This window comes from Dama dama, chromosome 8 (assembly GCF_033118175.1).
Source record: "Dama dama isolate Ldn47 chromosome 8, ASM3311817v1, whole genome shotgun sequence".
NCBI classification, from domain to species: Eukaryota; Metazoa; Chordata; class Mammalia; order Artiodactyla; family Cervidae; genus Dama; species Dama dama.
Genome location: NC_083688.1, coordinates 27,305,956 through 27,366,903, shown reverse-complemented (window position 1 = coordinate 27,366,903; position 60,948 = coordinate 27,305,956). Strand labels below are relative to the sequence as shown.

The following is a 60,948-nucleotide window of genomic DNA, read 5'->3' as shown; positions in this document are numbered from 1 at the left end:
GATCTCCTGGCAGTCCAAGGGACTCTCAAGAGTCTTCTCCAGCACCACAGTTCAAAAGCATCAATTCTTCGGTGCTCAGCTTTCTTTTTTTTTGGATTCATCTGGGTAGACAGCTGCATGCATTTTTATTTTTTTTTTATTATTATTTTTTTCTTTTTTTATTATTTATTTATTTATTTTTTATTAGTTGGAGGCTAATTACTTCACAACACTTCAGTGGGTTTTGTCATACATTGATATGAATCAGCCATCTTTATAGTCCTAACTCTCACATCCATGCATGACTACTGGAAAAACCATAGGGGACTGACAATTTACAGGTGCACTGGAGATAGGGGGACACAGTGGAAAAGCCTCCTGATGCCAGAAGATCTTAGTGGGAATAACGAAAGCACACATTGCTGTTAATAGGAGAAGTTGGTCTGAAAGAGCTGGGGCCATCGGCATCTCGCTCTCCACCCCAGAAGAAGCGATGAGCATGGGAAATCTCCCTCTAAGGGGAGATTTCACTCCATCTCACTCCCCAGGGGCTAGGGGATAGAGGAAGGGGCTTGCAAAGCTAGAGACCAAAGCTGAGTGGGGGCAGGGTGGGGGACTCCCCAACTGGGAAGAGGATGGGAGTCTGAGGGCCCTAGGATGAGACCTCTACTCAGGTTAATCCCTGGGGAGGATGGGGCCTCAGAGGGATGTTCTGCGGTGCCCTTAAGGCATCAATATCCAGGGACTAGGTTGGCAAGACCCTCCCCAAGCTGCCTCGGTATTAAAGTAGCTGCCATCTGATTTTACAAGCTAGAAGACGGAGCCCGAGGCCACGAGCAGGACCAGGTGTCAGAGGACCCTGGGAAATGTTCCCAAAGGTGGGGACTCCCAGGCTCCTGTTTACCTCTAAGGAAGGGTAGGCTCCACCAAAGCATGCAAGTTAGAGACTTGGAACCGAGTTACCTGGCTCAGAGTGATAACGGACCATGTATTAGCGTGCTGGGGCTGCCATAACAGAGTCCCATGAACAAAATGGCTTAAACAACAGAAGTCTGTTGTCTCGCAGCTCTGGAGGCTGAAAATTTGAGATCAAGACACCAGAAGGGCCGTGTTCCCTCTAAAGGCCCAAGGGAAGGATCTGTTCCCAGGTTCTGGTTGTTCCTGGGCTGGTGGCAGCTCAACTCCAAACTTCACACAGCACTCTCCCGAGTATGTCTGTGTCCACATTTCCCCTTTTTATAAGGATACCACTCAATACTCTGGCCACCTGATCCCAAGAGCCGACTCATTGGAAAAAAACCTGATGCTGGGAAAGATTGAAGGCCGGAGGAGAAGAGGACAGTATAGGATGAGAAGGTTGGATGGCATCACCAACTCAGTGGACCTGAGTTTGAGCAAGCTCCGGGAGACAGTGAAGTACATGGAAGCCTGACGTGCTGCAGTCCACGTGCTGCAGACACGACTCAGCAACAGAACAACTTTCATATTATAAAAGGAGCCCACCCTCTCCCAGTATAACCTCATTTCCAAATAAGGTCACCTTTGGAGGTACTGGGGATTAAGATTTCAACCTATGAATGGGTGGGGTGTGTGTGTGTGTCTGTGTGTGTCTGTGTGTGTGTGCATGCGTGTGTGCACGCGGGGGAGGGTGCACAATTCAACCTGTAACAGATGGGTCTCACACCCTGAGTTTCGGGGCACAGTTCACACACTCTACTTAAACCCAGCTGACTCTCATGTGGGCGTCTTGGTTCACCCTCCCCACACCCTATGAGCCTGGAAGGCTGACCACCTTTCCTCTGCTGAAAGAGGTTGGGAGCAGTAACGGGCGGTGGCCGGGACACATACTGAAGATGCCCTGTCAGCAGCCTGCTTCCCGGCTGCGACCGTGGCAGGGTCACAGCCTCCCTGAATCTCAGCTGTGATGAGGCCAAGAGGAGGATGGAGGGGGCCCAGACTGGACGCTGTGCTCAGCCGATGCTAGCTGCCTTCCCCTCTCCCTGCTGTTGACTCTGAATGTAGAAAACCTTCCTTCAGGTTGAGTGGAGACCCAGCTGCGGCCAGGGTTTTGTGGGTGTGTCAGTCATTCGGTTGTGTCCCATGCTTTTGCAACCCCAGAGGACTCTTGAGAGTCCCTTGGATGGCAAGGACATCCAACCAGTCCATCCTAAAGGAGATCAGTCCTGAATATTCATTGGAAGGACTGATGTTGAAGCTGAAACTCCAATACTTTGGCCACCTGATATGAAGAGCTGACTCATTTGAAAAGACCCTGATGCTGGGAAAGATTGAGGGCAGGAGGAGAAGGGGACGACAGAGGATGAGATGGTTGGATGGCATCACCGACTCAATGGACATGAGTTTGGGTAAGTTCCGGGAGTTGGTGATGGACAGGGAGGCCTGGCGTGCTGTGGTTCATGGGGTCGCAGTCGGACACGACTGAGCGACTGAACTGACTGACTGGACTGTAGCCCACCAGGCTCCTCTGTCCATGGGATTCTCCAGGCAAGAATACTGGAGGGGGTAGTCATTCCCTTCTCCAGGGATCTTCCTCACTAGGGATTGAACCCGGGTCACCTGCACTGCAGGGAGATTCTTTACCATCTGAGCCAGAGGGCAGGGCTGGGAGAGGGGAAATTACCCGTACAAGGTAACAGGGTTAAACCTCTTTTCCCACCTGGAGCCCATCATGCCCAGCACCCTGTATCCCACTCGCGATGTTGGTTACCCTCTCCTGGGTCTGGCCAGTGCCACTCTCCCCTGCCCATCAGCTCCATCCTGGTTCTCCCTGCACATCCTCCTAGGTTCTCCTAAGGATTCAGGGACGTGTCTTCATCAGCTGTAAAGCGAGGGGCAGTTAGGGGCATGTCAATGTGCTAGGGTGCCTAGTTTCATCCAGACCCCAGAGGGTCAAACTGGGATCCAGTGTAGCCTTCCAGAGACTTTGCCCTTGGGAAGGGAGAAGTGACTACTTCAGGGATTGGAGGAGGGGGGAGGTTGAGCAAACTGAGCCAGAGAATCTTAGAGCTGGAGGGAACTTTGGAACGCCCCTCTGGCTACGATGGAGAAACCAAGGCCCAGGGAGGGGAGGTAACTGCCAAGGTCAAATGTTGGGCGGTGCCCGGCAGCAGGAGCCAGGCATCTGGGGCTATGTCAGGACCGAAGGGACAGGTGGTGGGTGCTCCCCCAGGTCTGCGAGGAGGGGCTGGCGGCTGCGGAGGGGTCGCCTCCAGAACTCTTGCGGGGAGGGGAGGCTAAAAGCAAGGTTGGTGCGTGAATCTGGGGATTGTGGGAGTGGAGGGTGGCGCACGCGCCCGGGGCAACGCGTGGGGCGCGGGAGAAGGGGCTGGTGGAAAGGTGGGGTCCTGCGGGGGCCGGCGCGTGGGAGCCGGGCCGGCCAGGGCGGGGTGAGTCACCGCCCGCCCGCTCCCATTGTGCGGCCCAGCGGCGGCGGCGGCGGCGGCGGAGCTGCGGAGCCGAGCGCGAGGAGGTGGAGCCGCGGGCTGCGGGCTCCGGCGCCTGCGTCCGCCCGACTCCCCGCGGCCGCGGGCGCCCCCCGGCCGTCCGACCCTGCGTGGCGACAGGCCCTGGAGCCCGCGCCGGAGGGAGATGGGGCGCGGCGGCCGGCCCGGGCCTCGCACGCTCCGGAGCCCCGAGGTACCGCAGGGCGGGGCGGGGCGCGGCGCGCCCGGCCCGGGGGCGTCCGGGGTGCGGCGGGGCCTGGATGGGCGCTGGGGAGGCCGGGGGATCCGGCTCTTAAGAGAGGGAGGGGGCGGCGGGGCGAGACTCCTGACCCCGCCCTCCTTCCCCAGGGCTCCCCATTAGGTTCGCGCAGCGCCCCCTTCTTCTCACCCGGGTCACGGGTCCCTCAGTGAGTCCGAGCCTCCCAAGCCGCTTCTCCGGACATGGCCAACGGAGTGATCCCGCCACCCGGGGGCGCCTCCCCCCTACCCCAGGTGACTGACGCTCGCGGGGGTGGGAGAAGAGGAGGGGGAGGGACCGCAGGAGGAGGTGGGGGTGTCCTCTGGTCGACTCTGGGACACCCCCCAAACCCCGATCCAGGGATGGAGCTGGGCGGGGATATGGAGAAGGAGGAGGGTGGTCTTTTGGTATTTTTCCTGTCTGTTGACCCCTCTGGTCCCAAGCCCTTGAGAGCCCGGGAGGCTGACCCCAGTCTGGGCCTCAGGGAGTAGAAAATGGGGTCTGCTGGTCTCCCCCACCTCCACCTGGGGCTTGGAGTCGGGGCAGGTGTGTCAAGTTCATGGGTCGAGGGTCCTTAGGAGGGGCTGCTGGGTCTGCAGGTCCGGGTGCCCTTGGAGGAACCACCTCTGAGTCCAGACATGGAGGAGGACGATGACTTGGGCAAGACCTTGGCTGTGAGCAGGTTTGGGGACCTCATCAGCAAGCCCCCAGCCTGGGACCCCGAGAAGCCCAGCCGCAGCTACAGCGAGCGGGACTTTGAGTGTGGGTAGCCCGGGGACCCCTAGTGTGGCCGCCCTCACCGCCATCACCTTCATTTGCCACCATCACCGTGCTCACCACTGGCTGGGTCACCCAGGGCCATCTTATGCTGGACGCTGCGCTGGGCCACCACGCCGTGTTAAGTCATCCTGCCTCACTCACCCATCACCTGTCTGCCTGCCAGGGGAGCTGGGCCCCAGACCCAGGGGAGATGTAGGGAGATGGGCCTGAGGCTGCCCTTGGTGACCTTCATCTTCCTCAAGGCTCTGTCCTTCCCCCCTTTCCTCTTGGCCACCTCTCATCCTCTCCTTGTCTCGCCTGACTCCACCTTTACCTTCCTTGCTGTATGTATCCTGGCCTCTCATACCCCCATCCTCCCCTCTCCATCACTCCATCCCCCACTCTACCAGGCCTTATCCATGACAGGCTGTGGATACAGGTGTTGGGGGGAGCCTGACTCTGGAGGAAGGACCAGGGTGCCCTTCTTTGCGGCCTTGAGCTAGAATAATAAGGTGTGTGCCCCTAGGGTGGTGAGGGGTCCCCTTCTGCTGTGGGGGCCCCAACCGGCTCTCCTGCACCCCCAGTTCACCGACACACATCCCACCACACCCACCACCCGCTCTCGGCGCGCCTGCCTCCACCCCACAAGCTGCGGCGACTGCCCCCGACCTCTGCTCGGCAGACCAGGAGGAAGAGGAAGAAGGAGAAAACCTCTGCTCCCCCCTCCGAGGGGACCCCTCCCATCCAGGAGGAGGGGGGAACCGGAGTGGATGAGGAGGAGGAGGAAGAGGAAGAAGAGGGGGAATCTGAGGCAGAACCTGCGGAGCCCCCACCCCCAGGGTCCCCACCGAAAGCAAAGGTAGGGACCCCCGAAGGGGTGCTGGCTGCTCAGGGAGGGACGCGGGGAGGAGGGGAGGCTTGGCAGTGGGGGATTGAGGGGCTGGGTTGGAGCACGGACCCAGGGCACACGCGGTTTATCCACAGTTTTCCATCGGAAGTGACGAGGATGACAGTCCCGGCCTCTCCGGGAGGGCTGCCTTCACCAAGCCCCTGCCCTCGGTGGGCCCGAGCTCGGACAAGAGCCCCCAGCACTCGGTCAGGTACTGGCCCCAGGCCCAGCCCAGCGCAGGTCCCTTCCTGAACCCCAGAGAAGAAGCTGGGAGGAGATGAGAGAAGGGGGCAGAGGAGGCAGACAGGGTGTGCCCCTTCTCTGCATGAAGGACCAGGAGGAGAGGACCGGAGGATCGGCAGGGACAGTCTTCCAGGAGAGAGAGGGTGTTTGAGTGGAGAGGAGAATGGGACAAAGAGGACCTGGGGACCGGCATGATAGGCTCAGGAAGGTGGAGATAAGCTTTTTCTCTGCCCAGGAGAAGCCTGTGTTTAGTCCCCAGGGAGGCCATTCCAGCCCCATCCCAAGCTGGGGGAGGGTAGGGCAACCCCCTCACCTGGCCCATCTCCACGGAGCTTCCCTGCCAAGTTCAAGGTTGCCGTGTTGCCTCCTCAGCTCTCCTAGTCCCCGGGCCCGCGTCTCCCGAGTCACTGGAGAGAAGGGCCGACCGTGGAGCCCATCGGCCAGCTATGACCTGCGGGAGCGGCTGTGCCCGGGCAGTGCCCTGGGCGGCCCAGGCGGCCCGGAGCAGCAGGTGCCCACTGACGAGGCGGAGGCCCAGATGCTGGGCTCCGCAGACCTGGACGATATGAAGAGTGAGTGACACCCATTCCCAGGGGCGCCCAGCCTGTGAGGGACCTTGGAGAAGCTCGGTGCTCTCCCCTACCCAGGGCTGAGCCCCCTCTGCAGTATCGCTGCTTACTGGAATGTGGCCAGTGATGGGGAGCTCACTACTTCACTAGGCCATGCCTCGGGTGCCAGAGCTGAGATTTCCCCTGGCGAAACCTCTGCCCTTCCGTCCTGGTTGTGTCCTCTGAGTCACCCCTGGAATGAGGCAGCCCCCACGTGACGTTTAGAAACATCCTTGTACCCTCTCCCCCGAGGCTCCTCTCCTTGGGGCAGACTCTTGTTAACACCCCCGCCCCGAACCAGCCCCATGAGTCTGGGCCACTCATCTTGGTCCTGCCTCTCCCTGCGTTGGGGCCCCTCTGCTCCCACCACACCACCCTCGACCGGGCCTGGCTGTGATCTTGGCACATTCCTTCCATCTTATCAGTGCCCTGGTTTCTGTGGCACCTGTCATCACCCATGGGGCACTGTGCCCAGGCCAGGGGCATCGCCCACCCCTCCCTCCTCCCCCTTGGAACCACCGTGTGTCGGGGTGAGGGGGGGCAGTTGGAGGGAAGGCTTTGAGCTCAGTACGTCATGGAAAGTTGCCAGGGCCTGAGGACAGGGGCAGGAACAATCCGATGGCAGCAGGAGCAGCAGCGGCGGTGGCGGCGGGATGGGGGGGCCAGGGGGAGGGCGTGTTTACAGGCCCAGCGTGGGGGCTGGAAGCAGCAGGCAGCAGGCTTGGGGACCTGGGGAGTCGGGGTCGGGAGGCCCGGCCACTTGCAGTTCTGGTTGGACCAAGACCACCGCTGTCCAGGCGCCCATCTCTCCGGAGAGCCAAGGCTCTGGGAAGGAGCAGGGGCTGCAGCCTCGGCCATCTAGGGGATGACGAGCCCGCTGGAGGAGGTCACAGAGCCCAAGGGGGCATCGAGCCCTGGGCCCGGGGATGCTGAGGACCAGGGCCCTGGGAAGGCTCCAACCCCCAGCCCTCGAGACTCACTGACCTCAGAGGACTTAGAGATGTTTGTGCTGGACTTTGAGGACTATGACCTGTGGGAATCCATCAGGGGCCAACTGAGCCCCATGGCGGGGGGACTGGCTTGTGAGTAACTGGGCTGCTGGCCTTGTTCTGGCTCCGGGCCTGGAAGGGGCGCGTGGGGAGAGAGGGAGAGAAGCTCTGCCTGAGTGTACCCATGCGAGGGACGTGGGTGCCAGGGGGCACAGGCAGAGTCCTGAGGGTGCAGAGCCTGGGGACTTACTGTGGGTCCTGGCTCTACAGATTGAGAGGTGGCCATGGCAGGGGCTGTAGACTGGGTTGGGTGGGGGTCTGCCTTTTTCTGTGGCTTAGCCAGCGTCCCCTGTGTGACTTTGGACTTGTCCTGTCCCCTTTCTGAGCCTCAGTCTCCTCATGTATGAGATGCACCCCCCCCCCCCCCCACCGCAGACAATGTTGTTTTGTTGGCGTGGCCCCTGGGTGACTGTGGCGCCCCCTCCAAGTAGACTGGCTGGGCGGAGCTGGGGGAGCTGGCCATGACCCCGGGGGGCCCTGAGCTGGTGCCCTGGGACGGCTGAGCCCACCTTCTCCACAGGTCACCGGCTGGAGGACAACCCCGGCGTGCGGCGGCACCTGGTCAAGAAGCCGTCTCGGACGCAGAGTGGGAGGGGCAGCGCCGGTGGCCTGGCCCCCGTCCTGCGCAGGAAGAAGAAGCAGCAGCAATTTGACCGGCGGCCTCATGAGGTACCAGACCCCGTGGGGATGGGCCTTTCGGTCCCGCTTGCCTCTCTTCCCACCTTTTCCCTCCTTCCCTGCCTGCCTGGCCCATCACCCACATCCCCAGGACAGCCGGGCCCACCTGGCGGCCCCCCAGGCCCTCACCCCGGGCACCCCACCCCAGGTGTTTGTGGAGCTGAACGAGCTGATGCTGGATCGCAGCCAGGAGCCCCACTGGCGGGAGACGGCCCGCTGGATCAAGTTTGAGGAGGATGTGGAGGAAGAGACGGAGCGCTGGGGGAAGCCCCACGTGGCCTCGCTCTCCTTCCGAAGCCTGCTGGAACTCAGGAGGACCATAGCCCACGGTAGGGGCGCTGCAGAGCTCGGCCGGGGCCAGGCTGCCCAGCTCCCAGGACGATGCCCTGGGGCCGGGCGAGGTCTGGCTGCCCCTCGGGAATGTGGGGTCTACACAGTCGTACTCTGAGGGGCGGGGCTGTGCATGGGGACCTGGCTCTATCCCTGGGGCACAGTAGGTATCTGTCCAGGCAGTAAGCGGACAGATGACCCCTCTCTGGGCAAGGAGGGGCGGTGCCCTCACCCCTGCTCTCTTTTCCATCCCTTTCGGGCTGGGTTGTGGCCACGTGGGACTGTGTATCTGCCTGGGCACATGGGATGCTATGCTCACCCGGCATACTTGCCTGCCCCTGGGGGAGCAAGGCCACTGGGAGGGGTGTTTCTATATCTAACGGGAATGAGATCCCTTCCCCGTCTGTTCCCCCAGGGGCTGCCCTTCTCGACCTGGAGCAGACCACTCTGCCAGGCATTGCACACCTCGTGGTGGAGACCATGATTGTGTCTGACCAGATCCGGCCGGAGGACAGGGCCAGTGTCCTTCGCACTCTGCTGCTGAAACACAGGTGCCAGGGTGGGGTGCCTGGGAGGGGGGATGGCCTTCAGGTTCAGCTGCCTTCCAGGAGCACAGACTCTCTCAAGAGGCTCTTTCCCGTCTGCTTGAATACCTCAAGTGACAGAGAGCTCATTCCTTCACCCTTTAGAAAATATCAACCATTAGAAAGTTCCTAATTACACTGAGGCAGAGAGAATGGAGGCCCCGACCCTCCATATCTCATTTCCCCATGACCTCAGGCCACCAAGGACCTCTCCTGCTCACCTGCCTGCCCCCTCTGCCCTCTCTCCAGCCATCCCAATGATGACAAGGACAGTGGCTTCTTTCCCCGAAATGCGTCCAGCTCCAGTGTGAACTCCGTCCTAGGGAATCACCACCCAACCCCCAGCCACGGCCCTGACGGTGCAGTGCCCACCATGGCCGATGACCTGGGGGAGCCAGCCCCTCTCTGGCCTCATGACCCTGAGGCCAAGGAGGTCAGTTGCCTTGCTCTGACCTGGGCTGGGGGACAGCAAGGGTTTCATTGAGTGGATCAGGAAGGTTGGATGCCTGGTGCCAAGCTAGGCATGGAGAAACAGGAGGTTTAAGTGGGATCATGGGGCAGGGCCAGGGGAGCCACTTAAATAAGATAAAGCTGCGGTGGTGGTGGGGCTTGGAGGAGGGGTCCAGATCCTGGGCTGGTCCCCTCCTGATGTGGGGCATATCACCAGGAGCCCCCACCCTGGCTGGGTTGGGGGGGTGGCGGGGAGAAAGCAAGGCCCAGATCCAGGGGTTGGAGGCAGAGTCCAGGCCTGGAGTGAGGGATGGGAGGGCCTGCCACGGCCTCCGGTCTGGGTCCCAGCCCTATTCCAGTTCTGCGTCCTCAGAAGCCCCTGCACATGCCCGGGGGAGATGGTCACCGGGGGAAAAGCCTGAAGCTGCTGGAGAAGATCCCTGAAGATGCTGAGGCTACTGTTGTGCTCGTGGGTAAGGAGGGCTGGGTGCTGGGGATAGGGGTTACGGGGCGTGGATGCCTCCACGCTTGTCTGCTTGTCTTGACTTTGGCCTGCAGGCTGCCTCTTCCATTCCAGTCAGGCCCTCAACCTGCCCCTTCTCTTCCTCTCAGCCCATCTTGCCCCAACCTTTTCTTCCCTAATCCTCTGTCTGCTTCTTGTTCAGTTTTCTGCTGTCTTGGCCTGCTGCTATTCTATATAGCACCTTTGTGAGAATTAGACAAAGGCAACTCTTCCTTAATACCCTTGATCTCCACCTGTTGGTAAATTATAATAAATATACAAACATATAAACAAACAGGGCTACTTTAGATTGGGGTTCCTTTGTGCAGTGTGCAACCTGCTCAACTGTACATGATGGCCCCAAATAGCCCCTGCAGGGCCTGCCTTGACCTCTCCCCTTGGCCCAGCACCCTGTGCCTTGCTCTCCCTCCAGGCTGTGTGCCTTTCTTGGAGCAGCCAGCGGCTGCCTTTGTGCGCCTGAATGAGGCCGTGCTCTTGGAGTCTGTGCTTGAGGTCCCCGTGCCAGTTCGCTTCCTCTTCGTGATGCTGGGGCCAAGCCACACCAGCACCGACTATCACGAGCTTGGGCGGTCCATTGCCACCCTCATGTCTGACAAGGTGGGTCTTGTTCCCCGGAGCCCTGTTTGTTCCCCGTCCCTCTTACTGCCCCCCAGTGGCACCCACAAATGCAGGGGTGCTTCGGCCCCCCTGGATGGAGACAGTACTCTGGAGTGGTGGAGGCAGCTGTGAGCTGAGACAGAAAAGGGAGCTGGGACACAGGGAGGTGGATGCAGGAGAGAAGCCCAGACTCTGAAGCTTTGGATGTGACAGGAGACTTGAAAGGGAGGCAGGATCCTCCAGGGCTTGGACAGGAGGGCCCTCTAGCCAGGGATGGTGTTTGAAATACTTACTGACCAGCAGGCTGTGGGCACTCTCCAATCAGAATGGAGGTTGGATTGGTAAGGCCATGCCGGGTGTCACTGTTGCATTGTGGAAAAGTCTGGAGGTTCTCCCAGGGGGATAGAGAACGCTCCCTGGGGTGAGGGGTGGTGTTCAGGGCCGTGGCTCCCTGCCAGAAGGGACCTGAGTCATAGCTCTGACCAGCATCCTGGACCTGTGTGTGTGGCTGAACATCCCCCTTGCCTCTGGCTCTGTGATGGCCCAACACCTCCTCCCTGAAGGCCCCCTCCCTGGGCTGTGGGCTCAGCCCCTGCCTCTCCTGCCCCCAGCTGTTCCACGAGGCTGCCTACCAGGCGGACGACCGGCAGGACCTCCTGAGCGCCATCAGCGAGTTCCTGGATGGCAGCATCGTGATCCCCCCGTCCGAGGTGGAGGGCCGAGATCTGCTGCGCTCTGTGGCTGCCTTCCAGCGCGAGCTGCTCAGAAAGCGCCGGGAGCGTGAGCAGACCAAAGCCGAGCTCACCACCCAGGGTGGCTACGTGGCCCCCGGGAAAGGTCTGACCCTATGGGGCCCAGGGCCCCCCCGCACCCATGTCTCCTTGGCCCCGTCTGACTCCTGAGTCCTGCACTCCGGCTTCTAATCCCAGACCCATGACTCTGCCCTGGGACCTGGGCTGGGAAGGATGCGGCCCAGGATCTGCTCCCAGCACAAGGTTCCAGCAGCCCCTGTGTTCCCCCAGAACTGTCGATGGAACTGGGGAGCTCTGAGGCCGCCCCTGATGATGACCCCCTGCTGCGGACCGGCTCGGTGTTTGGGGGGCTTGTCCGGGACGTGAAGCGCCGGTACCCCCACTACCCCAGTGACCTGCGGGACGCCCTGCACTCCCAGTGCGTGGCCGCCGTGCTCTTCATCTACTTTGCTGCCCTCAGCCCCGCCATCACCTTCGGGGGGCTGCTAGGTGAGGGGCAGGAGGAGAGGTGAGGGGACTCAGTGTCACCTGCAGTATTCCTGGGCCAGGGGGTCCCGTGATCACTTCTGGGATGCCTGTAATGTGAGAGGGAGTGGGGCATCTGGTGACCACCCTGGGGGGCTGGTGCTGACGGTGGTGAGGGGCCCTGTCTACCACTCTGGAGAGTGCTGCTCTGTATTTCCTAGGTCCCCAGGTTAGGGGAGGGCTTCCCTGGTGGCTCAGATGGTAGAGAATCCGCCTGCAATGGGGGGAGACCTGGGTTCGATCCCTGGGTTGGGAAGATTCCCCTGGAGGAGGGCATGGCAGCCCGCTCCGGTATTCTTGCCTGGAAAAATCCTCATGGACAGAGGAGCCTGGCGGGCTACAGTCCAGGGGTCACAAAGAGTCGGGCATGACTGAGCGACTCAGCACAGCACAGCACAGGTTAGGGGAAGCTAGATGAGAAAGGGGGGCCAGGGGGAAGGAGCCGGGCCACGGCCACCCCACTGACCCTCGATCGCTCCAGGAGAGAAGACGGAGGGGCTGATGGGTGTGTCTGAGCTGATCGTGTCCACGGCTGTGCTTGGCGTCCTCTTTTCTCTGCTGGGGGCCCAGCCGCTGCTCGTGGTCGGCTTCTCGGGGCCACTGCTCGTCTTCGAAGAAGCCTTCTTCAAGGTGACTGCCACCCAGTCCCTCCCCAGGGGTCACTGGCTCTACCTGGAGCCCCTGGCCCAGGTGATGGGCCTCCGGGGTGGCTCCCCCCCACCTCGGGTTTCGCCTGTCCCGCCTGTCCCGTGGGGCCCTGATAGCCAGGGCAGACGGCTGTGGGTAAGTGCCTCTCTCTGCGGATCTCTAGTTCTGCCGGGCCCAGGACTTGGAGTATCTCACGGGCCGTGTGTGGGTGGGCCTCTGGCTGGTGGTGTTCGTCCTCGCCCTGGTGGCCGCGGAAGGCAGCTTCCTGGTCCGCTACATCTCGCCTTTCACCCAGGAGATCTTCGCCTTCCTCATCTCGCTCATTTTCATCTATGAGACCTTCCACAAGCTCTACAAGGTGGCAGCCCCCAGAGGTCTTGGGGGTGGGTTTACGTCGGGGCTGGGCAGCGCCCTGGGTGGGGTGCGGAGCACTGGAGGGCGAGGGGACAAGGAGGAAGGCTCTGTAGGTTGTGGGCATGGGGGGTGAGGATGCGCTCAGCCCGATCTGAGCTGAAGTGCAGGTGCCAAAGCCAGAGGTTTAAAGTCTGGGTTTCGCCTGCACCTGTATGTGATGAAAGGGGGGCCCTGTCAGTGCTTCTGGGCTGGGGGTCCTTGGGTCACTGTGTGTAGAGGAGCGGCGTGAGTGTGTGTGTGAGATGGAGCTGGATGTCCTGTGTTACGTCGCCTGCCCACGTGTGGGAGGGGAGGGGCCCGCCCTCTCCCTCACAGGTGTGTACTGATGCTGTGAAGTCAGGCTCACCTACCCAGGTGAGCACCGGGGCAACCTTGTAACCCACCCAGGTCTTCACGGAGCACCCGCTGCTGCCATTCTACCCGCCCGAGGGAGGCCTGCGGGCGGAGCTGGACCTGAATGCGAGTGCCCTGCCCCCCACCGAGGGGCCGCCCGGCCCCAGGAACCAGCCCAACACGGCTCTGCTGTCCCTCATCCTCATGCTGGGGACCTTCCTCATCGCCTTCTTCCTGCGCAAGTTCAGAAACAGCCGCTTCCTGGGCGGCAAGGTGTGTGATCGGCGGGAGTGGGGCCTGTAGAGCCCCCGTGGGTGTCCCTCGGTTCCTGCTGGCACCACCAGGCTCCGCTCTGGAGAGGAAGGGCTCCTCCCTTCTCCTGGTCAGGGGAGACCCCAGCCAAGTCCATGCAGCCCCCCGCCCCCTGTCTGAAGCCCTCAGAGAAGTGTGACCAGGAGAGGAGTGCCCTCCTGGGCTGGGTGGGCACCTGTGGGGTTTAAAGGTTCAGGTCAGGAGACTTCTGGCTCCTGCTCAGGCTTCCCTGGTAGCTCAGCTGGTAAAGAATCTGCCTGCAGTGCAGGAGAGTGGAGTTCGATCTCTGGGTTGGGAGGATCCCCTGGAGAAGGACAAGGCAATCCACTCCAGTATTCTTGCCTGGGGAATCCCATGGACAGAGGAGCCTGCTGGGCTACAGTCCATGGGGTCACAAAGAGTCAGACAGAATGGAGCAACTAATGCTGCTACTACAGCAGGCTCAAGAAGGGTCTGGGTAATAAGCCCCCATGTCAGTCTCCTGACCCTTCCCTTATCCCCCTTTGGCTCCCTTCCCCTGACCGGTCCTTCTCAAGGCTCGCCGCATCATCGGGGACTTCGGCATCCCCATCTCCATTCTGGTGATGGTCCTGGTGGATTACTCCATCACAGACACCTACACACAGGTGAGTGAGCCCCAACCCCCTCTGGCAGCTGGTTCTCACCCCCAGGACCTTGACAGGGTGGCCATAACAGGTCCCCACTGCCCCAGCAGCCAGTCAGGGCTGGAACCCAGCTTTCCTAGTGGAGTGGCTACATGCTGGTGCCACACACGGGTGGGTGGCTGGGGTTTCAGAAGCAGCCGTGTGGTCCAGCTGTGGAGGCCAGCAGGAGGTCTGGGGCTGTGTGCGACCCTTAGTCAAGAATCTTGGAGGAACCGGTGTGGGACTGGGGGCAGAATGACAGGTGCCCCCAGAGCAGGTCTCCTGACAGCTCCCCTGGGGCTCAGGGAGAAGGTGGATCATTTCCTCATTCACTGCCAGAACCTTGGAGGGACAATGACTTTGGAGGATTACAGAACTAATTTTCCCCAAAGCTGTTCACATCCCAATTCCCTGGAGCCCTGGTGCCGGGGACACAGAGCTGGGTGGGAACAGCTGCTACGTGGAGTGGCTGGCGTCCCCGAACCCAGTCTTCCTTCTGGCCGTGCAGAAGCTGACGGTGCCCACGGGGCTCTCGGTGACCTCCCCCAGCAAGCGCACGTGGTTCATCCCGCCCCTGGGCAGTGCGCGTCCTTTCCCACCCTGGATGATGGTGGCGGCCGCTGTGCCCGCACTCCTGGTCCTCATCCTGATCTTCATGGAGACACAGATCACTGCGTGAGGGGACGGGGCGGGCCCGGGGCGGAGGAGGTGGGGGAGGAGTGGAGTCGTGGGACTGGCAGCCTCCTGAGGGGGGGGGGCGGGTCCCTGGGCCTGGGGCATGGTGTCCCCATGGTGCTCTGAGAGGATATCTGTCTGTTGCCACCACCACTTGCAGGGTGGCACTTGACGGTCCTCAGAACGTGCTGGCAGCACGCTCTCTCAGTCAGGGATCCTCACATGTGTCTCATTTTGGTTAAACCACAATGACGTGGTGAGAACTGGCATCTGGCTTTTGTGGTATTTGAATATCCACAGTATTGGGAATTTGCCTCAAACTTGCTTAAATGTGAGAACTTCAGTTTGAGAGCTTGGAAGAGAAAGCTGGCAGGTCCTGGCGGACAGCTTCCGCTCTGCATGTCCTCCGCCCACTTCTGGTCCCCGCTGTGTGTGCCCACCTGCCCGTCACCCCTGCTCTCCCCCAGGCTCATCGTTAGCCAGAAGGCACGGAGGCTGCTCAAAGGCTCTGGCTTCCACCTGGACCTGCTTCTGATCGGCTCCCTGGGTGGGCTCTGTGGGTTGTTTGGGTTGCCCTGGCTCACAGCCGCCACCGTCCGCTCAGTGACCCACGTGAACGCGCTGACTGTTATGCGCACTGCCATTGCGCCCGGCGACAAGCCCCAGATCCAGGAGGTGCGGGAGCAGCGGGTCACTGGAGTGCTCATCGCCAGCCTTGTAGGTGAGAGCGCCCGTCTTGTAAAGCCCCGGCCCCCACCCCACAGACTTGCCTTCTGGGACCTGAAATCCTTTCTCCATCCCCGACTTGACCCAGATCTCTTCTGAGTTTCCAAATGCATCATGAATAGCCCTGGCTCTGACCCCAGACCTGTTCCTTGACACTCCACGTTCCTTGGTTCTCTGTCCAGCTCTATCTTCTCTTGGTCGCAGTGACTGCACAGGCTCATCCGTCCCCACAGGGGCTGTTGGAGGGGTCCCGTGGGTGTCTGTCTTCTCCAGGCCTGTCCATCACCATGGGGGTGTCTATGTCCTCCTCCAGGCCTGTCCATCGTCATGGGGGCTGTGCTACGTCGGATCCCACTGGCCGTGCTCTTTGGGATTTTCCTGTACATGGGGGTCACGTCACTGTCTGGTATCCAGCTGTCCCAGCGTCTACTGCTCATCCTCATGCCGGCAAAACACCATCCCGAACAGCCCTATGTGACCAAGGTAGGGCCGGGAGGCATGGAGATGGGGAGATGGGGTAATGGGGGGGGACTCTGAGGGATCCCAGCACTGGAGATGAACTCGATGACTCCAGAGGATAAGTTCGAACCTGCGGAGCCGAGTCCCCAAGGATGTGGTGAGACCCGACACCTGTTCCCCAGGTGAAGACCTGGCGGATGCACCTCTTTACGTGCATTCAGCTGGGCTGCATCGCACTGCTCTGGGTGGTCAAGTCCACGGCGGCCTCACTCGCCTTTCCCTTCGTGCTGCTGCTCACAGTGCCTCTGAGGCGTTGCCTTCTGCCCCGGCTCTTCCAGGACAGGGAGCTGCAGGCGGTAAGGGATGGTGCTTGGGTCGGTCTTAGGGGGCCTGGGCCCTGGATCAGGGAGGCCTGGCTCCCAGTCTCTCTGTTGTGTGACTGATCTTCTGAAATCTCAATGGGGCTCCTGGGTTTCTGGTAGCTCAACTGGTAAAAAATCTGCCTGCAATGCAGGAGACCCCAGTTGGATTCCTGGGTTGGGAAGGTCCCTTGGAGAAGGGATAGGCTACCCGTTCCAGTATTCTTGGGCTTCCCTGGTGGCTCAGTTGGTTAAAAATCCACCTACAATGCGGGAGACCTGGGTTCGATCCCTGGGTTGGGAAGATCCCTTGGAGGAGGGCATGGCAACCCATTCCTATATTCTTGCCTGAGAATCCCCATGGACAGAGGAGCCTGGCAGGCTTTAGTCCATGGGGTCAGAAAAAGTTGGACACGACTGAGCGACTAAGTACAGCACAATGGGGCTGCTAATAGATTCTCCCTTATGAAATTGTGGTGAGGATTAAACACGAGTCCAGGTAAAGCAATGAGAAGGGTGGTTTGGCGTGAAGGAAGCAGAGGCTCTTGGAGACAATTGTGCAGGTTGTGTCCTGAACAAAAGCACACAGCTGAGGGACGGGTCGGTGGCGGGGGTGGCATTGAAATCCATCCTGAGCCTTGCTTCGGTCAGCTGGAGCAGGCATCCCCACTTCCCAGGATCTAATGCCTGATGATCTGACGTGGAGCTGATGTAATAATAATAATGGAAATACTGTGCACAATAAATGCAATGTGCTTGAATCAGCCCGAAACCGTCTCCACCCGCCACCCCCATCCCATTCTGCGGAAAACCTGTCTTCCGCGAAACTGGTCCAGGCTAGGATCCTCTGAGCTAGAGGAAGGGGCATCTTTTTGAAAATGTCCATTCACACATGGTGTACAAAGGCACCCCAGGAGCTCGGAGCACCAGGAAAGTTTTTCTGTGTGCTAGCTGCTATCATCATCATCATTATTAGGAGGCATCACTAGGGGGTGACCCGAAGCTTTTGACCAGAGGGAGGTGCTTCAGCCTGGGGCCATGGTCCCTGTAGACCGTGAGGCTGGAAAGGTCTGGGGGCAGTGAGGGCTGCCAGCCAGAGGAGGAGCTGGTGAGTGGGAGGCGGCAAGCCCACTTCCCCTGCCTTTCCCAACTTTCCACTCCCTTCTACAGCTGGACTCTGAAGATGCTGAACCAAACTTTGATGAAGATGGCCAGGATGAGTACAACGAACTTCACATGCCCGTGTGATCCTCCACCACGGTGCCGCTGGGCGACCCTGACACCTTAGTGATCAACACCTGGGCCCCAGTCAGAGCCCAACCCCAGGGCCAGCTGGCTCCTCATGACCCAGAGACGTGCCTGGAACCACTACTGTTGCCTCGGCCAGAAGGACCCCCTGACTCTATCCCAGGCGCTGACCTCGTCTCACCCAGGTCCTTTCACAGACCAGACCGGCACAGGCTTTGAGCTCATTATAACCACACTCCTTGTCTTGTGTCTGCTTCACTTTCTTGGTTCCCTTTCTGGTTTTTCGGGTCATACTTACCATCTGGAATTGGAAGTATTCTGTTTTCAGGGTCATCAAAATCAGAGTTTTGAGGCAAGGACAGAATTCTTGGGTGAAAGGGAGAGAATCAAGACCACAAAAGATCAGAGTTGGGCCTTATCACCCACCCCCAACCCTACCCCCCACTCCTCTGAAGTATAGTTCAGCTGCTGGAGGCTCAAGGTCTGGCTTAAGGTCATTTGCCATTAATGCAGCCCCAGTTTAGAAGGGGAGGGAGGGAGAGGGGAGAGAGCAGGTTGCTCTGCTTTAGCCACTAGGGAAACCAGAGCGTCCCAATGACTGTGGAGCTACTGAGGGGAATGGAAAATGTTTATTTTCTTTTCATGATCCTGGACATTCCGAAGAGCTGGGACAGTAGCTGCCCAGTCCCCTAGACGCCAGGGTGGAGCTGGATTTGGGGTCCCTGGACCATTTTAGATTCTCCAGGCTTAAAGGAGAGGCGATTCTGGGACTCCTGAGGCCACTCCTTGTGCAACAGTCTTTGTTAGGCCAGAAATAACCTGGGAGGCCTTGAGGAGGGTGCAAACTGGGAGCCGGTTGCGTCAGAGTTACTAGGCAACCCCCAGCGTGGTTCAGCCGCTAGTCCCTGTGTTGCCCTCTGGTGGCCGCTCTCTTACACTGCAGGCCCTGTCCGGTCTGAGCCCGGGAAGCACTGCCACCTGGTGGACCCGCTGTGGTCAAAGATCCCATTCAAGTACATTTAGTTCCTCCTAGGCAAACAGCTCCTAAGGCTTCCCTGGTGGCTCAGTCGGTAAAGAACCCACCTGCAATGCAGGAGACCTGGCTTCGATTCCTGGGTTGGGAAGATTCCCTGGAGGAGGGCAGAGCAACCCACTCCAGTATTCTTGTTTGGAGAATCCCCATGGACAGAGGAGCCTGGCGAGCTGCAGTCCGTGGGGTCCCAAAGAGTTGGACACGGCTGAGCAGCTAAGCACAGCATAGGGAGACAAGGGGGCAAAGAGGTGTCATGGACTCCCGTGAGCACCCCAACTGGGATGCCTCGACCCTGCATCAACCACTTCCTCTGGGGCTAGCTCAACTCCTTCCTTATTCTTTCCCCATTTTCCTCCCAGATGTTCAGGCCGACAGCTAGAGCCCTGAAATTTGGAGAGGGCATAGAGAGCTGTGAGACTGTTCTGTTCATAAGGAAGAGAGATGCCAGGTGCCCCTCCATCTGTCCTCGGTTGTCATTCAGACTTAAGCATTAATATTTCAGTCCAGTCGGCTGCTTGAGTCTCTGGCGCCATGAAGGCCTCCAATTGCATCTGCCCTCTGTGAGGACAAGATTCCTTTTCCCTTAGATGGGCCAAGGCCAGGTGGAATTGCTGAGGAACTTCGCCAAGGAGCAAAGTGAAGGTCAAACATAAACTGGGACAGAGACATGCAAAGCCGATACAAAATGCGGAGATGGCAGAGGCCACACATAGAGATAGGCTCGGCAGAGAAACTTTGTACTTTCCTTTCCTGAGCTCTAAATCAGGTTGCCTGGTCCCATCTTCTGGGTCTTGGGGCAGCTTCCCTTTTGGGTCTGGGGGATGCTGAGATGCCCACAGGAAGGAACCTACTTCTACCAGAACACCTGAGAGGAATAGTGACCTGGACCCTGAAATCTCGGCTCTTCATTGGGCAGAGTTTGTGTCAGTCATCTCTGCCTGGCGAATAACTGAGAACTGTGGACGTTGCTCAACTGGAAAAATGAGAAGAGGGCGGGGCCTTTTGAAACTGAATGAGTCCTGGTCCTGGCTAATGGGTCAGGTGGCCTCCAGTATAACTAGGCCTTTGAGGCCTCAGAACAATGTGGATGATGATTTAGCTGCTAATTCGTGTCCCCCTCTTGCGACTCCATGGTCTGTAGCCCGCCAGGGTTCTCTGTTCATGAGATTTCCCAGGCAAGACCACAGGCATGGGTTGCCATTTCCTTTTCCAGGGGATCTTCCCAACCCGGGGATCAAACCCAGCGTCTCCTGCATCCTTGGCAGAATCTTTACCAACTGAGCCACCAAGGAAATTAGAACAATAAGTGAACAAATTTCAGTGAAAGATTGAGTGAATTATAATCTCTGGCTACGGACATCCCTTCCCAATCCCCTCCATGGGAAAGGACATGAATAAGGCCTAAGAGCTTGGAGCCTTAGAGATCATCACCTTTACCCTCCCCTTCCCCCACCCCTACCCCGGAGGGAAGACAACTGTAGGGAAGTGCAAGGCCAGAGTTGGCCAACATAAGCGCTGAACTGGGCCTGCACTGGGGGGAATTCTTTCTCACCCAGGATGGGGGTCTGTGGAGGTGCTGAGAGCACTTAGGGGGCTGAGCGGCTCACAGGTTTGCCAGGGATGGGTCCCTTGAGGGATGGCCGAGGAGAGGGAGAGTGGGGGCCAGGGTAAGAAAAGGGGGATGGGACAGTGACAAACGCACAGAAAGACTCGTGGCCTGGCCTTTCAGAGATCATTCAGAGATCTTTACATTTGGAGACATTCAGAGTGTGTCCTGAGGCCTTGGCATCTGTGTTTTCTCTGACTTTCTCTTCACTGACCCTTCAACTTTATCCCCCCGGGGGTCTGCAGCTTGACTGAGGCCACCTTCTTCCAAGAGTGGAGGGGACCCAAGGGAGAGGAGCCCATGAGGCCCTGGTGGTGCAGCTCTGGGGGATAAGGGCAGGTAGAGGCCATACTTCTGAGTGACGGGCCCCGCCACTTCCTGCTTTATAATGGAAGCAGCTTGGCAAGTGGGCACATCCGGGGTGGCCCAGGACCCTTCCAATAAGGAGGAGAGTGGGCTCATTGCCATCTTAGCCCTCCCCCTTTCGGCTCTCTGAGCAGGGATATGGCCACATCCTGGGCAGCTGCCCCAAGCTTTCAGTATCCTTGGACAAGTTCAAGTCCACTTCAGGCCCAGAGAAGGGCTAGTTCATTCTTCTCTGAGCAAAGAGGGCGGCTGGTGTTTCCTTGATCGGTGCTGAAGATTCAGCTCACTCGTGACTCTGATGCCCCTGTGAAAGCTTCTGGCTGTCAGAGCTCATAGACCATCTGCTTGGATTGCCCTGGTCTCCTCCCTCGGGGCACACAACCTGGCAATAATGTGTCCTGTTTGGCAGCTCGTGTGACATCGCTTCTTGTATTGTATCAGGTGACTCAGATAACGATCGTGCCTGTTGCCACTTAGAGTTCTCAAAGGGAATTCTGAGCAGCAGTGGAAAGATGAAACGAACCCAAGGGCGCTTGCACCAAACCCTGCCTGAACAGCTGGTGCTTAAGCCGTTGCTGAAAATAACAATCAGACAGCTTCTGGGCACGCATCGCATGGGGGATTGAATCCTATCTGGCAAATAGGAAACTCAGAGTGAGGAGTCTGGGTTCTAGATAAATAAATGTTATAATTACCCGAGAGAGAACTTGATCGGTTGTGTGACTCACCACTTGTGCCAAGAACAAACTTCAATATTTGTAGGGTTTATGTTCTAGAAGGAAGATTTAATATTCAAAACCTCTGCTGGGATTATTTTTAATTTGGTTGGAAATGTTTCTTTTTATTGAACAAATTTTATCAAGTGCTGACTAAGCAGACAGCTCTTGGGATGTTGGGTGGGTGGTGGGTGAATGCCACTTGGATCTGAGGGGCTGGGAGGAGGAGCAGGGAACTCCAGGGAGGAGGTTGCCTGGATCATGGAAGGGGAGGGATGGAGAGGAGGAGGGACACAGCTGGAGATGGAGTGGTGGGGGAGTGGGGGACGCTGGATGCTTCTGGAATGACAGAGGGAGGGGGAGGGGAGCATTGAGGAACTTTAGAAATGACTTTTTTTTTTTAAAAAAAAACCTTTTATTTTGTATTGGAGTATAGCCAATTAACAAACAATGTTGTGAGAGTTTCAGGTGAACAGCTAAGGGACTGAGCCATACATATGTATATGTACATGTATCCTTTCTCCCCCAAACTCCCCTCCCATCCAGGCTGCCTCATAACACTGATCAGAGTTCCATGTGCTGGAAAGAAGGACCTGGTTGGTTACCCATTTTTTAAATTTTATTTTTATTTATTTATTTATTTTTTGGTTACCCATTTTAAACATAACAGTGTGTGTATGGCCTTCCCAAAGTCCCTAACTATCTCTTCCCCGTCCCCACAATGGGCAACCATAAGTTGGTAAAATGACTTTTTAAAAAAAATGGGTTGGAGTGTAGTCTTTTCCCATGTAAATCATTGGACAGTATTAAGTCAAGTTCCCTGTGCTATATACTAGGTCCTTATTAGTGATCTGTTTCACATATAATAATGTGTATGTGTCAACCTTAACCTTTCAGTTTACCCCTCCTCTCCCCTTACCCCCCAGTAACAAGTTGTTTTCTGTCAATATCTATAACTATTTCTGTTTTGTAAGTAAGTTCATGGGTAGCCTTTTCTTAGATTCCTCATATAAGCGGTATCATATGATATTTGACAAGACTTTCTTTAGAGACTCTCTTGACGTGCCGAGGTCTTCTCTGGTGGTCAGTCAGTAAAGAGTCTGCCTGCAATGTGGGAGACCTGGGTTCAATCCCTGGGTTGGGAAGATGCCCTGGAGAAGAAAATGGCAACCCACCCAAGTATTCTTGCCTGCAGAATTCCATGGACAGAGGAGCCCGGTTGGCTACAGTCCATGGGGTCACAAAGAGTCGGACACAAAGAGTCGGACACAAAGAGTCACACTTTCACTTTCTTTCTTTGACATGCCTACTGTGGCACCTCTTCCGCCCCACCCCCATGACTTGTACTTGTTCGTCTCCCTTCTCAGCCATAAGATGGGCTGAGACCCATCCTTAGCCTTTTTTATACCCTTAACAACAAAACAATGCCTGGCCACAGGGTGCTCAGGGCATATGACTGAGCAGGTGGCAGAGAAGGAAGGGCCAAGAGGTCAAGGACGCTGCCTCACTGAGGATCCAGTGATAGCCAAGGGTGACGGCAGTAGAACTTTTAAAGAATTCTGAGAATGTTTTGCTTTTTTGTGTTTGTTAGTTTCTATTACAGCATCACTTTCTCTGTGTCTGTTGGTAGTAATATCCTCCAAACTCAAAGAGGCATTGTGGCTTTCCTTCCCAGCCAGCTGGTGGGGGAGATGTTGGCGAGTCTGCATACCAGGCTGATGGGAAAGAGAAAGTGCTGCCAGAAGCCCCAGGAGTCACAGGAGACAAGATGGGGTTTGAACTAGCAGGAAGGTTCAACTTCCATCTGAGCTGTTCTGTTCCTGCTCCACCAGTGGTTCTTCAAAATGCTAATAACAGAGGGACCAGAGCATCTTCACTCTGGCTTTTGGAGGGGACGTCCCTGGTGGTCCAGTGGTAAAGAATCTGCCTTTCAGTGTGGGGATGTGGGTTCAGGCTCTGATTTGGGGACTAAGATCCCACATGCTACAGCTAAGCCCTCGTGCCACAACTAGAGAAGTGCAAAGAAGCCCACGCTTGTCACAACTAGAGAAAGCCCAGGTACCACAAGGAAGACCCAGTGCAGCCAAGAAAGAAAATCTGGCTTTTGTACAAGGCTCTTTTGTAAGGGCTTTCCCCAAGGCTGGGACTCCTGGAGGCCACCCTCATACCCTGTTTTCTTTCCTTCAGCCCCTGCTCCTTGGGCCCCAGCCCTGCCCCCAGATTCCCACCATAGCTGACAATCATTTCTTATTATTGCTTCTCCCTAGTATGAAAATACAAATACCTGGTATGTACATTTATTTTCAGTCACCGAGTGACTTTTTTATTTTAGAAATGGCAGGAACCATGTCTATTTTGATGCTATTTATCAAGCAACTGAAAGGGCTGTACCCAGCCTGCTCTAATGTTTGGGCTGGTTGGGGCTCTGATCTCTGAGCTCCTTCCTGTCTTTTCTGACATTGCTCTTGTTGAGGGCGTTGTGGTTGAGTGGTCAGAGCACAGAGCTGGGAGTTGGGAGTCCTGGGTTGTAGCCTTAATTCAGGCACCGGTTGGTGACTTGGTAATGTTCCCTCATCTTTCTGGGAGATTAGGGGTTTGCTCCAGTGTTTCTGGATGTGGCCCTTGTTCTTCCAGGAGACCTTGGCCATTGCAGTGCCTGTTCCAAGAAGGTGGGAAGCAGGAGGCTATAGTGCCATTGTAACTCTAGGCTATTTCTGAGAGAAGGTACTAGGCTTAAGAATGTGTTCCTTTGCCTTGCCAGGTAGAAAGGAGCATAGATCTTGAGAGGAGCCTGCTTTTCCACCCCCTGGAGAATTAGGAACTCAGGGACTGAAGTGGGTAAGGTAGGGTGAGAGGATGGGGCTGAGTGATGACCTTGGAGAATGACCTTGGGAGTTATAACAGTAATCAGGCAAAACTCTGAGAGATAACCAGAATTAAATTGATAAAAGTTTAATATCCATAAGAATTATATAGTCCCAGGGGATAAGAAGCATATGGAAAGAATGTAGGGTTCTTTAGAGTTATATGAAAAAATACGTAGTTATGCATAATGAAAGTGAAAGTGAAAGTAGCTCAGTCCTGTCTGACTCTTTGCAACCCCATGGACTGTATAGTCCATGGAATTCTCCAGGTCAGAATATTGGAGTGGGTAGCCATTCCCTTCTCCAGGGGATCTTTTCAACCCAGGTCTCTTGCATTGCTGGTGGATGCTTTACCGGCTGAGCCCCCAGGGAAACCCCTTGAGTCAAGCAAATACGAAATCAGGGGACTTCTCTAGTGGTCCAGTGGTAAGACTTCACCTTCCAATGTAGGGTGTACAGGTTTGATCCCTGGTTGGGGAGCTAGGATCCCACATGCCTGGCCACCAGAAAACCCAGACCATATTGTAAAAAATTCAATAGAGACTTTAACATTTAACAAACAAACAACAAAGTATAAAATCAGATGTGGGTCTTGGGTGGGGGTTATGGACTGGACTCTGGTTCGAAAACCAGTGATTAATCACTTGTATCTAATGGGGTGATCTCTTTGGTTACCTCCATCTTTTAAAAAAAAGGCTTCCCTGGTGGCTCAGGGGAAGCGTCCCTGCAATGCGGGAGACCTGAGTTCAATCCCTGGGTCGGGAAGATGCCCTGGAGAAGGAAATGACCACCCACTCCAGTATCCTTGCCTGGAAAAATCCCATGGACAGAGGAGCCTGATAGGCTACAGTCCATGGGGTCACAAAAAATGTTTTATTTTTTGAAAAATGTTTATTTCTTTAGTCATTTCCTCTGCACTGGGTCTCTGTTGCTGTGCGCTGGTTTTCCCTAGCTATGATGAGTGCGGGCCTCTCTAGTGGTGGTGCGCGGGCATCTCACTGTGGTGGCTTCTGTTTTGCAGAGGACAGGCTCTAGGGCACACAGGCTTCAGTAGTTATGGGGCACAGGCTTTAGTTGCCCCTGGGCATGTGGAATCTTCCTGGACCAGGGATGGAACCTGTGTCCCCTGCATTGGCAGATGGATTCTTAACCATTGGACCACCAGGGAAGTCCTGGCTACTTCCATCTTTAAATCAGAAAATTAGAGACTGCAAATAGGGCTTGACCGGTCCATAGAGTCACCTGTCTAGTGAAGATGCAGTCTCGTTGATTAACAACCTGAGAAGAAAGGAAATAACGTCCCTTATGCATAGACATTTTAGTAGCCCAGGGAAAATTAAGAATTCAGCACACAATTGTTTAAGGGAATCAAAACTAGTAATGTTAATGTTTTCAAGTTCAAAGAATTTGTTCATATATTGTTATCTTAGCCCATTCAGGGGGCTATGATAAAATACTATAGACTATGTAGCTCATAAACAACAGATAGTTACTGCTCATTTTTCTGGAGGCTGGGAAATCCCTGATCAAGGTGCTACAGATTTGGTGTCTTGTGAGAGCCCACTTCCTGGTTCATAGACAGTAGTTGTCTTTTTTTAAAAATTGATTTGTAGTTGATTTACAATATTATATTAGTTTCAGGTGTTCAACATAGTGATTCATTATTTTTATAGATTATACTCCATTTAAAATGATTATAAACTATTGGCTGTATTCCTTGTGCTGTGCATTATATACTTGTATCATATTTATTTTATATCTAGTAGTTTGTACCTCCTGATCCCCTTCCTACATCTTGTCTCTCTCCTACCCATCTCCCGTTGGTAATCACTAGTTTGTCCTCTGTATCCGTTTGTCTGTTTCTGTTTTGTTACAGTCATTCATTTGTTTTATTTTTTAGATTCCACTTACAAGTGAGAGCATACAATATTTGTCTTTCTCTGTCTGATCTATTTCACTAAGCTTAATACCCTCCTGTCCATCCATGTTGTTGCAGATTGGTCATCTGTTTTCTTGTTGTGTTCTCATATGGCTGAAGGGACAAGGAAGATCTTTGGGGTCTCGTTCATAAGGGAACTAACTTCATTCATGGGGGCTCCACCTTCATGACCTAATCATCTCCCAAAGGCCTCTATTAATATCATCACTTTGGGCACTAGAGTTTCAACCTGTGAATTTGAGGGGGGCACAGACATTGAGTCTATAGCAATGATACTTAATGATACTTTATATTCATGCAATTTTAAAGAGATTTTGGTTCCTCTTTTGTATTTCACTGGGATGATTGATTGAGATTTGTGATTTTAAGATGAAATCTTTCTAAGTTTGCATATAGATTGGAAATTTAAGAGAATTTAAACCTGACCATTTTTTGTATGCTTAATTTATTAAATCTATAAGAGTCACCTTACTACTCGGGAAGGTTTGTCAGATGAAGTACTTAAAAAGGAATTGAATAAATTAAATTATAAATGCTGCTTAAAATGTTAAAGAGGTTTAATTAACTAAGTGTATAAATGGGACTAAACATTAATCAAAAGCCCTCTCAAAGTAATTGTTAATATTTGCTAGACTTATAAATAGGATAATAAGATTCCTAAGCTGATTTTTTTAAAAGCTGCTTAAGGAAGAACCATTTATTTCTGAATCTACACATTTAGTAAATCAAATTCTAATTTTCAGGACCTAAGTAAAACTATGAGTGATCTTTTTCATGCACAAAAGCCACCTTCAAGGATGTAAAAACTCTTCCCTCTAACCAGTGAGTGAGTCTTCAATGGTGTGGGAGGGAGGAGTGAAGAGAGCATGAGATTTTAATGTCACCGGGATTGTCTAATTTACCAGGTCAGGCTAGTTAGTGTATTCCACCCAATGCCCACTTGCTCATCTCAAAGTAGAGACTGTAATTAAGTTCGTGCTCACTGTGTAGGGGATCAGAATAACCCATGGGAGCATTTGGCAGCTAAGACAGTGGGTTCCATCGTTGTATCTTTGAGCTCCTAGCTGCCCCTCTCAGCAGCCCCTTCTAGGTTAAGTTCCACTACTCCATTAGCTATAAGTTACTCTCCAAATTATTTTCCCTAAGCAAGAATAAGGATGTTTGTGGTAAAGGCTGAGGTTTTTGTTTCCCAGAGGGGTTTGCAGCTGAGAGCCAGTGGAATGTGCAATCAGTCAGAATGCTTATTTGCATCCAATGGAAGCTAGATTTAGCCAATTTAAGCAGAAACCGACTGTGGAAAGCCACCCACAGAATCACTAGGGAAGTAGGAGAATGCAGCTCAGAAGCAATACTGACCAGAACCACAAAGACATGTTACAGAAAAGGTTTGGTGAGTACACGGCTGTCCCCACGGGGCATGTCCTGGTCTGGGCCCCTGGTGGTGGATGTTCTCCCTGGCATTGTTGCCATGGTTGCCCCTGGAATGGCCACCAGAAGGAGCCAACAAGTCACTTCAACTCCCCTGCTGGGGTGGTGTCATAGAGGCCAAGTAGGGGGCCTGGATTTCCTCCCCACATAGTAGTAATGAAACCCTTTTTCCTCCCATCAGGGTGATTTCAGAGGGGTCCTAGTGGAGAGTCGGAACTTTTCTTGTTGCCCATCAGCAGGAGACAGAGGGAAAGATGATAGAATGATGAAAGAGTCAATCTACCAAGATTAACAACCCCAAATGTATATTCATCAAACAACAGGGCAATGGAATATTTGAGGCAAAAACTGAGCTGAAAGGAGAAACAGACAAACCATAATTCTTGTTGGAGCCTTCAACACTTCTCTCTTAGCAACTGATACAATGGATAGAAAATCAACAAGGATGTAGAAGAACTCAGCAACACCATAAACCAGTAGGATCAAGTGAACATTACAGAACAATAACCCAACAACATCAGAATACACATTCTTTTCCAGTGATCATGGAGACTATACCAAGATAGACCATATCCTGGGCCATAAAGCAAATTGCAATGCACTTAATAGAATCAAAATTACACAGAATTTATTTTCTGACCACAGTGGAATTAAACTAGAAAATGAACAACAGGAAACTAACAGGAAAAGTTAAAACTTAAAAATGAAGTAACACTCTTTAAAATAATCCATGAACCAAAAAATTCTCAGGGAAGTAAAAAAAAAATGCTAAATTGAATGAAATGAAAATATAACATATCAAAATTCATGGGACACAGTTAAAGCAGTGCTCAGAGAGAAATTTATAGCACTAAATGTATACATTAGAAAAGAGGAAAAGCCTCAAATCAATGACCTAAATTCCCACTTCAAGAATCTAGAATCAAGATGGGCAAACTAAACCCAAAGCAAATGGAAGGAAGGAAATAATGAAGAGCAGAAGTCAATAGAAATGAAAACAAACAAACAAAAAGCCAATAGAGAAAACCAATGAAATGAATAACTTGTTCTTTGAAAAAACCAAGAAAATTGATGAATCACTAGCAAGATTGATAAAGAAAAAAAAAAAAAGAGAGAGAGAAGGCACAAATTACGGCTATATTGAATGACAGGTGATGTCACTACTGACACTCTAGACTTTAAAAGACTAATAGGGTACATTATGAAGAAGTTTGTATATACCACATTCCAGGTAGATTCTTTACCATCTGAGCCACAAGGGAAGCCTAGGAATACTGGAGTGGGTAGCCTATCCCTTCTCCAGTGGATTTTCCTGACCCAGGAATTGAACCAGGGTCTCCTGTATGGCAGATGGATTCCTTACCAACTGAGCTATCAGGAAAGCCCCAAAGTGAAAGTTGCTCAGTCGTGTCTGACTCTTTGTGACCCCAAAGACTATACATTCCATAGAATTCTCCAGGCCAGAGTCCAGGAGTGGGTAGCCTTTCCCTTCTCCAGGGGATCTTCCCAACCCAGGGATTGACCCCAGGTCTCCCACATCACAGGTGGGCTCTTTATTAGCTGAGCATCAGAAGGGAAGCCCAATAAACTTGACATCTATGTGTATTCTGATGTTAGGTGTCAAGTTATGTTAGGTGAAATGTACCATTTCTCAAAAAACATGAACTATCATAACTCAATATAAAAGAGATAATTTGAATAGTCCTATAATAATGAAGGAAGCTGGATTCTTACTTTAACAACTCCAGAATAAAAAATCTCCAGGCCCAGATCATTTCACTGGAGAATTCTCTTAAGTAGACAAAGAAAAATTAACATCAATTTGTCATAATCTTTTCCAGAAAGCCGAAGAGGAAGGAACACTTCCTAATTCATTTTATGAATTACTACCTTGATACCAAGACCAAAAATAAAATGAAACTGAAGACTGAATGAAAGTGTCTTTTATGAATATGATGCAAGAAATATTTTTTAGAATTTGCAAATATAAATCAGAAGTATAAAAAAAGAATTAAAGGATTTCTCTGGTGGTTCAGTGGTAAAGAATTTGCCTGCCAATGCAGGTGACATGGGTTTAATCCCTGGTCCAGGAGGATCCCACATGCCATGGAGCAAGTAAGCCTGGGTACCACAACTATTGCGACTGTGCTTTGGAGTCTGTGCATTGTAGCAAGAGTAGCCACCCCAATTAGAAGCCTGTGCACTGCACCTAGAGAGCAGCCCTCACTTACCTCAACTAGAGAAAAGTCCGGCAGCAACAAAGGCCCTGCACAGTAAAAAAAAAAAAAAAAGAATTATGCATTTTTAGCAACTAAGTTTATTCCAGAGATGCAAAGCTGGTTCAATATTCAGAAATTAACCAACATAACCCCCTATGTTAACACATGATTGTATCAATTGATACAGAAAAAGCATTTGGCAAAATTCAATATCTGTTCATGATCAAAACTCTCAAAAATAGAAATAGAGGGGAATTTCCTCACTGGAAAAAAATTGATAAATTGGACTTCATCAAAATTTTAAAATTATTCTCTGCAGTAGACCTCAAAATGATGAAAAGATAAGTTACAGATTAGGAGAAAATATTTATAAACTGCATATCTGACAAAGGAGTAGTATCTAGAATATATAAATAATTCTCAAACCTCAACAGCAAACCCCAAACAAGCCAATTTGAAAAAACAGGCAAAACACACAAAGAAACATTTCACTGAATTAAATATACAGATGACAAATAAGCACATGAAAAGGTGTTCAGTGTTATTGACTTTTAAGGAAATGCAAATTAAAATTGCAAGATACCACTGCACACCTATCAGAATGGCTAAAATAAAAAATAATGACAACACAAAAAGCTGATAAAGATACGAGGAAACTGGGTCACTCATACACTACTGGTGGAAAAGTAAAATGGAGCAGCCACTCTGCAAAACAGTTTGGCAGTTTCTTAAAAACTTAGACATCCAAGTATCATATGACTTAGAAATTGCCCTCTTGGGCATTTATCCCAGAGAAATGAAGACACGTGTTCACATAAAACTTGTACACAAATGTTTATGGCAGTTTTACTCATAGTAACCCCAAACTAGGAACAACCCGTACATCCTTTAATGGCCAAAGGGTTAAACAAACTGGACTAATAGTCAAGAATGAAAAGGAATGAAATTTGATACGCATACAGCCTGTGTCTATTTCCAGGCTGTATGTTGAGTGAAAACAGCCAGTCCCCAAGGGTTACATGCTGTATGATGACATTTATATAATATTCTTGGGGTGAGCAAATTGCAGAAATAAGGAACAAGTTAGTGACTTGCAGGAGTTAAAGAAAGGATGTGGATAGGAAGGAAGTGGGCGGCTATAACAGGACAGCATGAAGGGTCATCCTGGTTTGTATGTTGGCTGTGTCAAGGTCAATATCTTAGTTGTGATATTGATCACAGCATAAAAAACAATTAAAAAAATAAATTATACAAACTCAATGGAATACATTATATTAGAAACAAAAGTATTAAATACTCAAAATTTGTCACTTCCTAATTATTTTATTACTTTTACTATTTTCGATGCTTCTGAAGTTATTGATGCCTTTTGTATCTGGATGGTGGAAATACTCTATAATGGTGGGCCATGGAGTCTCTCTTCCCAATTCTGCATTCAATGACATCACTTTGCTCCCCTGAAATCAGCCGTAGTAGGAGAATCTACACCACAGAAATGGGCAAACACTGCAAGTTAGGTCTCCCCCACATTTCCAGTAGTTGTTAAACTTTTACCAGGACACCACTGCTTATAAGGTAAGACATTTCCCAAACATCAAAGTGGATTTAGATATTGGGTGACCTCCTCAATAACAATACCTCCTCATCCTCCCCAATAACAAACGTCTATCAGAAAAATGAATAATGATTCAGGTCAGTTACGAGAGGGAGAAGAAACTTGGCTTCTTAAGGTTATTTTCTCTTTAGTTCATTGCCACCCTCATTTTATACAAGGCAATTGTGGATTGCAGGTGAGGTGGGCTCTGGGTGAGTGAAATTATTACTGTTGATGATCTTGTTCTTTGAATGTTCAACAAAGAAATGGTGAGATGGTAGAACTACAAAAAACTGGAACCATATGAAGGCTCAGATATCTTTGTATGTTTCCCTAGGTGATATCCCCTCTAGTCTCTCTCCATCAAATTCTGATTGTTTAGCACCCCTAGCCTCGGGCCCATGTAGTTATTTGTTTTGCTCTTCCAGCAAACTTCTTCCTATGCTTCTCCATTTGGCTGGAGGTGGGATGGAAGTGGGAGGAAGTAGGCCTGTGGATAGGGATCTGATCAACCATTCTGTCCCTTATTTGGCCATGTTGACTGGTCCAAACGGTGGGCATGCACAGACAAGGGATACATGGACATTTAGTATGAGTTCTCTTCATTTACTGGGATTGCTAGGTTGGCACCGGCAGCCTCCATGCTTCCTGCCACACAGAGACGGCCTCTCTGCAGCCAGAGTGTGGCCAGCACAGAGCTAGTGCCAGATAAGAAATGGACAGACAGACGGATGGGGTACTATTTGGGCTTAGTCCCTGGGAACCCCTGAGGTTCTGTTCCCTGCAGCTCATTCTTCCCAGGTAATTTCACTTTTTGCTGAAGCAAATTCTAGTCGAGATTGTTTGGCATGTGCACCCACCATATTCCAGCACTCCTTGTAGACTCTGCTGGTCTCCGTGGCTTCTTTTCCCTTTTCCTGCCCCTGATTCCTCTCCCCTATATTTGGAATTTATCTATGTGGTCTAAAATTGCCAGCCACAACCTAAAACACTCTTTCCACCTAGAGATCTGGTGAACTTACAGAGATCTTCAGAGGGCCCTGTGGAGGCTGCTCCCTCCTCTGAGTGTCTTTGGATGCTGCAGACAGAGAGTTGAGTCAGAGGCAGGGGGAACAGCACGTTTATAGCCTGCTGGTTTATAGCCTGAAAGAAACATTTGGGCAGAAATACACTTTTTTTTCAATATAGAAGAAATCTCCCAGAAGCCAGCCAAATACTTATGAGAAACACTTTACTGTGGTAAACTGCGTGCTAATACACCTCCGTCTTCGGCTCCCATATTCCCTGATTTATTTTGGCACCAGAATGTCAGCAGTGCCAACATCTAGCCACATGTTATTATTATTATTTTTTTTGACTGTGCAAGGGGGTAAACTGCATATGCTTTATTTCAATTAGCTTAATTGTTTTCGGTATTTAATACTAATTGTTTTAATTAGTTTCCAAAGCACAACAATGCCGACAACGGGAACGACTACATCTTATCCGTATGGTTACAGAAGACGGATGACTCAATTTCCCATCCTCAGTCTGTGCGAGTCGCGGGAGGAGGACCAGGCAGATGTGAGAGGAGGAAGATGTAAGTCCTCCAGAGAGCTGACCTAGCCTTGAATGCAAAACCTGAATCTCAAGAATGAATGAGGAGGTGATGGACAGGAGAATAAAACAGGAGAATGAAGGATTTATGCAGGATTTGGGTCATCTATTTTCTTAATGTGCATACCAAGGAGTGATGCTGGCAAATAAGAATAACAACAAATTTCCCTGTGCCAACAGCCTATATTGGCTCTGAGCTGAAGATGCAATGTTTGAAGACCAAATTGTAGGAGACTGCAAGTGAGAAATGTCCCGTAGTACAATCTGTCTTGGGAAAAGCTCATACCAGTCAAAAACTGGGTGACATTTCTCAGGCAAATCTGGCTTGGAAAAAGTTCATAGCTAGCGTCTGGCATATATTGGGAGCTTAATAGATGTTTTAATCAGCATCTGTCAGAAAGTCCTTTGGGCTTAGTCTTCAAAGTATATTTAGAACCTGACACTTAGCACCTCCTACAACTGCCACTATCCTGCTCTGATCTACTCTACTCTTCGACCTGCCCGCCCCCACCAGCCTCTCACCTTGTCTCCCTGTGTCTACCTACCTTCAGCCCCTACTGTGTATTCTTAACAGAGCAGCCAGAGGAATCTTTTAAAACATAAATCATATCACTGCTCTTCTCAGAACCCTCTGATGGCTCCCATCTCACTCAGAATAAGAGCAGAGTCCTTGTGATGACTGGCAGGGTCCTTCTCCATGATCTGCCTTACCTTTCTGAGCGCCTCTCCTCTGGCTTTCCCCCACTGCCTCCTTCACTGTGCCTGCCCTCAGCATCCCTGGCATGACTGCATTGAAGGACTGAATCGCCCAGATCCATACCCACCAGCCCCAGGTGGCTAGTGACTCTTGTAACTGGACAGTGCACAGATGGGGTGCTCCCACCATCACAGACAGCTCTACTGGACAGGGCTGTCCTGGGACTTCACCCTGGCTGGAAAGCTCTTTCCAAAAGCACCACGTGGCAGACTCACTGAAATGATGACTCTTTGCTCGAATGTCACCTTTCCTAAACGAACCCTCTGAAACCATCCAGTTAAAAATCACACCCCACAACCTAGTTCCTTATCAATCATTCGTGGTCCTCTCACTCTGCTCTATTTTTTCTATAGTACTTAACACCTCATAGCACACTGTGTGTGTGCTAAGTCGCTTCAGTTATGTCTGACTCTTGGCAGCCCCATGGACTGTAGCCCTCCAAGCTCCTCTGTCCATAAGGTTCTCCCGGCAAGAATATTGGAGTGGGTTGCCATGCCTTCCTCCAGGGGATCTTTCTGACTCAGGAATTGAACCTGCATCTCTTATGTCTCCTGCATTGGCAGGCGGGTTCTTTACCACTAACACCACTTGGGAAGCCCCAATAGCACATTATACAATTTAGTTATTTATTATTGTCATGGATTATTGTTAGTCCCCCCATGAAAATGTATATTCCAAGAATAGAGGGTTTTTCATTTTTGACCCCTGCTGTATCCCCAGCATCTAGTGCCAGCACAGAGTAAACATTCATGAAATATTTGTTGAAGAAACTAGTCAATAGGTCAACATATTTTTATGTCACTCACTGTATCCCAGGCTCTGGGCTGGGCACTGGGATACACAGAACAGTGAAATAGACATTGTTCCTGCTGTCATGAGGCTTCTAGTCTAGTGGGAGAGATATTCTGGGAAGTTTTATAGAAGAGACAAATAGCAGAAACAGTGAATATCATGTGTGTGTGTGTGTGTGTGTGTGTGTGTGTGTCTGGGTGTGTGTATTGGGATGGGAAAGACTTTTTGATGAGGACAGGCCGGCTAAGTAATGAAGGGTGAAGGGGGAGTGTTGCAGGGGGGGATTGAAGGATATTACAGAGGAAAGAGCATGCACAGAGGCCCTGACACAGACAGACGGGCATGCAGAGGTAAGTGAAGGGTGTGTGTGAGATGGCTGTGAATTAGGAATCATCGTCAATCAGGCACTGGGTGGGGGCTGCCTTCTTCGACAATGCTACCCAGAGCGTGATCTCAAACGAGCATTGTTCAAATCATCGGGGATCTTGCTAGAAATGCAGATTTACAAGGCCAACCCCGCACTTGGGAATCCGTGTTTTAACAAGCCTTCAGGTGGTGCTGACGCTCACTGTTCTTTACTGCTGTGCCCCTTTATCGAATGTAAGCACATGGCAGGTGCCCGTGACCGTTATGGGGCTAGATGGATGGATGAATGAATGAATGATGAGGGGATATGTGTAACTATCACCACAGTGCCCGTTCCTTTTTATGTCCTCTTTCTTTGGCTGAGGTTCAGATGATAATTAACATGAAATACAAAGAGATTCTCTGTTAATTGAGCCAGAGGTCCATCATTAACTGCAAGAATGAAAAAGCAGGAAATACCTGAGTATCAGAGTAATTCAGAGATTTGGATTTAGAGGGGAGGGTGAAGGGTGTTCCTGAAGGGGTCAAGCAGAGGTTTGAGGCCAAGAGGAGCATGGCTTGATCATGGCAGAAAGGAGGCCGCCACCAGAAAGGGCAGTTTGTGTGAGAGGAAGTGGGGAGGACCCTTGAAGATGGACAGGTCTTTGCTGCTTGTGTAGCGAGTACACAGGACGTGAGGGGAGTTGGCCTGTGGATGTTTTAGGAAGGTGGTGTCGTGATTTGTGAGATGACTGGAGTGCCAAAACATACAGTGGTTTTGGCATTACTTACAGAACACCTTGGCTGTGTGTTTAGCATTTAGAAGCGTAGGAAGGTACTGTCACCATCTAGCATTTTTAATATGCCACACACTGTTTTAAGCATTTTACATGCATATGCAATTCAATCCTTGTAGTCCAGTGAGGTAGTTACTCTTTTATTTGACCAATAAGGGGATTGTGGCACAGAAGGGTCAAGGTCACCCTTGACAAGGGTGTATAACTTCCCCAAGGTCACCCAGCCTGTAAGTGGTCAGCAGGTACTGAATCCAGGTGACCTGGTTTCACTGCAGGCTGCTGCCTTGACTATATTCTGAGTCCAAAAGACCTTGGGAAGCAGCTCTGCCTTGCCACTCACCAGTCCCCTCGGAGGCCCTCCTGGGAGTGGGGAGCTTCAGAAAGCCCCTCTTTCCTGGCTCCCTCTTCCTCTAGTCTGTCTGTCCTCTCCCTGGTCCCTCTCCTCCCTCCACCACCCTCAGGTTCCTGTGGTCGGTGGGGAGGGGGAATGCTGCAAGTAGGAGGAAGGGTGGTGGCCTAGTCCCAGGTCTGGGTAGGGGTGCAATTGGATTTTATAGGGCCTGAAGTTTATGCTTTCTGAGGAGTCTTCTTTAAGAAAAAAATACAAAAAATGTCATGCTTTTGCAAACTTTATTAAATCATTAACCTTGTGAGTTCTCTAGAGCCCTCTCCCCCAACCCAGGGCCTCAGAAGGGGCCCCATTAGCTTCTCAGAAAAGCTACCTCTGGGTCTGTGCCTGGTTTTTTCCAGTCATCCAAGGCTGGAAAGACAAACATTTTTCTCTTTCTCATATCCATCTCCTTTTACAGCAAAAGTCAAGTGCATGAATACACTCCTGGAATCTCTTTTTCCTGCCTCACCAAAGCCTTGGGGTTGCTTTCCATCATCTTTGGTGGGGAGAGAGCAAGGAAACCCTGTTCTGCTTCTTTTAGAAGAACAGGGGTTTATCGAAGGGCAGGCAGTAAGGTGCTGGAGAAGACTCTTGAGAGTTCCTTGGAAAGCAAGGAGATAAAACCAGTCAGTCCTAAAGGAAATCAACCCTGAATATTTATTGGAAGGATTGATGCTGAAGCTGAAGCTCCAATATTTTGACCACCTGATGGGAAGAACTGACTCATTGGAAAAGACCCTGATGCTGGGAAAGATAGATGGCAGGAGGAGAAGGGGACGACAGAGGATGAGATGGTTGGATGGCATCATCAAACCAATGGACATGAGTTTGAGCAAGCTCTGGGAGATGGTGAAGGGCTGGGAAAACTAGCATGCTGCAGTTCATGGGGTCGCAAGGAGTCGGACATGACTTAGCGACTAAACAACAACAAGGACAGTAGTGGAGGGTCCTGCAGTGTTTGAGTCCTCAGTTCCGACCCCATGCTGTGACCTGGGACACATGGACTTCTTGCCAAAAAAGGAACTAGCATTCTTCTGGCTGGGCTCCAATGTACAGGCTGCCATCCACTGCAGCAAATGACCCCAATTCCTTCCCTTTTACTGGTTTCATATTTATTTTAGCCCGTGTTTGCACATGTTTTGTAAACCTGGTCCAGTCAGGGAGTGGTCTGGCTGTAGCCTCCACAAAGACTTGGCTTTTTGTGTAAGTAATTTAGCAGATGGCAAAGCTAGATATGTAGCTTCTAGATATAAGCCTTTCCCCGGGCCCCCTCTGGGCTGTCAGGGCTATGCCAGAAACTGGTTCTGGCCTGTGCATAACACAGGGACAAGCATACTATGGTTTTACAGGGGCTTCCCTGGTGGTTCAGTGGATGAGAATCCACCTGCCAATGCAGGGAACATGGGTTCGATACCTGGTCTGGGAAGATTCCACATGCCACGGAGCAGCTAAGCCCATGTGCCACAACTACTGAGCCTGTGCTTTAGAGCGGGGAGCCGCAACTACTGGGCCACACTTAGAGCCCGTGCTCTGCAAGAAGACAATGAGGAGCCCACACACCACAACCAGAGAAAGCTTGCTCACAGCAAAGAAGACCCAGTGCAGCGAAAAAAAAAAAAAAGAGACGGTTTTAGGGGTGTTAATCGAGGGGTTTGGACAGGATTCAAGCCAGGAGAGGCAGAGAGACAAGCTAGGGGGTAGGGACCTGAGGTGAGGGATGAGGGGTGATGCTTAGAGGTGGGGGATGAGGCTTGAACACTTCCCACCATCAGTACCCACCATAGGGGTTTCTCATCAGAGAAGGCTCCACTTCAACAGGGGGTGACGTGTGGTTTCAGCTTGTGGGCTGCCAGCTTCACTGTGGTTCTCCTGGGACTTCATTGAAAAGGCTCACTTGATATTTAAGTATTCTCCCGTTTCATTTTCTTCTCTCTCTCTCTGAGGAAATTGACTATCAATGGCAACTTCATAGACAGTCTTGAGCTGCAAATTAAGCTAAGCCAACAGTCCTGGGATTTACAATCATAACCTTGTGGAATTGAACCATTAACTAATCCAAACACAAGTATATTAAGTGGCCAGCCCTGGCTTCAGCAATTTTCAGCAGCACCTCGTCCATCAATAATTCTAAAATGGCTGGAACTGCTGCCGTCTGTTTAATCAGGTCTCAAGCCTCGGGAGGCTGACAGGTTCCTGTTTTCTGCCTCCTTCATGTTTTCTCTGAAAGAATTTCAAGGACCCAGATGGGATGTCTTTTTTTTTTCATCCCTCGGGGAATCATGTGATACAATTTGAAGGCTGACGATAGTAAAACAGAAAATTAAGTGCTAAATGTTCAAGTGTCTTAAAATGTATCTGTTCCTTTTAAGAAGGACCACTTTATTTGAACAAGAACAATGGGCAGAGCTCAGGAGGTACAGAAATGACCAGTGAGTTGTAAAAGAAATACTTGTTCAAGGTAACGAGTCAATAAGGCAGATTGACCTTGAGAGCAGGAATTGTTTTTTTTATCAAGGTCTCCACGTAGCGAATACTAGTCTTGACTATAAATGTGTGGACCTGGGCCGGCCTGTCTCCCTCCTGATTCAGGCTGCTCTCGCTCAGCGGTTGCTGAGGGATGGGGATTTTAGGTGATGGATGTACAGCATTAAGTAACATCACGAGAAAGGGATTCTGATTAGAGTCACACTGGCTTAAATCCTGGCTTCACCATGGACTTAATCTCCCTGTTTCAGTTTCCATATTTCTCGTGGAGCTGAGATTGATTTCTGCCTTTTGGGATTGTTATGAGAACTGTGCCTGGCAATAGTTATCTAAGTATTTATTGTTACGATGATGAATTTGTTTTCAATGATTCTGGTTAGTTAAAGAAAAAGTCTCAGTTTGATACTAACATGTCTTTAACACCCTCTCTAGGCATTTGCTAATTTCTCTTTAATGGAGAGCAGGGCTTAGTTTTAGAGTTAGCTAGAATGTAATGATACTGTTTTTCATTATATTTATTTTTTATGATTATTTCCTATTTATATGGCAAGTGAAACTGATTTTCTCTTTATAACAGTGACATAATTTTAAAAAATTTAAATTGAAGTATAGTTGATTTATAATAATGTGTTAATTTCAGGTGTACAACAAAGTGATTAAGTGATTTAAGATTATTTTCCATGAGAAGTTATTGTAAGACATTGAATATAGTTCTCTGTGCTATGTAGTAAATTCTTGTTGTTTATCTATTTTATGTATAGTAGTGTATATGTATTAATCCCATACTCCTAGTTTATCCTTCCCACCCTCTCTTTCCTCTTCAGTAACCATAAGTTTGTTTCCTAGTGACATAGCTTCTTTATGAAAATAACTTTGCTTAAATAAATTGTGAGCTGATATAATTAAAAAGATACATGTACCCCTATGTTCATAGCTCTTTCATAATAGCCAAGACATGGAAACAACCTAAATGTCCTCCCACAGATAAGTGGATAAAGAAGATGAGGTATCTATAGACAATGAAATATTAACCATAGAAAAGAATGAAACGATGTCATTTGCAGCAACATGGATGAAACTAGAGATTAGCATATTAATTGAAGTAAGTCAGAAAGAGAAAGACAAGTACCAAATGATATCATTTACATGTCGAATCTCAAATATGACACAAATGAACCTATCTATGAGACAGAAGCAGAATCATGGACTTAGAGAGCAGACTGGTGGTTGCCAAGGGGGAGGGGGTTGGGAGAAGGATGGGGCTAGCAGATGTAAGCTTCAGTATCATACAGAATGGATAAACAACCAGATCCTACTATACAGCAAAGAGAATCATGTTCAGTATCCTACGATGAACCATAATGGAAAAGAATACAAAAAAAGAATGCATGTATGTGTATAACTGAATCTGTTTGCTATACAGCAGAAATTAGCACAACATTGGAAATCACCTGTACTTTAATTAAAAAAACTGGTTGCCAACATTTGAAAATTGAAAGATTTCAAAGAAAAAAAAGTGAGTTGATGTAAACAAAAATATTAAGAAAATGGTATATGTAAGTGGAAAATGAAGAAGACAGAATAACAGTGGGTCATGACTAACAGAAGTAGCAGATTAGGTCACCTTGTGTAAAAGAATTTCCAGCTCAAAAATGTTGAGGTTGGTGACACCTTTGGCATTTTTATATTTGGGTGGGGGTGCTGAGGAGGAAGTTTCCTCTGGTTTCCTCCTGTCTTTTAGTCTCTCACTTGTGAATGGCCACAGGAATGAGTCACTGGGTCTGCCGAGCGACTGCCCCATCGTAGTGCGATGCCCTCCCCACGCCCCTGCCCCCTCTGACCTCTGGGAGTCAGGCTTCCAGAGCAAAGAGGCAGACTCAGATCCTCAGTGCAGGGCGCGGGGCTGTCCCACGACATGGGAAAGTGGACTTTTGAAAAACTGATAATTTCGATCAATCATGAGCAACTGACATGGCTTGGGTAAGCCTGAACCCATGGCTTCCCTTTCCTGACAAGGGACTCCTCACTCCTCCTAAATGAGGCAGAGCAGGTTTGCCAAGTCTCAGGAAAGCAAAGGAATTGAGCATGAGCTATTTCCACCGCGGGGGTGATGGGGAGGCTGGCAGAATAGGATGGAGGCGGAAAGACACAAAGAACATTTTTAGATACCACAGATTAACTGATTTAAAAAGATGGAAATGAACAATTCTGGAAATGACATGACGTAAGTGAGTTATTATAGAAAGACAGGTTTGGGGCTCATCTGAGGAAAATCTGAGTAACATAAGCCATACCTTAATGGATCACATGGTTGGTTAAATATAGATTTTCAATGAAACCCCCAACTGTGAGAATTTCTGTTTCTCTAACTATCCCTTGGACCTCCAGAGTCCTCGTCTTGGGGCTCCATCCTAGGGAAGTTTGTGCCAGCTCTCGACTGGTTCTGTGTGAGGGGAGGTAGGCTACCATAGCTCCACGAGAATGTCCCACTGTTACTGTAAACTAAAGTATCCTTGACTTTTTCTCTTCAAATCCCATTTTTGCACCCATAGTATTCCTGGTATATAGGCCCTAAGGTTCAAAACCTTTGGGTCCAGAGTTCAATTTTCCTTCCTCTTTATGTCTCCATCCAACGACTCATTAATTTCTCAAAGAATTTTTTTGTGTGTGTGTGATTATTACATGATTATTGTGAGCTCAGGGTCTTTATGTTCATTCTTCTGATTTCCACTGCCATCTTCCTCAGCTGATTCTTCATTCAATAAACACCAAGTACTTACTGTGTGCTGGAACAAGACCTGTGTCATCTTATGTCTGAATCCTTTTTTTAAAAAAATTATTTATTTTTAGAATTGAATTATAATTGATTTACAATGTTTCAGGTGTATAGCAAAGTGATTCAGTTACACATTCACACACATATATTATATAAATATGTATTCCACATCTTCTTTATCCATTCATCTGTTGATGGACATTTAGGTTGCTTGTGTGGCTTGTTTGGTTATTGTAAACAGTGCTGCTATAAACACTGGGCTGCATGTACCTTTTCAGATTAGAGTCTTTGTCTTCTCCAGATACATGCCCAGAAGTGGGATAGCAGGATCACATGATAACTCTATTTTTAGTTTTTATGAGAAACCTCCACATTTGTTCTCCAGAGTGGCTACCCTGATTTACATTCCCACCAACAGTGTAGGAGGGTTTCCTTTTCTCCACACACTCTGAAGCATTTATTTTTGTAGAGGTTTTGATGAAGGCCCTTCTTACTGGTGTGAGGTGATCCTTCATTGTATTAATAGTTTTGATTTGCGTTTCTCTAGTATTTAGTGATGTTGAACATCTTTTCATGTGCCTGTTGGCCATTGGTTATGTCTTCTTTGAAGACACGTCTGTTTATGTCTTCTGCCCATTTTTTAAAATTGGGTTTTTTTATGTTGAGCTGTATGAGGTATTTGCATATTTTGGAAATTAATCCCTGTTGGCTGCATTGTTTGCAAATATTTTCTCCCATTCCACAGGTTATCTGTGAATCCTTGACTACAATTTCAGGCACATAATTGGTGCTTAGGAGGTATTTACTGAATTAATATAAAGGTGTCTCAGTCTTTTTTTATTTTGCTGGGGATGTTTTTGATGCCTTGGTGGGGAGAGAAATGCTGTCATGATACTTTGGTCCTGCTTGAGTCTCTAGGACTTCCCTGAAACTAAAGTCTTCATGGGGACCAGTTCTAGGGATCTACTCTTACTTGTCCTCCTAAAAAGTCCTATCCTGGGAGTATGAGAGGGTAGGTGGACATCCATGGAGCTTCATTCACTGGGTGTCCAGAAGGTCAAACATATCAAGGTATGAATCTGCAGGCAGCTGGGGGCTGGAGCTGCAGGTAAACATCACCAGAGATGCTCTACCTTGGGTCCTTGAAGCTGAAGTTAACCCACCCTCTGCTTTCACTTCTAGTTAGTTTTCAGAGAATATTTTTTCACTGGGGGAACCTAAGTTAACATTTTTTACTACTAAAGGTAACTGACAAACCATAGGAAGTATTTATATACCTAAACTCAGTCCCTGTGTGGAGAAACACTTTGTTGATGTAAGCAGGGTGCTTTATTATAGATAGATTTGTCCTGTGCTCATTGAATAAATTTGGCTTCCCTGGTGGCTCAGATGGTAAAGAATCCACCTGCAATGCAGGACACCTGAGTTTGATCCCTGGGTTGGGAAGATCCCCTGGAGAAAGGAGCAGCTACCCACTCCAGTATTCTTGCCTGAAGAATTCCATGGACAGAGGAGCCTGGCGGGCTATCACTCATGGGGTCGAAAAGAGTCAGGCATGACTGAATGACTAACACTATTACTACTACATTGAATAAATAATCAGACTTTAACGCTGGGGTTGCATGTTGGAGTTGAGAGGAAGATGGCTCGTCACATTTCATTACACATTTTTCAATAGAATCCCCTTGGGGTAAATATTTCTTATTCTGAAATGATTTGCCATAGCGTCTCCAGAAAGATTTCTTATTCAACAGTAAACTGGTTGTGTTATTTTGATTACTTTCTCGCTCCTTGGTAATTGTCTAATTTTCCTTTTGTAAAAGGAATTCAGACACCTAACACAATTGTATGTTGACATCAGTTCAGATCATCATGAAGAATTTTGTGGATAGGATTCAGTGTGTTGTGAAAACCTCCTTTGTCCACATTTGGTTTCCTCCAATCATCTGTGATTCAGAGGTAGCACAGATGTTCCCAGCTGCTGGAAAATGAAGCTTGAAGTTCATGCTGATAAGGAGAAAAATACCTAATTCAAATTCCAAGGCTTATTTGACCTAAATCAATTTCAACTTGAGAAAATGGGGTCAACTCTCTTTACCCCAGAAGAACCACCCTGGTGATTAAAAAGTAAATCTTGGAGAATTAAATTATGTTGCTGTTCAGCTTTCATATGCATACTTAGGAAAAAAAACCGAGAGCATCAAAGACTGTCGGAATAACTCAATTTAGTGATGGTGGCAAAGCACTGCTGAAAAAAAGGCTTTTCTAAGGCGTTGAGCTTTGCTCCAGGGAACTGCTACACACTTCAATTGGTATCCGAGAGAAAAGGAGAAGTCTTTCAAATGAATAATTTTATGACTTTCAACCACACACATACTGCTTGAATATAAAATTATTTAAAATGAGAACTTCAAAAAGATCTACCTGTTAAATGAGTAAAAAGCCCTAAACCGCTGCATAACAGAGCAAAGAGATTTGGATTAAAATGCCAAGCAGAGAGGGATCTGGGGTGGGACACTGTTAGGTCAGGAGTCCCAAGATGTGGCCAAAGAAGAGTTTACCCCCTGAAGGAAGGGGGGCACTGACCCCAGGATTTTAGAGATAAACATGCAGTTGTGTTAGGTATCTGATTTCCTTTTACAAAAGGAACATGAGACAATGACCAAGGAGTGAGAACATAATCAAAATAACACAACAAGTTTACTGTTGAATAGGCTTAAAGCTCAACATTCAGAAAACTAAGATCATGGCATCTGGTCCCATCACTTCATGGCAAATAGATGGGGAAACTGGAAACAGTGGCTGACTATTTTTCTGGGCTCCAAAAATCTCTGCAGATGGTGATTGCAGCCATGAAATTAAAAGATGCTTACTCCTTGGAAGGAAAGTTATGACCAACCTAGATAGCATATTAAAAAGCAGAGACATTACTTTGCCAACAAAGGTCCATCTAGTCAAGGCTATGGTTTTTCCAGTGGTCACGTATGGATGTGAGAGTTGGACTATAAAGAAAACTGAGCACTGAAGAATTGATGCTTTTGAACTGTGGTGTTGGAGAAGACTCTTGATAGTCCCTTGGACTGCAAGGAGATCCAACCAGTCCATCCTAAAGGAGATCAGTCCTGGGTGTTCTTTGGAAGGACTGATGCTGAAGATGAAACTCCAATAATTTGGCCACCTGATGTGAAGAGCTGACTCATTGGAAAAGACCCTGATGCTGGGAAAGATTGAGGGCAGGAGGAGAAGGGGATGACAGAGGATGAGATGGTTGGATGGCATCACCGACTCAATGGACATGGGTTTGGGTGGACTCCGGGAATTGGTGATGGACAGGGAGGCAGGGTGTGCTGTGGTTCATGGGGTCACAAAGAGTTGGACATGACTGAGCGACTAAATTGAACTGAACTGAAGATAATCCAGCCTTTCTTGTTTTACAGGTGAAAACACTGAGGCTGGAACACAGATGTCTTGCCAGACTCCGCTCCCAGCCTATGCAGTGTCTAGTCTAGACACATCTCAGGTTGGGTTTTTCTGAGCAACACGGGGAACAGCTAGTGGTTAACTGGTCTGAGTTGTGGGATTAACAAAGGATAGTGGTTTATATATGTCTCCTGAAAGACAAAATGCTCTGTGAGCTGGGAGACATAACAGGAGGCTGTATTCCTCATGTCTTTTTATTTTGTGTTTTTGATGCTTTGACATCTTGGGGCTTTGCTGACTCTGGAGAGATCTCCCTTCCCAAGGAGAGCTAATTCCTAGAGATAGCCAATGACTCACCTGCAGGCCCACCGATCCAGAGCCAGTGCCCCCAGTCACCTCCCACATCACATTCATACCCTCTGGGTGGCTATTCTCCTGCCTTAATCACGTGACATCAGGTACCAGACACCTAGACATAGCCCCTCTGCCCCGGCGCCCAGGGAATCATTCAAACTAGCCAGTGCTAAGCCTGCTTACCCTGCCTCACCTGTTTCTTCACTTGGGAACCACAATAAATGCTCCGTCTTTTTTAATGCTTATTTTAAAAATTCATTTATTTGGCATGCAGGATCTACTGGGAATTGAACCTGGGCCCCCTTCATTGGGAACACAGAGTCTTAGCATTGGACCACCAGGGACGTCCCACACAATAAAGCCTCTTGACCCCGTTTTCCCTCTGCTCCTTCTGCCTCTTGACTGGCCCTGGTGCTTCCCTCTGTGTCCTATGGTATCCTGGCATGGCCCCCTTTTGGGGGCCTATGAGTATAACAACCTTTTAAAAAATAATCAACTAATTATTATTTTAAAATTAAGACTTTATTTTATAGGAGTAGTTCAAAGTCCACAGCAAAAGTGAGGGGAAGATACATAGATTTCCCATGTGCCCTCTGCCCTCACACATTTATAGCCTTCCCTAACTATTAACATTTCCTACCCCCAGAGAGGTACATTGGTTACAAACAATGAATCTACACTGATCCAAAGTCCATGGTGTATGTTACTGTTCACTCCAGGTGTTCGGCGTTCTATGGGTTTGGACAAATGTATAATGACATGTACTCACTGTTGTGCTATCACACAGAGTGTTTTCACTGCCCTAGAATTTCCTCGTTGCTCGATCTATTCATCCACCACCAACCCTTTGTAACCACTGATCTTTTTATTGTCTCTGTAGTTCTGCTTTTTCCTGAATGTCGTATAGTTGGAATCTCACAATATGGATGTTCTTCAGATTGGCTTCTCTCACTTGGTAATGTTCGGAAAAGTTTCCTCCATGTCTTTTCATGGCTTGATAGCTCATTTCCTTTTAGTACTGAATGAATTCTGTTGTCTACATACACCACAGTTTATTTGTCTACTCACCCACTGAAAGACATTTTGGTTGCTTCTAAGTTTTGGTAACTGTGAGTAAAGCAGCCATAAAAATCCCTGTGCAGGCTTTTGTGTGGACATAAGTTTTCAGCTCCTTTGAGTCAGTACCAAGGATTGCAATTGCTGGATCAAATGGTAAGTGTATTTTAGCTTTATGAGAAACCACTGAAGTGTCTTCCACAGAGGCTGTGCCGTTTTGCATTCTCAATGAGAGTTCCAATTGCTCCACGTCCTCTCCAGCATTTGGTGTTGTCAGTGTTCTGGATTTTGGCCATTCTAAAGTAGATAGTAGTATCTCATTGTTTTTATTTACATTTTCTTGATAACAATGATGTGGAGTATCTTTTCACATGCTTATTTGCCATCTATATATCTTCTTTGGTGAGGTGTCTTTTGAGATCACTGGTCCATTTTTAAACTAAGTTTTTTTTTTTTTATTGTTGAATTTTGAGTTCTTTGTATATTTTGGATAACGGTTCTTAATCAGATGTGTCCTTTGCAAATAATTTCTCCTGGTCTGTGGCTTGTCCTCTCATTTTCTTCACGTGTCTTTCACAGAGCAGGTGTTTTAAATTCTAATGAAGTCTAGCTTATCAATGATTACTTTTATGGATCATTGAAGACACCAAACATGCCTTTGGTATTTTATCTAAAAAGTTATCACCACACCCAAGGTCATCTAGGTTTTCTCCTATGTTATCTTCTAGGAATTTTATAGTTTTGTGCTTTATATTTGGATCTGTGATCCATTTTGACTTAATTTTTTTTAACACATATAAGGTCTGTGTCTAGATTTTTTTTTTAAACATGTGGTTGTCTAGTTATTCCAGCAACATTTGTTGAAAAGACACAAACTATCATTTTCAATGGCAAGCATTGCCAGATTTACTGGCTGTTCCATACTTAAATAATACACAAATCTATATTTAAAAACAGAAGGTCTAAGTACTTCCCTGATATCCAGGGGTTAAGACTCCACACTTCCACTGTATGGGTACAGGTTTGATCCCTGGTCAGGGAATTGAGGCCCAACAGTGTGACCAAAAACCAAAATCAAAACAGAGGGTCTGATTTTTATTTATCTGGGATGGGATGCTGCTTGGGTTAGCAGCCGTGCCTCTGCTGACCAGTGTCCACCTTTGCTGGCTTGTTCAGTCCCAGGTCTGCCCCTAAACCTTGGGGGCCTAGAGTTCAACCCATTTCCAGTGGGGAGTGTTGACTCAGAGCTGGATGATGGAAATACAGAGTAGCTCCTCCCCAGCCTTGCACAGAGCCGTGGGCAACCACACTCCCATGGGCTCAAAAAGAATTCCAGCTTCTCTTTTCCCACCTCTGCTCCTCTTTTCTCCTTTAGCTGGTGCCTCTGATCCCCAGTCTCTGGTGCCATGTGTGTATTCTCCCATTCTAACTAATCATCTGCCTAGCTTTTAAAAATTTATGGGATTTAAAAAATTTATAGCATTTTAAAAGTTTTTCTTCATATAGGTTCTGCACATGCCTTATGGGGGTTTTTTCCTTATTTGTTTGTCTTGACTTCTTGGCTTTTTTTGATTGTTCCCTTTTAAATGGATTTTTTCTTTCATTATATTTTCAAATTAGTTATATGTATGTAGCATGCTATTGATTTTCATATATAAATTTGTACAGCTAGCCACCTTATTGAATTTTCCTATTGATTTCAACAGTTCTTTTTTTTACTTGATTCCCTTTGGTTTTTTAGGTATCCAGTCAAAACTAGCTGCAAATAAGGATAATTTTTCTTATTTATGTTTATGACAGTCTCTGAAGAGCAATGTTACATTATAGTGGTGAGAGTGGGCATTCTTTTCCTGTTTGCTTGGCTTTTCAATTTGGTTTCATGAGGATTCTGCCTCTGGTCTGGGATACTGAACCTGAGTTCTGACATAGCACTCTGGTCTCTCAGTGGTTGAAAGTCAAAGATATTAGCAGGTCCTGAAGTTCTCAGGGCTCGGAATCCACTTAAGAAGTTAATGGACCACTTAATCTTTTCCACATCTCCAACAGGTATCCCTGTCCCCCTCCCAACTTCTGTTTTGGAAATTCCTCCGGCTTGACCTGTATTTTTCAAGAGTTTAGCAAGTAATCTTAGGGGAAAGGAACCACAGAAAAAAGAAATAGTCACAAAACTAGCATTATTTCAATGAATTGTGTAATTCATTGAGACATAATGAATGTATTTCTTTTTTTTTTTTTTGCCTTGCATTTTTTTTTTTTAAATTTTTATTATTATTATTTTTTTTTTGCCAGTGGGTTTTGTCATACATTGATATGAATCAGCCATGGATTTACATGTATTCCCAATCCCGATCCCCCCTCCCACCTCCCTCTCCACCCGATTCCTCTGGGTCTTCCCAGTGCACCAGGCCGGAGCACTTGTCTCATGCATCCCACCTGGGCTGGTGATCTGTTTCACCATAGATAGTATACATGCTGTTCTTTTGAAATATCCCACCCTCACATTCTCCCACAAAGTTCAAAAGTCTGTTCTGTATTTCTGTGTCTCTTTTTCTGTTCTGCATATAGGGTTATTGTTATCACCTTTCTAAATTCCATATACATGTGTCAGTATGCTGTAATGTTCTTTATCTTTCTGGCTTACTTCACTCTGTATAAGGGGCTCCAGCTTCATCCATCTCATTAGGACTGGTTCAAATGAATTCTTTTTAATGGCTGAGTAATATTCCATGGTGTATATGTACCACAGCTTCCTTATCCATTCATCTGCTGATGGGCATCTAGGTTGCTTCCATGTCCTGGCTATTATAAACAGTGCTGCGATGAACATTGGGGTGCACGTGTCTCTTTCAGATCTGGTTTCCTCAGTGTGTATGCCCAGAAGTGGGATTGCTGGGTCATATGGCAGATCTATGTCCAGTTTTTTAAGAAATCTCCACACTGTTTTCCATAGCGGCTGTACTAGTTTGCATTCCCACCAACAGTGTAAGAGGGTTCCCTTTTCTCCACACCCTCTCCAGCATTTATTGCTTGTAGACTTTTGGATAGCAGCCATCCTGACTGGCGTGTAATGGTACCTCATTGTGGTTTTGATTTGCATTTCTCTAATAATGAGTGATGTTGAGCATCTTTTCATGTGTTTGTTAGCCATCTGTATGTCTTCTTTGGAGAAATGTCTGTTTAGTTCTTTGGCCCATTTTTTGATTGGGTCATTTATTTTTCTGGAATTGAGCTGCAGGAGTTGCTTGTATATTTTTGAGATTAATCCTCTGTCTGTTTCTTCATTTGCTATTATTTTCTCCCAATCTGAGGGCTGTCTTTTCACCTTACTTATAGTTTCCTTTGTAGTGCAAAAGCTTTTAAGTTTCATTAGGTCCCATTTGTTTAGTTTTGCTTTTATTTCCAATATTCTGGGAGGTGGGTCATAGAGGATCTTGCTTTGATTTATGTCGGAGAGTGTTTTGCCTATGTTCTCCTCTAGGAGTTTTATAGTTTCTGGTCTTACATTTAGGTCTTTAATCCATTTTGAGTTTATTTTTGTGTATGGTGTTAGAAAGTGTTCTAGTTTCATTCTTTTACAAGTGGTTGACCAGTTTTCCCAGCACCACTTGTTAAAGAGGTTGTCTTTTTTCCATTGTATATCCTTGCCTCCTTTGTCAAAGATAAGGTGTCCATAGGTTCGTGGATTTATCTCTGGGCTTTCTATTCTGTTCCATTGATCTATATTTCTGTCTTTGTGCCAGTACCATACTGTCTTGATGACTGTGGCTTTGTAGTAGAGTCTGAAGTCAGGCAGGTTGATTCCTCCAGCTCCATTCTTCTTTCTCAAGATTACTTTGGCTATTCGAGGTTTTTTGTATTTCCATACAAATTGTGAAATTCTTTGCTCTAGTTCTGTGAAAAATACCGTTGGTAGCTTGATAGGGATTGCATTGAATCTATAGACTGCTTTGGGTAGAATAGCCATTTTGACAATATTAATTCTTCCAATCCATGAACACGGTATGTTTCTCCATCTATTTGTGTCCTCTTTGATTTCTTTCATCAGTGTTTTATAGTTTTCTATGTATAGGTCTTTTGTTTCTTTAGGTAGATATACTCCTAAGTATTTTATTCTTTTTGTTGCAATGGTGAATGGTATTGTTTCCTTAATTTCTCTGTCTGTTTTTTCATTGTTAGTATATAGGAATGCAAGGGATTTCTGTGTGTTAATTTTATATCCTGCAACTTTACTATATTCATTGATTAGCTCTAGTAATTTTCTGGTAGAGTCTTTAGGGTTTTCTATGTAGAGGATCATGTCATCTGCAAACAGAGAGAGTTTTACTTCTTCTTTTCCTATCTGGATTCCTTTTACTTCTTTTTCTGCTCTGATTGCTGTGGCCAGAATTTCCAACACTATGTTGAATAGTAGTGGTGAGAGTGGGCACCCTTGTCTTGTTCCTGATTTCAGGGGAAATGCCTTCAATTTTTCACCATTGAGGGTGATGCTTGCTGTGGGTTTGTCATATATAGCTTTTATTATGTTGAGGTATGTTCCTTCTATTCCTGCTTTTTGGAGAGTTTTAATCATAAATGAGTGTTGAATTTTGTCAAAGGCTTTCTCTGCATCTATTGAGATAATCATATGGTTTTTATCTTTCAATTTGTTAATGTGGTGTATTACATTGATTGATTTGTGGATATTAAAGAATCCTTGCATTCCTGGGATAAAGCCCACTTGGTCATGGTGTATGATTTTTTTAATATGTTGTTGGATTCTGTTTGCTAGAATTTTGTTAAGGATTTTTGCATCTATGTTCATCAGTGATATTGGCCTGTAGTTTTCTTTTTTTGTGGCATCTTTGTCTGGTTTTGGAATTAGGGTGATGGTGGCCTCATAGAATGAGTTTGGAAGCTTACCTTCTTCTGCAATTTTCTGGAAGAGTTTGAGTAAGATAGGTGTTAGCTCTTCTGTAAATTTTTGGTAGAATTCAGCTGTGAAGCCATCTGGTCCTGGGCTTTTGTTTGCTGGAAGATTTTTGATTCCAGTTTCGATTTCCGTGCTTGTGAGGGGTCTGTTAAGATCTTCTATTTCTTCCTGGTTCAGTTTTGGAAAGTTATACTTTTCTAAGAATTTGTCCATTTCATCCAAGTTGTCCATTTTATTGGCATAGAGCTGCTGGTAGTAGTCTCTTATGATCCTTTGTATTTCAGTGTTGTCTGTTGTGATCTCTCCCTTTTCATTTCTAATTTTGTTAATTTGGTTTTTCTCTCTTTGTTTCTTAATGAGTCTTGCTAATGGTTTGTCAATTTTGTTTATTTTTTCAAAAAACCAGCTTTTAGCTTTGTTGATTTTTGCTATGGTCTCTTTAGTTTCTTTTGCATTTATTTCTGCCCTGATTTTTAAGATTTCTTTCCTTCTGCTAACTCTGGGGTTCTTCATTTCTTCCTTCTCTAATTGCTTTAGGTGTAGAGTTAGGTTATTTAATTGGTTTTTTTCCTGTTTCTTGATGTAAGCCTGTAATGCTATGAACCTTCCCCTTAGCACTGCTTTTACAGTGTCCCATAGGTTTTGGGTTGTTGTGTTTTCATTTTCATTCATTTCTATACATATTTTGATTTCTTTTTTGATTTCTTCTATGATTTGTTGGTTATTCAGAAGCGTGTTATTTAGCGTCCATATGTTTGAAGTTTTAACAATTTTTTTCCTGTAATTGAGATCTAATCTTACTGCACTGTGGTCAGAAAAGATGACTGGAATGATTTCAATTTTTTTGAATTTTCCAAGACCAGATTTATGGCCCAGGATGTGATCTATTCTGGAGAATGTTCCGTGTGCACTTGAGAAAAAGGTGAAGTTGATTGTTTTGGGGTGAAATGTCCTATAGATATCAATTAGGTCTAGCTGGTCCATTGTGTCATTTAAGGTTTGTGTTTCCTTGTTAATTTTCTGTTTAGTTGATCTATCCATAGTTGTGAGTGGGGTATTAAAGTCTCCCACTATTATTGTGTTACTATTAATTTCCTCTTTCATACTTGTTAGCGTTTGCCGTACATATTGCGGTGCTCCTATGTTGGGTGCATATATATTTATAATTGTTATATCTTCTTTTTTGATTGATCCTTTGATCATTATGTAGTGTCCTTCTTTGTCTCTTTTCACTTCCTTTATTTGAAAGTCTATTTTATCTGATATGAGTATTGCGACTCCTGCTTTCTTTTGGTCTCCGTTTGCATGAAATATTTTTTTCCAACCCTTCACTTTTAGTCTGTATGTGTCTCTTGTTTTGAGGTGGGTCTCTTGTAGACAGCATATATAGGGGTCTTGTTTTTGTATCCATTCAGCCAATCTTTGTCTTTTGGTTGGGGCATTCAACCCATTTACATTTAGGGTAATTATTGATAGGTGTGGTCCCGTTGCCATTTACTTTGTTGTTTTGGGTTCACATTTATACAACCTTTCTGCATTTCCTGTCTAGAGAAGATCCTTTAGCATTTGTTGAAGAGCTGGTTTGGTGGTGCTGAATTCTCTCAGCTTTTGCTTATCTGTAAAGCTTTTGAATTCTCCTTCATATCTGAATGAGATCCTTGCTGGATACAGTAATCTAGGTTGTAGGTTATTCTCTTTCATTACTTTCAGTACGTCCTGCCATTCCCTTCTGGCCTGGAGGGTTTCTATTGATAGATCAGCTGTTATCCTTATGGGAATCCCTTTGTGTGTTATTTGTTGTTTTTCCCTTGCTGCTTTTAATATTTGTTCTTTGTGTTTGATCTTTGTTAATTTGATTAATATGTGTCTTGGGGTGTTTCGCCTTGGGTTTATCCTGTTTGGGACTCTCTGGGTTTCTTGGATTTGGGTGGCTATTTCCTTCCCCATTTTAGGGAAGTTTTCAGCTATTATCTCCTCGAGTATTTTCTCATGGCCCTTCTTTTTGTCTTCTTCTTCTGGAACTCCTATGATTCGAATGTTGGGGCGTTTCACAGTGTCCCAGAGGTCCCTGAGGTTGTCCTCATTTCTTTTGATCCTTTTTTCTTTTTTCCTCTCTGCTTCATTTATTTCCACCATTTTATCTTCTACCTCACTTATCCTATCTTCTGCCTCCGTTATTCTACTCTTGGTTCCCTCCAAAGTGTTTTTGATCTCATTCATTGCATTATTCATTTGTAATTGACTCTTTTTTATTTCTTCTAGGTCTTTATTAAACAGTTCTTGAATCTTTTCAATCTTTGTTTCCAGGCTATTTATCTGTAACTCCATTTTGTTTTCAAGATTTTGGATCATTTTTATTATCATTATTCTAAATTCTTTTTCAGGTAGATTCCCTATCTCCTCCTCTTTTGTTTGACTTGGTGGGCATTTTTCATGTTCCTTTACCTGTTGGGTATTTCTTTGCCTTTTCATCTTGTTTAGATTGCTGTATCTGGAGTGGGCTTTCTGTATTCTGGAGGTCTGTGGTTCCTTTTTGTTGTGGAGGATTAACCCAGTGGATGGGGTTAGACGATTGGCTTGTCAAGGTTTCCTGGTTAGGGAAGCTTGCATCAGTGTTCTGGTGCGTGGAACTTGATTTCTACTCTTTGGAGAGCAATGGAGTGCCCAGTAATGAGTTTTGAGATGGGTCTATGTGTTAGGTGTGACCTTGGGCAGCCTGTATGTTGATGTTCAGGGCTATGTTCCTGCGTTGCTGGAGAATTTGCGTGGTATGTCTTGCTCTAAAACTTATTGGCTCTTGTGTGGTGGCTGGTTTCAGTGTAGGTATGGAGGCTTTTGGACAGTCACTTATCACTTAAAGTTCCTTGTAGTCAGGAGTTTTCTGGTGTTCTCAGGTTTTGGGCTTAAGTCTCCTGCCTCTGGATTTCAGTTTTATTCTTCCTGTAGTCTCAGGACTTCTCCAACTATGCAGCCCTGATAAGAAAACTTCTAGGTTAATGGCTAAAAGATTCTCCCCCGTTAGGGACACCCAGAGAGGTTCACAGAGTCACATGAAGAAGAGGAGAGGGAGGAGGGAGATAGAGATGAACAGGAGGAGAAAAAGGGGGACTCAAGAGGAGAGAGACAGATCTACACAGCTGTCTGTTCCCAGAGTGTTCTCCGTAGCCCAGTCACCTACAAAGATTCACAGAATTGGATTGGGAAGAGAAGGGGAAAGGAGGAAATAGAGGTGTTCTGAGGTAGAAAACAGAGAGTCAAGATTGGGAGAGAATAATCTTCGGTTTAAAAATAGGGCTTCTCTTCTTTTTTTTTTTTTTGTAAGGTTATAGTGTATTGAAAATGAAAATTAAGGAGTAGTAGAGGAGTACTAGAGGACTTTAAAAGAAATAAGAGAAAAAGAAAAATAGAAAATAGAAGAGAAAAAGGAAAGAAAAAAAAAGAAAAAATAAAGAAAGAAAAAGAAAAAAAAAAAAAGAAAAAAAAGAAAAAAAAAAAAAAAGGAAAAAAAAATTTTTTTTTTCCCCCCTAATTAAAAAATCGTAAAAGTCTATGGAAATGAAAGTTAAGGAGTAATGGGGGAGTAATAGGGGATTTTAAAGGAAAATAAAAGAGAAAAAATAAAAAAGAAAAAATGAAAAAAAGAAAAAAAAATTAAAAAAAGAGAAAAAAGTAAAATTATATCTAGGAGTTTCTCTGGAGCTGTTGCGGTCAGTGTGGGTTCGGCTCAGTTTCAGATAGCTCCTCGTTCCAGCTTACGCTTCTCGATATCTACAGGCTCCTCCGGTGTAGTCAATGTTTCCTAGAGGGATTTTAATCTGTTGCACCAGTCCCTTCTGAAGCGGTTCCCTTTGTTTATTTGGCTTCTGTTTGCCGGTCTCTTCAGAGCCTCATTTCCTCCCTGACACAGGCGGGCGGAGGTGGACTCTTATTCAGGTAGCTAGTTCTGTCGCTCTGCGGGGAGGGGCCGGCGCTGCGGGGAGGGGCTGGCGCTGTGGGGACAGGCTTGCGCCGCGGGGATGGGCTGGGGCTGCCAGGAGGGGCTGACGCTGCTCTCTCCTCTGCGCTGCTCAGGCTCCCGGCTGTTCTATATGGAGCGCGCCCCGCGCTGCACGAGGTTCCAGCCCTTGGGTGTTCCACAAAAGCGCGGAAGGAAAAGCTGCGCCTGCTCTCTGTGCCTTCCCCGTCAGAGCGGTCCAGGCAGCCAGGGGCTCGGTGGGCGCACTATCCCCAGGTGTGGCTCACCCACTCCCTTCCGCGGACCCAGTCTCAGTTTCCGCTGGCGCCAGTCGGGTGCGCGCGCCTTCCGCCCTCCGCGTCCCCAGCCCCAGTCCCCGCCCGCGCCGGTCGGGTGCCTGCGCCCTGTGTCTCGCCGCGACCTTCCCCTCCCCCCTGCCTCCTGCCTCCGGCGGGGCTGGGCCGGTCCGCAGCCTGCGAGCTCCTCTCTGGACCCTCTCAGTCTCTTTGTTCTGCGAACGGCCGGCAGTGTGTTCGGGCCGGCTAATTTACTCTCTCTCTGGTCTCCCACAGTTCAAGTTGGCAACTCACAGAAGCTCCCTCCGATTGTCCTCAGGGCACTCAGGCCCGGACCCTACCCCAAGCAATGCCGCCTAAGAGCTCCCGGGACGGATCTCCGTCCTTAGCTCTTTTGTCTCACTTTTTATCTTTTATATTTTGTCCTACCTCCTTTCGAAGACAATGGGCTGCTTTTCTGGGCGCCTGATGACCTCAGCTAGCGATCAGAAGTTGTTTTGCGAAGTTTGCTCTGCGTTCAGTTATTCTTTTGATGAATTTGTAGGAGAGAAAGTGGTCTCCCCGTCCTACTCCTCTGCCATCTTGGCTCCTCCCCTCATAATGAATGTATTTCTAAGTATTTTTGCCCTTGAAATTTTTTTAATTACTCAGCCAATGACAGAAATCCAAATCAAATTAAAAAAAGAATTTTTTGATTCCTATAGGCAAGCTGCGGGGAGACTGGGTTGCTCATTCCTGCCTCCTTTGAAGACTGATTTACCCCTAAAGCTGGTGCCATGGCATAGGCAGCTCTGGAGATGTTGTCTCTAATATAATAACAACCATCTATAGAACTGGTTAGTAAATCAGGCTCTGTCCTAGGCATGTGATATACATTCTCACTGAACCCACCGAACAACCCTATGTGTGTGTGGTTATCCCATTTTACAAATGAGGAGATGGTTCTTCTTGGTGAAGAACCTCCACAGGCTCACAGAGACAGGGAAGCGATGGGCCTGGGATGTGGGGTCATTCTGACTGAAGAGCTTGGGTTCTTCTCTTCTGTACACTCTATTATCCAGACCAAAGTGACCTCTTCCTACAAACTCCAGTTCGAAACATTCCTGAGTGTGGCCTCTGATTGGCCTGGTTGGGTCATTTGCATATCCCTGGGCCAATCATTGATGTCAAAAAGACCAGTTACTAGGGTTAGTCCAGACTGAGTCATATGCCGATCTCAGGGCAAATGAGAACCAAACATGATAGAAAAAATAATACATGTCCTCTCCAGCTCCTAAATCCAAACCCTCCACTCCAGGTAGGCCAGCCATCTTCATGCTCTGGGAAGAAACCTGGCATTCCTGGCTTCCCCACATCTTTGTGTATGCCGTTCTTTCTCTTGGAAATGCCTTTTCACCTAAGTTTTGGGTAACATGTCCTTGCTTTCTATGCGCAGTACCTTTAGATAGCATCAAGCTTCCTTCCTTCCTGCTGATTTTGGGGAGTAGCTCTGTAGATTTCTCCAGTTGTTTGACTGATGAGAAGATGATTCTGTTTTCTTGGGGAAAAAGAAAAGCTTCCTCCTCTCACTTTTCTAAGATCTTGCTCACCCCTTCGAATTTTCCAGCTGATGGAACTTAGTTGGGAAGTCAGTGGCTCAAGGTGCCTGTGCCAAGATATTAGCATATACCGCCTGAAGCAAAGACACCACTGGAGCGCTCCGTCTGTTTTGCCACGTTCTGTTATCTATGTGACAGCTGAGGGTATCTTTTAAGAAACGCAGTGTTTGTGAGTGATGTGTCTTAATAGAAAAAAGATGAGACACACCAGCGTGCAGAACTCACTTTGTGGGAGCAGGTTTTCCACTGAACCGTAGTTTGGAGGTTCAAGGATGTGTAGGAGGAATGGCAATCAGGGTGGGTGGTGGGTTAGCGTGATGACAGGAGGAATCTTTTACTTTCGGAAGCATTGTTGGCAGCTGAGACTCCTCCAGAGTGCAGGCCTTACAACAGGGTGGACTCGATTTTGGAAAGACAACCCCTGAGGAGTTGGCTGGGGCCACTCCCCTCTCTTCCTCCACCAGGTGAGAGACCACCTCATGTGTGAAAAGTAACGTCTGACTTGTGATTCTGGATCTTATCTGTAAACTTGGGAGCGGTTGTGTTCACTTGGTCAGTGTGGGGGTTATAAAACATGGCTCCAGACTTCCGTGGCGCTCTTCCTGTCAAGGGGTGAGATCTGTGTCTCTTCCTGTTGCTTCTGGGCAGATTGTGATCACCTTGGCCAAAAGAGTGTGATGGAAAGTCTAGAAAAGGCTATGAGGCTTCCTTCTGGTCCTCTGACCTTGCTTGTTCTTCAGAGACGCCATCTTGGGAAGCCACCTGCCACCGTGTTGTGAGAAACCTAACCCACATGGAGAGGCCACGTGTAGGCAGGTGTGCTGGCCAGTCCTTTAGCCATCCCAGCCCAAGGGCCAGACATGTACCTGCAGAAGCCAACTTGGAAACCCCAGATAATCAGGAAGCAGAAGAGAGCCATCCCTACTGTGCTTGAATTCCTGACCCCTGGAATCTGTGAGGGCTTCCCTGGAGGCTCAGACGGTAAAGAATCCGCCTGCAATGAGGGAGACCTGGGTTCGATCCCTGGGTTGGGAAGATCCCCTCGCTGTGAGCAAAAGATGATGGTGGTTGTTTTATACCGTGCAGTCCGAAATGTTTGTTATAAAACAGCGACACCAGAGTCTCTTGGCATCAACTACAACTGAGGGCCCCAGAACCACCTCTGGCTCTGTGTGTTCTGTGCAGAGCAGGGTTCTTTAAAATACTAGGATCCCCGACTGTCTGGTGGTATTTTATAAGCCTTCTAGTAAGTAAGAAAATGATGCCCTCTTTCCCAGGATTATTTTCCCAGCTTGAGTCTGTTTTTAACATCTGGGCCCTCTGCCCTACTCTGTCAACCTTGATGGAAAATTACAATGGACCTTTTTCTTCTATAGCTATATTTAGTTTATAAGAAGCAAGATCTGACACCCTATCCCCAGGGTTTGCCAGTTTATATGGAAGATTTGTTCTCAGTACCTTTCCTTCTCCTGTCATATTATTCATCTCACTGAAAATGAAACTGGGTTTTTAGATTGTGGAAACTTCCAGGAGTTCTACTAGTCAATCAACAATCGGTAGTAGAGTGACTAATATCTTTTAAGGGTCTGTGGAAGAAATAAAGAACTATGTGACTTAATCCACACTCTCATTTGTGTGTTCATGCTCAGTCGTGTCTGACTCTTTCTGATCCCATGGACTGTAAGCCCACCAAGCTCCTCTGTCTAAGGGATTTTTCAGGCAAGAATACTGGAGTGGGTTGCCATTTCCTCCTCCAGGGGGATCTTACCCACCCAGGGATCAAACTTGAGTCCTCTGGGTCTCCTGCACTAGAGGCAGCAGAGTCTTTAACCATTGAGCCATGGGGAAGACCCATAATCCATGCTCTCAAGAGTGGGCAATTTATTTGGGGAAATAAGACATGTACATGAAAAGTAAAATAGCCCAAAGATATGATATTTCTAGTATTTAAATAGTGCATTTACCTATGAGCAAGTATTTCTCATCTTTTTTAAGTCTGACAGAACCCAGGAAATTCTTTTATAATACATAAAATTACAAAACAAGCCAACCACTAAAAACAAAAACAAATCTGTGAATGTAGTAACAGCTATAATCTTCTGTATTGCCCACTAAATAAGATCTAGCAGTAGTCTTTTTTTTAGCAGTTAAAAAATTATAATTGTCACAAAGGCAAGTCTAGCAGCAGTCTTTTTAAAAAATATTTATTTATGTAGATATTTGACTTCCTCGGGTCTTAGTTGCAGCATACAAAATCTTTGTTGCATCATGTGTGATCTTTCGTTGGGGTGCACGGACTTTATAGTTGTGGTGTGAAGCCCCAGCTGCCCTGTGGCATGTGGGATACTGGTGGTACTGTTTAGTTGCTAAGTCGTGTTTGTGACCCCATGAACTGTAGCCCACCAGGATCTTCTGTCCATGGGATTTCCCAGGCAAGAATACTGGAGTGGGTTGCCATGCCCTCCTCCAGGGGATCTTCCCAACCCAGAGATTGAACCTGGGTTTCCTGCATCACAGGCAGATTCTTTACCATTGAGCCATCAGGGAAGACCATTATTTCCCGAACCAGAAAGCAAACCTGTGTCCTCCAGACTCCCCGCTCGATTCCTAACCACTGGACCACTAGGGAAGTCCCTAGCAACAGTCTTATAACCACCATAATTTTGAGGTAACAATGAGCGTAAGCGACATCCTGGGACCTGGGAGATGCCTGCATCAACTGTAATATGGTACAAAATACCTGCAATTTCTATTGGTGACAGAAATCACAGGTACTGTGACTCAGTGGTAAAGAATCCACCTGCCAATGTAGGAGATATGCAGGAGATCTTCCCTGGGTTGGGAAGATCCTTGGAGTAGGAGGCAATCTGCTCCAGTATTCTTGCCTGGAAAATACTGTGAACAGAGGAACAGGTGGGCTACAGTCCAAGGGGTTGCAAAGAGTCAAACATGACTGAATGACTGAGCATGCACACTATTACTATATCCATACAATGAATGGGGGTGTGCCTACATTTATAACTGAGAGAGATGCTAAATTTTAATTAGTGCAGATATAAAGGGTACATGGTATTTAGCAAATCAATAACAAAATTGAAGTCAGTCTTGCTTTTATTATCATCATACATAATCAATTTAAAATAATATCAGTGACAGAAGCATTCCTGTAGGGGCCAATGATTACCATTGTCCACCCGCACCGGCAACACCAGGATGCCACTGAATAAGCAGATGGCTTTTCCCTATCCAAGCTCACAGACCCCTGAATTCTACCCACAGACCCCCATGCCAGTCTCAGACTCCAGGTTACAAACACTAGTTGTGTGTTATGTCCTGGTTTAGAGGAGGATCTTTGGAATCAGACAGGACTGAGTCTGTTGTCCTAGTTAGTTACGTGACTTTGAGAAAACTGTTTAACCTCTTAGAGGATCAGTTTTCCTTCTCTGGAAAATGGAGTATAATAATGGCACCTTTCCCATCATTGTTGGGTGGATTCATGGAGATCAGAAAGTAGGTGAAGTGGTTTGTCCACTGTTGGTGGGAATGTAAATTGATGCAGCCACTGTGGAAAACAATATGGAGATTTCTCAAAAAACTAAAAACAGAACTACCATATGACCCAGCAATTCCACTTCTGGGTATGTATCTGAAAAAACAAAAACACTAATTTGAAAAGATACAGGCACTCTAATGTTCAGAGCTGCATTGTTCACGATAGCTAAGATTCGAAAGCAACCTAAGTGTCCATCAACAGAATAATGGATAAAGAAGATGTGACATATATGTCTATGTATGTGTGTAGAACAGAACACTACTCAGAGTTAAAAAGAATGAAAATTTGCCATTTGCCGTAACTTGGGTGGACTTAGAGGGTATTATGCTAAGTGAAATAAGTCAGACAGAGAAAAGCAAATCTGCATTTACATGTAAAATCTAAAATATACAACAAACTATTGAATATAAAAGAAAAAAGACATAGACTCACAGAAAAAACTACTGATTATTAGTGGGGAGAAGGAAGGGGGAGGGGTAAGAAAAGGGTTGGGGATTAGGGTGTATCAACTATTAGGTATAAAATAAGATACAAGGATACATTATACAACATGGGAAATATAGCCAGTATTTTACAATAACTATAAATGGATTATAACTTTTAAAAATTGTGAGTCAC

The 60,948-nt window shown here is 48.0% G+C and overlaps 1 protein-coding gene across 1 annotated transcript; it reads left to right on the top strand.

Moving 5' to 3' along the window:
- Positions 1-3,543: 3,543 nt before the first annotated feature.
- On the top strand, positions 3,544-17,714 carry SLC4A3 (solute carrier family 4 member 3). Its single transcript, XM_061147902.1, has 23 exons — positions 3,544-3,636; positions 3,792-3,935; positions 4,281-4,443; positions 5,025-5,299; positions 5,425-5,540; positions 5,945-6,144; positions 7,750-7,898; positions 8,056-8,236; positions 8,653-8,788; positions 9,071-9,254; positions 9,645-9,744; positions 10,207-10,391; positions 11,003-11,228; positions 11,414-11,632; positions 12,150-12,298; positions 12,480-12,674; positions 13,118-13,336; positions 13,912-14,001; positions 14,528-14,694; positions 15,162-15,415; positions 15,734-15,903; positions 16,062-16,235; positions 17,409-17,714. The coding sequence occupies exons 2-23, from the start codon at positions 3,885-3,887 to the stop codon at positions 17,484-17,486; spliced, it is 3,681 nt and encodes a 1,226-aa protein (XP_061003885.1). The 5' UTR covers positions 3,544-3,636; positions 3,792-3,884; the 3' UTR covers positions 17,487-17,714.
- The last annotated feature ends 43,234 nt before the right edge of the window (positions 17,715-60,948 follow it).

Excerpts from the sequence above, each read along its gene's own strand:
- SLC4A3 (XM_061147902.1), top strand. The coding sequence starts at position 3,885 with ATGGCCAACGGAGTGATCCCGCCACCCGGGGGCGCCTCCCCCCTACCC. Across the intron at positions 8,237-8,652 it reads CAGGAGGACCATAGCCCACG|GGGCTGCCCTTCTCGACCTG; the intron begins GTAGGGGCGCTG and ends CTGTTCCCCCAG. Across the intron at positions 9,255-9,644 it reads ATGACCCTGAGGCCAAGGAG|AAGCCCCTGCACATGCCCGG; the intron begins GTCAGTTGCCTT and ends CTGCGTCCTCAG.